Source organism: Oncorhynchus mykiss, chromosome 22 (assembly GCF_013265735.2).
Source record: "Oncorhynchus mykiss isolate Arlee chromosome 22, USDA_OmykA_1.1, whole genome shotgun sequence".
Classification (NCBI taxonomy): domain Eukaryota; kingdom Metazoa; phylum Chordata; class Actinopteri; order Salmoniformes; family Salmonidae; genus Oncorhynchus; species Oncorhynchus mykiss.
The window spans coordinates 29,227,410-29,299,498 of NC_048586.1; the positions used below are offsets into that span (position 1 = coordinate 29,227,410).

The following is a 72,089-nucleotide window of genomic DNA, read 5'->3' on the forward strand; positions in this document are numbered from 1 at the left end:
ACTTTTTTCTACCTGCAAATACAGATATGAAAAATACAAGTTTTGTTTATTTAATCTGTTAGTTAAAGTGTGGATACATTTGATCAGTTTTAACTTTCCATCACTTACGTTTCCTAAGAGAGTCCTGTTTTAACAATCCTAGCCTGGCCTCTGTCCAACACCACACCCCCTACAGACAGAGTACAGCACAAACAACACCCACCGAATCAGGAAACGTTCCCAATCTCCCACACAACAAGCATTTCCAGAGAAACGAAACTGATCTGTGATACTTTGCTGCTCAGCCTGTTGATGTGTTTACTATAATGGCAGATGCAATGGACTTGATGAATTGTTCAATTTGCCTGGATCTACTGAAAGATCCGGTGGCTATTCCCTGTGGACACAACTACTGTATGGGCTGTATTGAGGACTGCTGGAATCAGGGTGATCTTAACGGTGTCTACAGCTGCCCAAACTGCAGAAAGACCTTTACCCCGAGGCCTGTTCTGAACAAAAATACTCTACTGGTTGAATTGGTGGAGAAACTGAAGAATACAGGACTACATGCTGCTTTAGCTGCTCACTGTTATGCTGAACCTGGAGATGTGGAGTGTGATTTCTGCATTGGGAGAAAACTCAAATCTGTGAAATTCTGTCTGGTGTGTCTGGCCTCTTACTGCGAGACTCATCTACAGCCTCATTATGAAGTAGCTCCATTAAAGAAGCACAAGCTGGTCAAAGCATCCACACAACTCCATGAGATGATCTGCTCTCATCATGACAAACTGCTGGAGGTTTACTGCCGTACAGATCAGCAGTGTATCTGTTATCTTTGTACAGTGGATGAACATAAAGGCCATGATACAGTGTCAGCTGCAGCAGAAAGAAATGAAAAACAGGTAAGGACATGAGCTTTGTATTTCACTCTCATGTCTATTACCACAGTTGATTACTAAGGAAGTGTTCTAAGGGCACAAACAGGAAAAAGCCTGATGCACCATAAAATATCCTGTGCCTCTTATTAAGTCTTATTGTCTTATGAAGTCTACTCTACATTCTAAATCTATTCTACATTTGAATTATACTTTTCTTATTTTTATTACCTCACGGTTTTGATTTACGTTGGGTTTTTAAAATATTAAAATCTATCAACATTTGATATTGTACATAGCACAATACTTTCTTTGATTTGGTGTTTTTGTGATGTATTTATTTATTTATTTTTGTTCAGAAACAGTTGGATGAGAAACAGCAGATATTAAAGCAGAGAATCCAGAAGACGGAGATGGGGGTGTTGGAGGCGAGACAGTCTATACAGTTTGTCAAGGTAATTCTTGAAGAGGTCCTTTGGCTGATGGCCTTCTCAAAAAATGACTTTTTTTTGTCTAAGAAACTGTAATCCTACTGAGCACCACTGTGGGGAACGAGCTGACTAGGGTCCTGATGAGAGCTGAGTGAGCGGAATGGTTGAAGTGGGCCCTGTCCTCTCTGTGTGTCCTAACAGAGCTCTGCACAGGCAGCAGTGGAGGACAGTGAGAGGATCTTTCCTGAGCTTATCCGCTCCATTGAGAGAAGGAGCTCTAAGGTGAAGCAGCTGATCAAAGCCAAGGAGATGGCTGAAGTGAGTCGAACTGAAGGACACCTGAAGCAACTGGAGGAGGAGGTGGTTGAGCTAAGGAGGAAAGACGCTGAGCTGGAGCAGCTCTCACACACAGAGGATCACATCCATTTCCTCAAGGTGACATCACTCATTCTGTTAACAGAGGAAACAGCCTCTCTAGACTTCTGTGGTATGCCCCAAAAAAATCTCCTTTCTATGGTTACATGACTTTACCTTGTTTTCTGATCTCTCATAGAGTTTCCAGTCTTTCTCTGTCCCGCCGGGAATTGAGGGCTTACCCAGCACTTTTAACCCTCATGTCTCCATTGAGGATGTCAAGAAGTCCCTCTCTGAACTACAAGACCGAATGGAGAATGTATTCAATGAGGAAATGGTAAAGATATCTAGAAAAGGTAAAGCTTATATCTCATGCATACAGAACAATGAAGACTATATTTTAGTGATATATATATGCTCTGTTATACGCTCTGTTCAATTAAAAGTCCAATCTGCAATATTTATTGATATATATACACATGTATTACCTCAGCATAACCCACAAGATACACAAACAAGTGTTTATAGTTAAAAATGATGTTTAAATCTATCCTTTGATCTTGTCCTTGCATCATTTCAGTTACTTATTTGAAAGAGGTTACATTTCTCCAGCCCCACCCCACTGCTTTAAAACAAACCATGTGGCTGGCTGCTGTTTGGCTAGGGAAAAAATAATAACAATTGTGCCTTTTAAAAATGTATTTATCTAACTTTTTTCCTTTTGAAGTTGGATATGCCTTTCATTTAGCCAGTAGCCCAATGAGGAAAATCCTCTTCTGCTTTGGAGAATGCACCCCTGGCTTCAGCTTCCAACCAGTTATCAGTCCCTCCAAGTCCCCGGCCAAGCTGAACCGGATCAGGGTGTCTGTGGACGAGGACCAGGACGTGACTCAAGACAAACAGGCTACTAAAACCAAAGTCTTTACTGGTGGGTCAGCTTCAGTGGGAGGATTTACTTTTAGATTTGGGGCCGACTCTCAGCCCACCACCAACCCTCCCATCCCTGAGTCTGGCTACTTCATCAAGCCCTTCATCGTACCTGTCCAACCAGCTAAGAGCATTGGGCGAAAGCCTGTGGACTTTGGGAAGATGTCTTTTGGCCAGCCAATCCCTGCTGAGCCTCCTAAAGTGCTTAGCTTTGGTGCTGGAATAGTCGCCCAGTCCACTCCATCATCCGCTGCCTTTAAATTCAACTCCAACTTTAAATCCAATGACGGGGACTTCACCTTCAAGTCCAAAAACAATGAGAGCCTGTTAGGTCTTCTGACGTCAGACATTCCCACCAAATCAGAGGACCCCTCAGAGGGGAAGCCCCAATATCCTCCTAGCCTGGGAGGGATACTTACCTTTGGCACTAAAAGCGCTCTTGGGTTCTCCTTTAATGACTCAATCCAGATCCAGGACAAACCAAACCTGTTTGGAAAATTTGACCAGCCATTTAGTTTCACTGATGTAACCACGCCGGTATTTGGGCTGGCAAACACAGCAGTGGAGGAGAAGGGAGCCGAGAGCAATAACGACAGCACTCATGTGGAGGAGGACAAGAATGGGCCTCACTTTGAGCCTATTGTGCCCCTCCCTGACAAAGTAGACGTGAAGACTGGAGAGGAGGAAGAGAAGGAGATGTTCTGTAACAGGGCCAAGCTGTTCAGATTCGATGCGGAGACAAAAGAGTGGAAAGAGAGAGGTATCGGCTTAGTCAAAATCCTAAAGCACAATACATCAGGGAAAGTGCGTCTACTGATGAGGAGGGAGAAGGTTCTAAAGGTCTGTGCTAACCACTACATCACGCCAGATATGCTCCTGAAACCAAATGCTGGATCTGACAAGTCCTGGGTCTGGAATGCCGTTAATTATGCGGATGAGGAACCAAGGCCTGAGCAACTGGCCATCCGGTTCAAAACGGAAGACGAGGCATTGCTCTTCAAGACAAAGTTTGAAGAGGCTCAGAAGATCGTTCCCAAATCTCCAGAAAAGCAGCAAGATCAGTCATGTAGGGAAAAAAAATATCCTAAACACTCTGCCCCAGAGGCGACAAACTTTGGTGCCCAGTTTGCAAAGAAGTACGGGGAGTGGGACTGCAATGTGTGCTGTGTAAGAAATGCAGCTAAAGTTATGCAGTGTGTTGTCTGCCAGACTGCCAACCCTAATGCCCCATCAAAGCTGGACAGCGCACCGGCTACTGACATCAAAGGCTTTACTAGTGGGGCAGCTTCAGTGGGAGGATTTACTTTTGGATTTGGAGCTGACTCGTCAAAAGACACCAGCAGCGCAGGATCTATTGGAAAAGGATTTGGGTCTTTTGGAGCTCATATACCCTCCTCCTTTACGTTTGGAACCAGTGGCACCACTTATATACCTGCTGCTGGTTTTGGTGCCCAGTTTGGAAAGAGGCAAGAAACCACAAAAGTATCAGCAGAATCAAAGCCCTCAACCATGCCATTTGGCTCTGGATTTGGTGTGCAGTTCGGCATAAATCCAGGGCAGTGGGACTGCGATACATGCACTTTAAGAAATGAGGCATTTGCAAACAGATGTCTCTCTTGTCAAACTCCTAACCCTTCAGGAAAACCTGCTGCTGGTGCCCCAGCTTTGGCAACCCTCTCAATTGGGTCTGGATTTGGTGCACAGTTTGGCAAAAAACCAGGGCAGTGGGAGTGTGACACGTGTCTTGTTAGAAATGAGGAGTCTGCTAGCAGTTGTGTTTCTTGTCAAACTCCAAACTCTGTAGCCAAAACAGATGTAGATGAAGCAGCAGAATCAAAGCCCTCAACCATGCCATTTGGTGCCCCGGCTTTGGCAACCCTCTCAACTGGGTCTGAATTTGGTGCCCAATTCAGCAAAAAGCTAGGGCAATGGGACTGTGATACATGCGTTGTAAGAAATGAGGCTTCTTCAAGCAGTTGTGTTTCTTGTCAAACTCCTAACCCTTCAGCAAAATCAACAGTAGAGGTAGCACCAACAACAGAGCCAACAGTGTCAGACTTTGGTGCTGCTTTTTCAAGGAAGGATGGACAATGGGACTGTGACACCTGTCTAGTGAGGAATGATGCATCTGCCTCTAAGTGTGTTTCCTGCCAGACACCCAACCCCAATGCTAGCAGCTCCTCTCTTAGGGCCATGTTTGCCAGGCAGGAGAGACAGTGGGACTGTGACACATGTCTAGTCAGAAACAACGACTCTGCTAGTCAATGTGTCTCCTGTCAGATGCCCAATCCCAATTTTAAGAGCATAGCCACAGCCGCCACTTCCAGCTCATCCTTCAGCTTTAACTTCGGGAGTCGGACTGCCTCTACTCAACCCACAGGCACTGGGTTTAAAGCGAACTTCAAGGGTGACAGCTCTTTGCAGTTTGGCACAGGCAAAGTTGATAAAAGTTCCCCTGCATCCTTCAAGTTTGAGACCCCTCCTCAGGCTGAAAGCAGTACCCCCAGTGCTGCAGGCTTCTCTTTCACCATGCCCATCCCAGCAGGTGGCTTTAAGTTTGGCACTCAGGAAACTGCAAAGGAAACCCTACCAGCTGAAACTCAGACCCCTGCTTCAGGGTCTGCGTCAATGTTCCTGAAGAATATCGCAGAGCAGCACAGAGAGAAGGAATTTGGTGTCAGTGTATATGCATCAGTGCTGTCAGTGGACAAGACGGGTCAGGATGAAAATCCCCTCTTCATTGGCAAACCCAACGACTTCAGTTTTGCAGACTTGGCTAAAAACTCACAAGGAGACTTCCAGTTTGGTCAGACTGACTCCAATTTCAAAGGCTTCACCCGCGCTGGTGAGCAGCTGTTCACATCCCTTCAGTCAAACCAGAGGGCAGACACCTCAGCTGACCAGGATGAAGAGGGCATATACAAGACAGAGGATATTGACGATATCCAGTTTGAGCCTGTGGTCCAGATGCCAGAGAAAGTGGACCTGGTCACAGGAGAAGAGGACGAACAGGCTCTCTACTCTCAGAGAGTGAAGCTCTTCAGGTTTGATGGAGACATCAGCCAGTGGAAGAAGAGGGGCGTTGGGGTCCTCAAGTTCCTGAAGAACGCCACCAATGGCAGGCTCAGGGTGCTGATGAGGAGAGAGCAGGTCCTGAAGGTGTGTGCCAACCACTGGATCACCACCACCATGAACCTGAAGCCCTTGGCTGGCTCCGACAAGGCCTGGATGTGGCTGGCTAATGACTTCTCTGATGGAGATGCCAGACTGGAGCAACTCGCTGCCAAGTTTAAAACCCCTGAGCTGGCTGAAGAGTTCAAGCTGAAGTTTGAGGAGTGTCAGAGGCTCCTGTTAGACATCCCACTGCAGACTCCTCACAAGCTTGTTGACACAGGCAGAACTGCACATCTCATCCAGAAGGCAGAGGAGATGAAGTCCGGCCTGAAAGATCTTAAATCTTTCCTGACCGATGACAAAACCAAGATCAAGGATGACGACAGCCATGCTAACATCACGACAGCCAGTAACACCTCTGGTCTGAATATCAAGCCCCACGCAGAGAACACTGGCCCTACCTTAGAATGGGACAACTATGACCTGAGAGAGGAGGCTCTGGACGACAGTGCTGACACCTCTGTCTACGCCTTACCCCTGGAAAGCAGCCCAATCAGGAAGAACCTCTTCTGCTTTGGAGAATCCACAGAGGGCTTCAACTTCAGCTTCCAGCCTGTCGTCAGTCCCGCCAAGTCGCTGGCCAAGATGAACCAGAGCGGGGTGTCTGCGGACGAGGAGCAGGACATTAGCCAGGAGGAGGAGCGGGACGGCCTGTACTTTGAGCCTGTGGTTCCCCTGCCAGATCTGGTGGAGATCTCCACTGGAGAGGAGAATGAAAACGTGTGTTTCAGCCACAGGGCAAAGCTGTATCGCTATGACAAAGACCTGAACCAGTGGAAGGAGAGAGGCATCGGAGACCTCAAGATACTGCAGAACTGCGATACCAAACGAGTCAGACTCATCATGAGGAGAGACCAAGTCCTGAAAATCTGCGCCAACCATTGGGTCACATCTTCTATGAAGTTGGAGCCCATGAAGGGTGCTGAGAAGGCATGGGTCTGGAGCGCTATTGACTTTGCCGAGGTAACTAAGGGAAATGTTGAGCAGTTAGCTGTGAGATTCAAACTGAAGGATGTGGCTAACTCCTTCAGAGATATATTTGACCAGGCTAAAACTGCCCAAGAGAATGAGATTCTGGTCACTCCAATCGCCTCCAGTGAGACCTTTACTCAGGAGGAAGCAATAGCGACGGGGACAACCGTGTGTGGACGAGCTGCTGTGGCCATCCTGGAGGAGACCACCACAGAACGGACGGAGCTGTATCATGAGACTTTACACACCCCTGACTGTAAGTCCTCCACCGGTACTCCACATAGCCCTCTCAACCTCTCCAGGATGGTGATGTCCCCACCCAAGTTCCTCTTTGGAACAGACTCTCTCCAAAAGTTTTACGGCAGCAGCCCACCGTCATCCAAGGAGGATAGTTCTCCAGAGAGCTCCAAGGTTAAAGACAGCAGTCGGACCTCCCAGCCTTTAACTGCATTCAAAATCTCAGAAAAGGGTAAGCCTTTTGTTTTCATTTCTTGATCGTTTTTGTTGATATTGTGGTTCAGAGTAAACCGCTTGTTTTTGAATGGTGACGCCCATTATGGAGTTTTCACATAATTTGACCACATTGTGTTGTGATTCCATTCATGTCCCATTGGTTTATCGCATTGCTCCTCCGCATTGCTCCTCCGCATTGCTCCTCCCAGCAGCCTTGTGTTCGTAGGACAGAACATAACCGTCACTCCCATTAGCCTAACTCCACTCTTCCTCACATTTGCTATTTTGATATAGGTTGTTTGATATGATAGCTGATGTAATGGATTATAATCCATTACATTTAGTATATTATACAGAATAATGCAGTCACAAGTTTTATTGCAGGCTTTGTCTTCATGAAGGCAGAAATGGGGACAGGACATAGTTAGAGGACTCTAGATTAGGCCTTGGCAATTCCAGTCCTCGGGGGCCAGATTGGTGTCACACTTTTGTCCTCTAACTATGCCCTGTCCCCACCATTCTTAGAGTAGTCAACTGGGTGGGAAGGATCACATGATTTCATCCGAGTCATCTGCCAGTAAATTTTACTTCTGAGCAAACACTAGGTGGCAGTGTGCACCCTTTCAGTTTGTTTGCCAACTAGGAGGAGAAGGAGGAGGTAATAATAATGGAGATTGCCTCAATGGCGCTGCCCGTGAGCTTACAGACACCATAATGGAACATATAAAGATATCTCTAGCATTCTCTATGGGACAGGACCGAAATATAGAAAGATTGATATAGGCCTAATCCATTACGTTTATTTAATGCAATGACGTTCAGCAACTTGAAGCTAACCAAAGATGCATTCATACATTTTCATTTCTTAATCCAACCACCCCCAATTCTAGTTTGTCTCACATGCCAACCATTATTTTGTAGGATTGGACTTTAGGCTTTTCAAAGATAACCCAAAGACTTTTTGGACCAGCACCTCATCCACCCAATTTGAGCCCCCAGGTACTCTGTCACTACACTATGTGTGTTCTGTGACACATCACCTACACAGCTGGCACCTGTCTGGCCTTGCCTGGTAGCCGGTCTTAACCAGCACGCAACGAGTGGAACATGCAGTGCATTCGGAAAGTTTTCAGAGACAGTAGATTTTTTCCCACATTTTGTTACATTGGTCTTATTCTAAAAATGATTTAAAAAAAAAAATAACGGTCCTCATCAATCTACACACAATACCCTACAATGACAAAGCAAGGTTTTTAGACATTTTTGCAAATTTATAAAAAATAAACGGAAATATTACATTTTATAAAAGTATTCAGACCCTTTACTCAGTACTTTGTTGAAGCACCTTTGGCAGTGATTACAGCCTAGAGTCCTCTTGGGTATGATGATACAAGCTTGGCACACCTGTATTTGGGGAGTTTCTCCCATTCTTCTTTGCAGATCCTCTCAAGCTCTGCCAGGTTGGATTGGGAGCGTCGCTGTACAGCTATTTTCAGGTCTCTCCAGAGATATTAGATTGGGTTCAAGTCCGGTCTCTGGCTGGGCCACGCAAGGACATTCAGAGACTTGTCCTGAAGCCACTCCTATGTTGTCTTGACTGTGTGCTTAGCGTTTGTCCTGTTGGAAGGTGAACCTTCGCCCCAGTCCTGAGTGCTCGGGAGCAGGTTTCATCAAGGATCTTTTTGTACTTTGCTCTGTTCATCTTTCCTTTGATCCTGACTAGTCTCCCAGTCCCTGCTGCTGAAAAACATCCCCACAGTATGAGGCTGCCACCACCATGCTTCATCGTAGGGATGGTGCCAGATTTCCTCCAGATGTGACCCTTAGCATTCAGGTCAAAGAGTTCAATATTGGTTTCACCAGAGAATCTTGTTTCTCATGGTGTGAGAGTCCTTCAGACCCCTTTTGGCAAACTCCAAGCTGGCTGTCATGTGCATTTTACTGAGGAGTGGCTTCCGTCTGGCCACTCTACAATAAAAGCCTGATTGGTGGAGTGCTGCAGATATGGTTGTCTTTCTGGAAGGTTCTCCCATCTCCAGGTTCTCCCATTTCTGGAGCTCTGTCATCAGAGCTCTTGGTCATCACCATCTTGGTCACACCCTGACCAAGGCCCTTCTCCGCCAATTGCTCAGTTTGGCCTGGGGGCCAGCTCTAGGAAGAGTATTGGTGGTTCTAAACTATTTCATTTAAGATTGATGGAGGCCACTGTGTTCTAGAGGACCTTCAATGCTGCAGAAATGTTTTGGTACCCTTCCTCAGATCTGTGCCTCGACACAATCCTGTTTCAGAGTTCTAAGGACAATTCCTTCGAACTCATAGCTTGGTTTTTGCTCTGATATGCACTGTCAAGTGTTGAACCTTACATAGACAGGTGTGTGCCATTCCAAATCACGTCTAATCAATTAAATATGCAAAACATTATTGTCCTCCTGAGTGGCTCAGCGGTCTAAGGCACTGCATCACAGTGCTTTATGTGTCACTACAGATTTGGATTCGATCCCGGGCTGAGTCGCAGCCGGATGAGGTGATGCACAATTGGCCCAGCGTCAACCGGGTTAGGGGAGTGTTTGGCCAGCCGGGATGTCCCTGTCCCATCGCGCTCTAGTGACTGCTGCGGCTTGGCAGGGTTGTGTTTTGGAGGATGCAACCTTCTCCTCTCCCAAGTCTGTACTGGAGTTGCAGCGATGGGACAAGACTGTAAACATCAATTGGATATCAAAATTGGGGAGGAATTTTTTTTATTTTTTTATTTTTTACACGGGGAGATTCCAGCCATGCTTGCTGACAGAAATGTGCTGTCACACACACATTTGTAGTCCAGGATGTGTAGCAACAGTGTAAAATCAAATCCCACTCTGGTTCGGTTTGTTCCAGAGATTTACAATATGTCCCAGTGAAAGAGCCAGAGTTGAAACTCCGGTAGCATGTTCTGTATGTCACAAGCAAAACTTGTTCTACCACTAGACAGTAATCTTTGAATTGGTTTTAGAGCAGCAGGAAGAAATGGTATAACTGCTATCCTCTATGGTTGGCCTCATGTACACTATAGATCCATGGTTCTAATGTTTATGATGCTTTTGAGATTGACTTACTCAGTAGTAATAGCATTGTCAGAGATATAGGAGACTTCTCGCTCGGTGTGGTGAAATGCACGGTGTCAATTCTTTTAGATGCATGTGTTTTGATGAGGAACTAACCCTAGACATGCACCTATCTGCTTAGTGAAATGGTTTTGTGACTTTCTAGTTAATAAAATGTTAGCCTGCCTTTTAGAATCAAATTACAGTTTCTGTAGGAAGGGGGCCTCCTGACTGAGTTGTCTCACCATTTGTGTTGTGTTATAGCACCCTCCCATGCGGAGGCCGACAGTGAGGTGGAAGTGGTGTATGTGAGGCAGCCAACAGTTGAGCAGGCTTTTCTGGCTAGGGAACTCCTGCTGCCTCTCACCTTCTTCTGCTACCAGAACGAACCAGGATATACCAGCGACGACCAGACTGATTTTTTTTACCTGCATGAGCAACCGTTTGGTAATTGTAGTTGACAGTGTTGCTAACGTTAGTTTGTGCTGTGAATATTGCAGATGAGGACTTTGAGACAGCAGTTAAAGCCCTGAATGGAAAACTGTACCGGGATCCTCCTGAGAGAGAGGCTGCAAGTGCAGGTTCTGGTAAGTTTCATGGCCAAAGCAGCTATAGAGATGGGTATGAATAGGACAGGTTGGAGTGAAATTTCTCCTCAAAAGTTACTTCACGAATAACCTGCCCCACTCGTCTCCTCTCAGCAGGCCAGGCCGAGGCAGGTGTTGAAGGTCTGGACCCGGAGGTTGAGGTTTTATGGGAGAAGAGGCCAACTCCAGAGGAGGAACAGAAAGCCAGGAACCTGCAGCTGCCTTCAACCTTCTTCTGTGGTGTAGGCAGCGACAGCGAGGCAGAGAAGGACAAGCCAGAGGACTTTGAGACAGAGTTCCGCAAAGCACAGGAGGCTCTGGTGAGATTATATGATATGCATTTGTTTGCACAAAGGTAAACAACTTATGTGGCATTGGGTTATAAGAAATTGAAAGTGGTTCTCTCAAGCAAATGTTAACTGTTTTAGTTATTGTGTTTCAGGATGCTGAGAGAAGCTCAGACCCTGTTTCATCTGAGGATGTGTCCTCCAGCACCTGCGATTCAGTGCCAGAACAACAGGTCCCAGACCAGTACCCCAGCAGCCAGGAACAGGCTTCAGATCAGTCTGGGGCAGAAGTCCAGTCCACTACAGCAGAAGAACAGGTCTCAGATAAGTCCTTAACCATACAGGAGGCTGAAATCCCAACCCCAGGTAGCCAGGAACAAGCCACAGAACAGTCGGTTACCATCCAGGAGGCAGAAGTCCAGTCTTCTACAGCAGAGGAACATGTCCCAGATCAGTCCTTAACCATACAGGAGGCTGAAATCCCAACCCCAGGTAGCCAGGAACAAGCCACAGAACAGTCGGTTTCCATCCAGGATGCTGACATCCAGTCCTCTACAGCAGAAGAACAGGTCTCAGTTCAGTCATTAACCATTCAGGAGGCAGAGGTCCAGTCCTCTACAAAGGAGCAGCAGACTCCAGATCAGTCAGACTCCACTTCAACACCATCGCAGACTGCCGTCTCCCGCAGCAGGGAGCAGGCTACAACTCCAAACCCTTCAGAAAAACCTGCTGCTAGTGCCCCAGCTTTGGTAACCCCCTCATTTGGTTTTGGATTTGGTGCACAGTTTGGCAAAAAGCCAGGGCAGTGGGAGTGTGACATGTGTCTTGTTAGAAATGAGGAGTCTGCAAGCAGTTGTGTTTCTTGTCAAACTCTAAACCCTGCTGCCAGCAGCGGGGAACAGGTTCCAGATCAGTCAGACTCTACTCCTGCAGCTACCAGCAGCAGCCCTATAGACCTGTCTGCCAAGAAGACCTCTGAGCCAGACTCCAATACTACATTTACTACAACCACTACTCAGGGTATGAAACATTTATCACTGCAAAGCCTTTTGAATTCTACCCACACTTAACTCTAGGCAATGCCTTCTATGTCCTCCCAGCAACACAATCCCACTTCTGACACAAATGCAGCAAACTGAGCTGTCTTCTCTTCCTTACTTTCTCTTTTACAGATGCTCCTAACTCATTTGGCTCATTGGGCTTCAGTGCTCTAGGAGGGGAAGGATTCTCCTTTGCTGATCTGCCACAGAACACTGGGGGGGAATTTGCCTTTGGAAAACAAGGTTGGTACTTCTAAGTTTTCTGAATACGATTGACTGAAGAAAATTCAATATGATGTGTGTTCTTAAGATTTCTATTCGTCACCATGACAACTGAGCTTTGTTTCAGTGAAAACAAACATTTCATTTAACTTTTTATCTTTCATTGTTAGATTCCAACTTCTCGTGGGCGAACGCCGGGGCTACGTTGTTTGGAGCTGCAGACCCAGCCAAAGCTGACGGAGGGGAGGAGGAGTGTGATGAAGGGGACACTAATAATGTGGGCATTGACTTTGAACCCATAGTCTCTCTACCAGAGGTACTTATCAATGCACTGCTACTCATCTATCTCCACTTCCCCTTACTGGGAATGTCATGTTATGAAGTAAAGTAAGTAGCCTTGGTGTGTGCGAGCCAGAACGGCTCATAGGAGCAGACCGGTTTCTGTAGTGAGGCAGCTTGTTGTACAAGTACACCGCCTGGACAGGACACCAGTCTAACGCAGGGCCTTACCCCAATCTCGCTTTTTAAAGGAAAAATCAAAATAAAACCACAAATTCTTTAATTTACAGGGTTAAATAACACTAAAATGTGAGAAACATTTTTTGTGAATTTATTTTTCATTTTGCCATCATAATAAGGTTTGTAGCAACATGGAAATTTGTTGCATCTCAAGTCGTCTACAAAATCCACAGTGCAATGCTCTTTCTACGGGCAAACGTAGCTACACGCTATAATACAGAAGATAATATCAGCATGTTAGTTAGCTGTAAAATCTCCTAAACAAACTGCACTATCAATTTAGGAGTCTACAATCTCACCGTGTTCAAACTGCAGATCGATGTGCCTTACAGAGTGGAGTCTCTAAGGCACATGGGAAACATTGAGAGAAGACATCCTCCCGAGTTGTGACATCAGCCAGTATTGAAATCTGACATGTATGATAGATGATTTTGCGATCTAAAAGGCTTATTCCTCTTCATTTCCAGTGTAGTGAGCGACTTTATCACAGTGCTACGTCATACCGGAGGCATTTCTGCCTGCTCGAACCACAATAACTCTGATACACATGAAAACATGAAATTACCCAGGGAATCGATAGAACATCACTCATAGATGCACAAAAACAGTATAACGTTCAAAATGGGTGAACCTTTCCTTTAATGCTGAGTTCCAAGCAGAGACTCTACGTCATTGTTATAACTGACTAAATGTGTTCTAGGTGGAGGCATAGAATGTGGAGTAATGCCAGCTCTACACTATCTATATGACAGAGAATCTTGCACGTTCTACTCAATACATTTCTATATGAGTTCTGTAATCTTACACCCTCCTGATTAATGAGCCCTTGGTCTCGTCATTAACCTGCATGTAACTGTGTTGTCCAGGTGGAGACTAAGTCAGGGGAGGAGGATGAGGAGATCCTGTTTAAGGAGCGTACCAAGCTGTACCGCTGGGAGAGAGACCTGGGCCAGTGGAAGGAGAGGGGTGTGGGAGACATCAAGATCCTCTTCCACCCCGATAAGAGGTTCTACCGGGTGCTGATGAGGAGGGAGCAGGTGCTGAAGGTCTGTGCCAATCACACCATCTGTCAGAGCATGGAGCTCAAACCCATGAACACCTCTAACCAAGCCCTAGTCTGGACAGCTACTGACTTTTCAGGTAGGTCTATACATAGCTCGGCAACACACACACAAAGCTACATAAATATATTGATTCGTATATAATTTGAATTGATAAATATTTTTTATCAACAACAAAAAAATCCAGAGGGTGAGGGTAAGGTGGAACAGTTGGCAGCCAAGTTTAAGACCGCGGAGCTGGCCGAGAGTTTCAGGAAGGTCTTCTGTGAGTGTCAGAGTCGAATGAGCCAATCAGAGGCCTCCACCCTCTCCTCCCCCCAGCTGTCCAGGGTACAGGAACATTCCAGAGACACCAATCCCCAGGTCAGTGTTTCCCCTGTCTGCTAATGTATAGGTGGACCGCCTACCACTTTTGTCCCCTCCACCTACAATAATGTTTCATAATATTTCTAAAGAATCCACCAAACCCTGCCCCCAGGTGTACCTCTCTATCTCCGCTGACGACGAGCCCCTGGGAACGGTCACCATAGAACTGTTCTCTCACATCGTCCCCAAGACAGCTGAGAACTTCAGAGCTCTGTGTACAGGACAGAAAGGCTTCGGGCTGCGCAACACTGTCTTCCACAGGGTCGTACCCGACTTCATGTGTCAGGTGAGAAGCGGGGAGTTGTGGGGTTAGCCTCAAACCAGAGTGGGGTTAGCCTCAAACCAGACAACAATCAGAGCCAAAGTGCTTTCATAACCTTCAATACCATGTTTCCCAAAACATAGGTCACAGTTAGTGCCTCTTGGAACACAAAACATTTTGTAAACCTCTGCAAGAATGTATAACTCTGCTTGGTCCGGTCTCTGTATTGTCCTCTTTCCTCAGGGTGGAGACATCACCAACCAGGATGGGACAGGAGGGAAATCCATCTACGGGCACAAGTTTGAGGATGAGAATTTTGACGTGCGCCACACAGGCCCAGGGCTGCTGTCCATGGCCAACCACGGCCGAGACACCAACAACTCCCAGTTCTTCATCACTTTGAAGAAGGCTGAGAACTTGGACTTCAAACATGTGGCCTTTGGCTTCGTCAGAGAGGGCATAGATGTTGTTCGCAGCATGGGAAAGCTGGGCACCAAGACTGGCCAACCCAGCAAGAAGATTGTCATCACCGAATGTGGACAACTGTAGAGCTTCGTTCTGTTCACTGACTGTTGACATCTCAACTGTAGAGCTGAGATCTGGTCACTGACTGTTGACATCTCAACTGTAGGGCTGAGATCTGGTCACTGACTATTGACATCTCAACTGTAGAGCTTCGTTCTGGTCACTGACTGTTGACAACTCAACTGTAGAGCTTCGTTCTGGTCACTGACATTGGACATCTCAACTGTAGGGCTGAGATCTGGTCACTGACTGTTGACATCTCAACTGTAGGGCTGAGATCTGGTCACTGACTGTTGACATCTCAACTGTAGAGCTTCGCTCTGTTCACTGACATTGGACATCACAACTGTAGGGCTGAGATCTGGTCACTGACTGGACGTCTATCGGCCTTCGCTCTGGCCATGGACTGGACAGTGATAGGTTTTCAAACTGTGGAGTGGACAACTATAGTAGGAAAATCTCAAATGAGACCCTATACCTCATGTAATGTGAAACATGTTTTTTTTTTTTACCAGAGCCCATGTGGAGTGCACTAAGGGTTCTGGTAGTGTACTACAGGGGAAATAGCGTGTCATTTGAGACAGAGATGGTCTACTTTTCATAAGTGTTAACCCACCCTGAAGGTAGCATGTGACTGTGTGAATCCCCAGTCTGTATTTTTGTGTATAATGCACATTCACTTTTCATGTGTTCCAATAAGAGTTGAAAACGCTGGTTCCTTCATAAGCTCCCTAACTTGATTGTTTTGCATAATTAAGCCTTCATTGAGATTAACAAGAAACCTTGTTTAAGAACCAACCTCTGTTCATTTGAACGATTTTCCTCTCTCCTGCTCCCTGTGAATACTTTTAGGTGTGGTGGTGTGTTTTTGTGTATACATTGATTTCATAATGTACAAATCATTGAGACGAACCTTGTTCATCTTAAACTCCGAAAGTAGGAATATGATGAACTATAACCTGCTGTGTGACACTTTGGGAGAGGGATGACATAATATCTTATGGTTGTGGAAGAACCTTCTATGGTATTCTGTTGACAAATATCACTTGGAGTTGAAACAATTCTTATGGTCAATATATAAATGATGCTGGAGAATGTCTTTAGAAATAAAGTTGCTTTATACTGATAATTATGAGGATGCCCTGTATGATTTCAAACATACACTACATGACTAAAAGTATGTGGACACCTGCTCGCTGAACATCTCATTCCAAAATCATAGTTATTAATATAGAGTTGGTCCCCCCTTTGCTGCTATAACAGACTCCACTCTTCTGGGAATGCTTTCCACTAGATGTTGGATCATTGCTACTGGGAATTGTTAAATTTACCCTTCACTAGAACTAAGTGGCCTAGCCCCAGTGATGTACTAGGCCGTACGCACTACCCTCTGTAGTGCCTTACTGTCGGATGCTGAGCAGATGCCATACAAGGCGGTGATGCAACTGGTCAGGATGCTCTCGATGGTGCAGCTATAGAACTTTTTGAAGATCTGGGGACCAATGCCAAATCTTTTCAGTCTTCTGAGGGGAATAGGCCTTGTCGTGCCCTCTTCACTACTGTGTTGGTGATGTAGACACCAAGGAACTTGAAGCACTCAACCCGATCCACTAAAGCCCTGTCGATGTGAATGGGGGCGTGTTCAGCCCTCCTTTTCCTGTAGCCCACAATCACCACACTGCCAGGTCTCTGACCTCCTCCCTATAGGCTATGTCATTGTTGTTGGTGATCAGGCCTACCACCGTTGTGTTGTCAGCAGATTTAATGATGGTGTTGGAGTCGTACTTGGCCACGCAGTCGTGGGTGAATAGGCAGTACAAGAGGGTACTAAGCACACACCCCTGAGGGGCCTCCGTGTTGAGTATCCGCATGTCTGATGTGCTGTTGCCTACCCTTACCACCTGGGGGCGGCTCGTCAGGAAGTCCAGGATCCAGTTGCAGAGGGAGGTGTTGAGTCCCAGGGGTCTTAGCTTAGTGATAAGCTTTGTGGGCACGATGGTGTTGAATGCTGAGCTGTAGTCAATGAACAACAGTCTCACATTTGTTTGTTCTAGTAGCTAGGTTTCAATCCAATTTGTGACAGCTTTTCATATGACTATTCTGAAAGAGGCCTACGCATAAAGAAAATATGCAAATATTCCCACCAGTAGTGTGTTTCCACCAAACAGACACTTTTTGCCTAAGTTTTCATGTGCCTATTAAATATCTACAGTTCAATATGTTCCATTGCATTTTGTCAAATGGCACTCAAGCATCGATCATCATGTCATCAGAATAAGACCCTCAATATTTATTGGAAAGGAGCATCGAAATCATCGTGCATTTTCACTACCCTGGGAAGTTCATCATAATTTATTTAATCTTTAGCCTAATAAACTGTATGGTTTCCCATGTTGTATTGGGAAGACCTCACACCATATCATTGTGTGACTACAAGTTTACCTTCGACGTAACGGTTATGAAATAAATATTTGTGCATTAAGGCATTTCCACTGCCTCCTCTCGCCTAGTTCATTTTCCGACACAAAAAGATCCCACCATGTCAAGCTAACAAATTATCTGTAACAGTGGAGGCTCTAAAAATTGTAAAACATTTAAAAAGTTATCCTTTTTAGATAAAACTATATAAAATATACACGTCACCAAATAATTGATTAAAACACACTGTTTTGCAATGAATGTCTACAGTAGCCTCAACAGCACTCTGTAGGGTAGCACCATGGTGTAGCAGGAGGGCAGCTAGCTTCTGTCCTCCTATTGGTACATTGACTTCAATACAAAACCTAGGAGGCTCTTGGTTCTCACCCCCTTCCATAGACTTACAAAGTAATTATGGCAATTTCCAGAGGATGTTCTCCAACCTATCAGAGCTCTTGCAGCATGAACTGACATGGTATCACCCAATCAAAGGATCAAAGAATTAATCTAGTACTGAAAGCATAAGCTACTGATAGCTAGCACTGCATGCATATCATGTGGTGAGTAGTTGACTCAAAGAGAGAGATAGACAATTGGTGAACAGTTTTCAACTAATTAATTTAATTCAAAAATGTTGGAGAAGCCAGAGACGATTGCACCGACAGATGGCCACCTCACTTCAGGTCCTTACAAAACTATGCAGTTATTTGTTTTTTTATGTACTATTTCATACATTGTTAGCCCAGAAAATGTCAAGTGTTATTACATTCAGCCGGGAAGAACTATTGGATATAAAAGCAATGTCAATTTACCATCATTACGACCAGGAATACATCTTTCCCGAAGCGGATCCTTTGTTCGGTCCTCCACCCTGGACATGCAATCTTATCCCAGAGGCCGACCCAAAACAACGCTGTCACCGCAGGAGAGGCGGATGGAGCGGCCTACTAGTCAGACCCAGAAGGCGAACACAGCATCCACCGCTCCCGAGCATATTACTTGCCAATGTCCAATCTCTAGATAACAAGGTGGACGAAATTAGGGCACGAGTTGCCTTCCAGAGAGACATCAGAGATTGTAATGTTCTCTGTTTCACGGAAACATGGCTCACTCGGGATACGTTGTCAGAGTCGGTACAGCCACCTGGTTTCTTCACGCATCGCGCCGACAGAAACAAACATCTCTCTGGTAAGATGAAGGGCCTTAACAACTCATGGTATAATCACAACAACATACAGGAACTCAAGTCCTTTTGTTCACCTGGCCTAGAATTCCTTACAATCAAATGCCAACCGCATTATCTTCCAAGAGAATTCTCTTTGATTATAGTCACAGCCGTGTATACCAATCAATCACATGGACTGGGATATGTTCCGGATAGCCTCAGACAACAACATTGATGTATACGCTGACTTGGTGAGTGACTTTGTTAGCAAGTGCATCGGTGACGTCGTACCCGCTGTGACTATTAAAACCTTCCCTAACCAGAAACCGTGGATTAATGGCAGCATTTGCGCAAAACTGAAAGCGCGAACCACCACTTTTAATCATGGCAAGGCGACCGGAAACATGACCGAATACAAAAGGTGCAGCTATTCCCTCCACAAGGCAATAAAACAAGCAAAGGGTCCGTATAGAGACAAAGTAGAGTCGCAATTCAACGGCTCAAACACGAGACGTATGTGGCAGAGTCTACAGTCAATCACGGATTACAAAAAAGAAAACCAGCCCCCTCGTGGACATAGACATCTTGCTCCCAAACAAATTAAACAACTTCTTTACTCGCTTTGAGGACACTACAGTGCCACTGACACGGCCCGCTACCAAAGCCTGTGGGCACTCCTTCTCCGTGGCCAACGTGAGTAAAACATTTAAACGTGTTAACCCTCGCAAGGCTGCCGGCCCAGACGGCATCCCTAGCCGCATCCTCAGAGCATGCACAGACCAGCTGGCTGGTGTGGTTACGGACATATTCAACCAATCCCTATCCCAGTCTGTTGTCGCCACATGCTTCAAGATGGCCACCATCGTTCCTGTTCACAAGAAAGCTAAGGTAAATGAACTAAATGACTATCGCCCCATTGCACTCACTTCTGTCATCATGAAGTGCTTTGAGAGACTAGTCAAGGATCATATCACCTCCACCCTACCTGATACCCTAGACCCTCTCCAATTTGCTTACCGCACCAATAGGTCCACTGACGATGCAATCGTCATCACACTGCCCTATCCCATCTGCACAAGAGGAATACCTATGTAAGAATGCTGTTCATTGACTACAGCTCAGCATTTAACACCATAGTACCCTCCAAACTCGTCATTAAGCTCGAGACTCTGCGTCTCGCCCTCGTCCTGTGCAACTGGGTCCTGGACTTTCTGATGGGCCGCCCCCAGGTAGTGAAGGTAGGAAACAACACCTCTACCCCGCTGATCCTCAACACTGGGGCCCCACAAGGGTGCGTACTCCCTGTTCACCCATGACTGTGTGGCCATGCACGTTTCCAACTATATCATCAAGTTTGCAGACGGCACTATAGACTGATTACCAACAACGACGAGACGGCCTACAGGGAGGAGGTGAGGGCCCTCAGAGTGTGGTGTCAGTAAAATAACCTCTCACTCAACGTGAACAAAACAAAGGAGACGATCGTGGACTACAGGAAACAGCAGAGGGAGCAGCACCCCCCCCCCCCCCCCCCCCATCCACATTGATGGGACAGTAGTAGAGAAGGTGGAAAGTTTTAAGTTCCTCGGCGTACACATCACGGACAATCTGAAATGCTCCACCCACACAGACAGCGTGATGAAGAAGGCGCAACAGCTCCTCTTCAACCTCAGGAGGCTGAAGAAATTTGGCGTGACATCTAAAACACTCACAAACTTTTACAGATGCACAATCGAGAGCATCCTTTCAGGCTGTATCACCGCCTGGTACGGCAATTGCACCACCCTCAACCGCAAGGGTCTTCAGAGGGTAGTGTGGTCTGCACAACTTATCACCGGGGGCAAACTACCTGCCCTCCAGGACACCTACAACACCCAATGTCACAGGAAGGCCAAAAAGATCATCAAGGACATCAGCCACCCGAGCCACTGCCTGTTCACCCCGCTATCATCCAGAAGGCAAGGTCAGTACAGGTGCATCGAAGCTGGGATCGAGAGACTGAAAAACAGCTTATATCTCAAGGCCATCAAACTGTTAAATAGCCATCACTAACATAGAGAGGCTGCTGCCAACATACAGACTCAAATCTCTGGCCACTTAAATAAATTGAATTAGTTAAGGTATCAGTAGTCACTTTAAATAACACCACTTTAATAATGTTTACATATCCTACATTACTCATCTCATATGTACAGTATATGCTGTATTCTAAACCATCTACTGCATCTTGCCTATGCCACACGCCATCGCTCATCCATATATTTATATGTACATATTCTATACATCCCTCTACATTTGTGTGTATTTGTGTGTGTAAGGTAGTTGTTGTCAATTAGTTAGATTACTTGTTAGATATTAATGCATAGTCGGAACTAGAAACACAAGCATTTCATTACACAAGCATTAACATCTGCTAACCATGTGTATGTGACCAATACATTTTGATTTGATTTGATTTGAGAGAGAGATTTCGTCATTTTTTTCAGTTTCAGTTACTTAGCTAGCAAATGCAGCTGGCTAGTTTAACCTACTTAAACGCCCGGCTCAAATAGAGGGATAGTGTAATGCCCGGGGTGTAGTGGAGGAAGGTGCAGGAAACAGAGAGTTCAGGGTAGCGATACTTTGACTTCACCACAAAGGTGAAAACAAAGCCAACCCAAACAAATGCCCCAAAACATGGGGAACTAAACAGTTCAGCAAAACACACATACACGGACAACCGTGACTTACAGTCGTGCACAATCGTACACTGAAAATAATCCCGCACACCCAGCAGGCGGGCCGGCTGGATAATAAAGCCCAACCAATTAACCTAAATAAACACAGGTGTAACTAATAAATAGACAAGGGGGAAAAAAGGATCCATGGCAGCTAGTAGGCCGGTGACGACCACCGCCGAGCTCCACCCGAACAGGAAGGGGAGCCACCTTCGGTAGGAGTCGTGACAGAACCCCCCCCCCCAATGCGCGGCTCCCGCAGTGCGCCAACACCGGCCTCGAGGGCGACCCGGAGGGCGAGGCTTAGGGCAATCCGGATGGAGGCGATGGAAATCCCTCAACATTGACGGATCCAAGATGTTCCCCACCGGTACCCAGCACCTCTCCTCCAGACCGTACCCCTCCCAGTCCACGAGGTACTGCAGGCCCCTCACCCGGTGTCTCGAGTCCAGAATGGCCCGTATCGTGTACGCCGGGGACCCCTCGATGTCCAGAGGGGGAGGAGGGACCTCCGGCACCTCACCGTCCTGCAGGGGACCAGCTACCACCGGCCTGAGGAGAGACACATGAAACGAGGGGTTAATACGATAATAGGAAAGGAGTTGTAATCGATCCTCCATAGGACTCTGAAGGGCCCCACACACCGCAGCCCCAGCTTCCGGCAGGGCAAGAGGAGGGGTAGGTTTCGGGTCGAGAGCCAGACCCTGTCCCCCGGTACAAACAAGGGGGCCTCACTACGGTGGCGGTCAGCACTCCTCTTCTGCCGTCCACTGGCTTGTTTGAGGGATCCTGGACGGCCCTCCAGGTCTCCTTGGAGCACTGCACCCACTCCTCCACCGCAGGAGTCTGACTCGGATGCCAAGGTGCCAGGACCGTCTGGTAGCCCAACACACACTGGAACGGAGATAGGTTTGTCGAGGAGTGACGGAGTGAGTTTTGAGCCAACTCCGCCATGGGACGTACCTAGACCACTCGATGGGCCGGTCCTGGCAATACGACTGCAGAAACCTACCCATCTCCCGGTTCACTCTCTCCACCTGCCCATTACTCTCGGGGTGATGACCGGAGGTCAGGCTGACCGAGACCCCCAGACGTTCCATGAACGCCCTCCGTACCCGGGACGTGAACTGGGGACCTTGATCAGAGATGTCCTCCGGCACCCCGTAGTGCCGGAAGACGTGGGTGAATAATGCCTCCGCAGTCTGTAGGGCTGTAGGGAGACCGGGCAACGGGAGGAGACGGCAGGACTTAGAAAACCAATCCACAACCACCAAAACCGTAGTGTTCCCCTGAGACGGGGGAGATCGGTCAGGAAATCCACTGATAAGTGAGACCCTGGCCGTTGTGGAACGGGGAGGGGTTGTAACTTCAACTCTAGGAAGGTGTCTAGGAGCCTTACTCTGGGTGCACACTGAACAGGAAGAGACACAAACCCTAACGTCCCTAGCCAAGGTGGGCCACCAATACTTCCCCCGGAGGCCCCGCACTGTCCTCGCCACCCCAGGATGATTTGAGGAGGCTAGGGTGTGAGCCCACCGGATCAGTTGGTCCCGAACACCAAGTGGCACGTACTTACGCCCAACCGGACACTGAGGAGGCACAGGCTCCACCCGTAACGCCCACTCGATGTCCGAGTCCACCTCCCATACCACTGGTGCCATCAGCCTCGAGGCTGGAAGGATGGGAGAAGGCTCGGTGGAACGATCCTCCGTGTCATAAAGACGACACAGCATCAGCCTTTATGTTCAGGGAGCCTGGTCTAAACGACAGAGTAAACCTGAATCGGGTGAAGAACATGGCCCACCTTGCCTGACGTGGATTCAGTCTCCTAGCTGCCCGAATATACTCCATATTCTGGTGGTCGGTCCAGATGAGAAAGGGGTGCTTAGCCCCCTCAAGTCAGTGTCTCCACACCCTCAGGGCCTTGACCACCGCTAACAACTCCCGGTCCCCCATATCATAGTTACGCTCCGCCGGACTGAGCTTCCTAGAAAAGAAAGCGCAGGGGCGGAGTTTTGGTGGCGTACCCGAGCTCTGTGATAGCACGGCACCCACCCCAGCCTCGGACGCGTCCACCTCCACTATAAATGCTAGAGAGGGGTCCGGGTGCTCCAACACGGGTGCATCCATGAACAGCGCCTTCAACCTATTGAAGGCTCTGTCCGCCTCTTCCGACCACCGCAAACGCACCGGACCCCCCAGTGAGGTAATGGGGGCCGCTACCTGGACAAAACCCAGGATAAACCTCCGGTAGTAATTGGCAAACCCCAAAAACCGCTGCACCTCCTTCACCGTGGTAGGAGTTGGCCAATTACGCACAGCCTTAATGCGGTCACACTCCATCACCACCCCTGAGGTGGAAATGCGATAACCCAGGAAGGAGACGGCTTGTTTGGCGAACACACACTTCTCAGCCTTGACGCATAGGACATGCTCCAGCAGTCTACCAAGCAACTTGCGTACCAGAGACACATGCGGCACGGGTGGCGGAATAGATCAGAATATCATCGATATAAACAACCACGCCCTGCCCGTGCAGGTCCCTGAGAATCTCGTCTACAAAGGATTGAAAGACGGCTGGAGCATTCTTTAACCCATACGGCATGACGAGGTACTCATAGTGGCCTGATGTGGTACTAATCGCGGTTTCCACTCATCTCCATCCCGAATACGCACCAGACTATAAGCGCTCCTGAGATCCAGTTTTGTGAAAAACTGTGCTCCGTGAAATGATTTCACCGCAGTAGCGATGAGAGGTAGCGGGTAACTAAACCCCACTATGCTGGCATTTAGACCTCTATAATCAATGCACGGATGCAGACCTCCCTCCCTTTTCTTCACAAAAAATAAACTCGAGGAGACGGGTGAGATGGAGGGCCGAATGTACCCCTGTCCCAGAGATTCCGTGACATATGTCTCCATAGCCAACGTCGCCTCCTGGGACAATGGGTACACGTGACTCTTGGGAAGCGCAGCGTTTACCTGGAGATTTATCGCAATGTCCCCCCCCCCCCGGTCGATGAGGTGGTAATTTAGTCGCTCTCTTCTTACTGAAAGCGATTGCCAAATCGGCATATTTGGGGGGGATGCGCACCATGGAACTCTGTCTGGACTCTCCACCGACGTGGCACCGATGGAAACTCCCAGACACCTTCCAGAACACTCCTCTGACCACCCCTGGAGAACCCTCTGTCTCCATGAAATACTTTTTTGCCCCACTGTACACGGACAACCGTGACTTACAGTCGTGCACAATCGTACACTGAAAATAATCGCACACACCCAGCAGGCGGGCCGGCTGGATAATAAAGCCCAACCAATTAACCTAACTAAACACAGGTGTAACTAATAAACAGACAAGGGGAAAAAAGGATCAGTGGCAGCTAGTAGGCCGGTGACGTCGACCGCAGAGCGCCACCCGAACAGGAAGAGGAGCCACCTTCGGTAGGAGTCGTGACAGATAGTATGTTAGCTAGCTGGCTATGACTTTCCAACACAACACTGGAACTTTTCCAAGTCAAGGTAAGCTTTTGGTGTATTCATTTATCGCCGCCAGAGCTGCTGGTGTAACTGCTAAACTGCTTACTGACTACACTGTAACATTACTGCATGATTGTGCGGGTTAACTAACACATGAGTTCTATTATCTATGTTGACTAGGACGTTACTTTAGCTATTATTGGGACAACAATGTAGGCTATGTGTAGCAGTTATGATCGCCTGGTCACATACAGTTGAAGTTGGAAGTTTACATACACTTAGGTTGGAGTCATTTAAACTCGTTTTTCAACCACTCCACAAATTTCTTGTTAACAAACTATAGTTTTGGCAAGTCGGTTAGGACAGCTACTTTGTGCATGACACACAACATTTTTCCAACAGTTGTTTACAGACAGATTATTTCACTTATAATTCACTGTATCACAATTCCAGTGGGTCAGAAGTTTACATACACTAAGTTGACTGTGCCTTTAAACAGCTTGGAACATTCCAGAAAATGATGCCATGGCTTTAGAAGCTTCTGATAGGCTAATTGACACAATTTGAGTTAATTGGAGGTGTACCTGTGGATGTATTTTAAGGCTTACCTTCAAACTCAGTGCCTCTTTGCTTGACATTGTGGGAAAATCAAAAGAAATCAGCCAAGACCTCCACAAGTCTGGTTCATCCATGGGAGCAATTTCCAAATGCCTGAAGGTACCACGTTCATCTGTACAAACTATAGTACGCAAGCACCATGGGACCACGCAGCCATCATACCGCTCAGGAAGGAGACGCGTTCGGTCTCCTAGAGATGAACGTACTTTGGTGCGTAAGGTGCAAATCAATCTCAGAACAACAGCAAAGGACCTTGTGAAGATGCTGGAGGAAACAGGTACAAAAGTATCTATATCCACAGTAAAATGAGTCCTATATCGACATAACCTGAAAAGCCACTCAGCATGGAAGAAGCCACTGCTCCAAAACTGCCATAAAAAAGCCAGACTACGGTTTGCAACTGCATTTGGGGACAAAGATCGTACTTTTTGGAGAAATGTCCTCTGGTCTGATGAAACAAAAATAGAACTGTTTGGCTATAATGACCATCGTTATGTTTGGAGGAAAAAGCGGGAGTCTTGCAAAGAACACCATCCCAACCGTGAAGCACAGGGTTGGCAGCATCATGTTGTTGGGGTGCTTTGCTGCAGGAGGGCCTGGTGCACTTCACAAAATAAATGGCATCATGAGGCAGGAAAATTATGTGGATATATTGAAGCAACATCTCAAGACATAAGTTAAAGCTTGTTCGCGTATTGGTCTTCCAAATGGACATTGACCCCAAGCATACTTCCAAAGATGTGGCAAAATGGCTTAAGGACAAAGTCAAGGTATTGGAGTGGCCATCACAAAGCCCTGACCTCAATCCTATAGAAAATGTGCGGGCAGAAATGAAAAAGTGTGTGTGAGCAAGGAGGCCTACAAACCAGACTCAGTTACACCAGCTCTGTCAGGAGGAATGGGACAAAATTCACCCAACTTATTGTGGGAAGCTTGTGGAAGGCTACCCGAAGCGTTTGACCCATGTTAAACAATTTAAAGGCAATGCTACCAAATACTAATTGAGTGTGTGTAAACTTCTGACCCACTGGGAATGTGATAATAAAAGCGGAAATTAATCATTCTCTCTACTATTATTCTGACATTTCACATTCTTAAAATAAAGTGGTGATCCTAACTGACTTAAGACAGGGAATTTTAACTAGGATTAAATTGTGAAATTGTGAAAAACTGAGTTTAAATGTATTTGGCTAAGGTGTATGTAAACTTCCGACTTCAACTGTACAGCTGATGTGTTGTGCATTGAAGTCCACAAACAAAGGGAAATGGTGAGAGGAAGAGAGTGAATAGATGCGAGATGAAAACAACTGTGGCTGCTATGAAAGTGAACTGTGTGTACGTGTGATCAGGGGTGAATTCATTCCGCCGATTCTGTTGAAAAATATTTCATAAAAATGGAAACAAACAAAACGGGGGGGAAAATCACCTGAATTTGTTCAATTGAAACTCTTGTTTGCAACTGTTGGACTAATGATTTCACCTTAGATAAGCTAGACGCAGGCGAGTGTGTGCAAGGCGGTATGTGTCACCGTCTCTCACCTCAAGATTGCTTTTGACCTGTGTTCCTACGTTGTAAACTTTCATTCATAGGCTAGGTTGTAGCAACCTGATGAATGGCATAGGGAAATTGAGTGTCATGTAGTAGCCTAACCCTATTGATGTTACATTGACCTGGGTGAATGGAATATGAATGACAGTCATCCAATATGCTGTAATCGAAATATGACTATGCTCATGAGAAGAAAATAAATTGTCCTCCCTCATCTTAAATGGCACTGACCGCCACTGGTGTCAACAGCTGCCCACAGTGTGTAGAAATACCATTAACCCGAGGCCTGTTCTGAACAAAAATACTGGACTGATTAGATTGGTGGAGGAACTGAAGAATACAGGACTACATGCTGCTTCTCCTGCTCACTGTTATGCTAAACCTGGAGATGTGGAGTGTCTGACCTCTTACTACGAGACTCATCTTCAGCCTCATTATGAAGTTGGGTGGGTCCCCGCGCGGGACGGTTGAGCTAACGTAGGCTAATGCGATTAGCATGAGGCTGTAACTAACAAGTGCAGGCTTACCCTGGCGTATCGTTTTGATAACCATGTACATCTCTCTCGGACAAGGTGACTTTGATCAATATATTCGGCTCTATTTACTCACGGACTCTAAAAAGGTTTTATGGGTATTATCATACTGACTCATACTGTGGTACTCTATGGTGTTGGTGCATGATGCTTCTGTCCTCTACTTCTATACTGATGTGACAACACATCTCACACACATTGGTGTCCTCCACAACCCGGTCACCCCAACCATCCTTCCACCCAAAACTAACTTTTCAATTTAAAAACATAATAGTATGTATCGCTATTTTATGGGTTTTCGTATTTTTATCCACCAGAGGGCAGACTTGCCTCATAAATGGGTCAAATATAAATTACTTCAACAGCAAATTGTACACTAGACCGCGTTGGATGCATGACGCTCTTTTCTGGTCAAGCCAGTGAGGGTGAGGGTACTCCGTTGTCTTTGTGTCGAATTCGAAACTTCAATCCGACAATGATCATCTACAAGGACATCATCACTGGTAATGACAAATATCTCGTATGCCCATTAATGTATATATTTTTAAAATTGTTGTTGTCATGCTATCTATATTCAGAATCAAGTGTGTTGGTCTTTAATGGTTCCCGGTGTTGTGAAATCAAAGGCTAAGGCCTTGCACAGGGCCACACGTAACCTCAACTGTGTGTGTTTACTATAAACCGTTACTATTACTCCACATCTCACACACATTTTAATCAAGAAAAAATGAATGTTTGGTAATGTAACCAAAGGAGAATATTTACTTATCGCGATGCAAAACAGGTGCAGTTTACGGTAATGGGATATGTGGACCTTGTTAGTCAGCCTGCAGCTGCTTGTGTTCCATGCGCGCGCTGACAGATTTGACAGCTGACAAAAGACCGTCAACTAACAGCAAACGCTATCAATCACTCAATGGTTGAACTGTATATTCGTCGATTATCCACATACTAACCATTTGCACACATACTAGTATCTTAATGTTATGCTTCTAATCCAGTTATATTAGCATTGTAAACCTAGCAGATGTTGCTAGTACCACAGCAGTAGCTAGCATGTCTGTCAGCCGTCTAACAAATAGGATTAGTGGGCAAGCTCAGCTATGTTAGCCGGCAGCAGCAGGACCTGGCCTGGGGAAGTCTGTAGAAGGCCCAAGGCAAACTACCTGACAACAATGTAACCTTGTGACTGTGAGCTATTAATGTGGTTTCTATTCATTCTGTTTTATTGCAGGGGATGAAATGTTCTCTGACATTTACAAGATCAAAGAATCAACAAATGGGATGTTATTGGAAGTTGAGGGAAAGGTGCGTCTCCACTGCAGGTATAAGCTCTGAGTTGTGGTGGTGAGAGGTGAGATGTATTAGGATTTGGAACCACTTATTGACTTGGGTATCATCTCAACTCATAGTTTTGCATTATGCCTGAGTTTACATAGAAAAGTCCGATCAGATGGTCCTGAAATAGAATAAGGTGTTTGACAGTAATGGGACCCAACCACTGAGTGATTCAGCACTCACTCTCCTTCCTCTGATATTCCCCCTCCTCCCCTCAGATGGTTAGTAGAACGGAGAATATCGATGACTGTCTGTTGGGGGCAAATGCATCGGCGGAGGTGCAGGATGACGGCTGCGAGTCCAGCACAGTCAGTGGAGTGGACATTGTCCTCAACCACAAACTGCAGGAGACATCCTTCACCAAGGACTCATACAAGGGCTACATCAAGGACTACATGAAGGCGTGAGTGTTTTAGTGACGAGTGTCTGCGCATGTGTTTGGGCTAGGACTGATACAGGCAAAACCCATCAGTCTCCCTGTATGCCCCTCACAACTGTGACTGTACTTATGTAGATGAAAATGTCCTTATTTGAAATGAAAAGCAGTTGAAGGTGTGTGGGGGTGTGTGCAGGATCAAGGCTAAGCTGGAGGAGAACAACCCAGACAGAGTGAAGCCTTTCATGGCTGGAGCTCAGGAGGAGATCAAGAAGATCATGGGCAACATGAAGAACTACCAGGTAACTACTAGTTATAGCTAGCTATACATCTACTACTGCCTACAGCAAATTCAGCTACACATACATTCCTCACATCAACTATTTGTGCTCAGTCAAGCTGTGATGATTGAAGGTCCAGGCCTATGAAACTAAAAAGATCTAGATTGGAGAAGAATCTTATGGATGTAGTTTCACTGACCTAATTTCTTACATCCCCTCTCTCTGTTCCCCCTCCCACTGTAGTTTTTTACAGGTGAGTCAATGAACCCAGATGGTATGGTTGGGCTGCTGGATTTCCGTGAGGACGGCATCACTCCCTTCATGACATTCTTCAAAGACGGCCTGGAGATCGAGAAATGCGTGAGTCCCTTTTATCCCAGTCTACTCATGTCTAATAACACACTTATGTTATAACTTATAACCAGTCTACTCGTGTGTTATAACCACTGACCTTCCTCTCCTCTCTTTCACAGTAACACTGGACTAACTCTGTTTCTATTGGCTGCTCAGCTGCATCTCACCTGACCCACGACCACCAACCAACGAGACGACTGCTCTGCATTACATTTGGATTGAAAGCATTTAGTTACAATTGTTATATTATATCTGATTGGAATGGAAGTATTACTTTAAAGTATTATAAGATGCCCAAACCATGTCATGTCTATGGGGTTGGCTGAAGGGGTGCTGTGACAGTATTTTGGTGTTGATTCTGTAATTGACCTTACTGATTACTGTGTTAAACTCTGACTATTGCGTTCTGGTAAACTGGTATATTCAGGAAGGCCCAATCAGAACATTCAGATGGAGGCATATATATATATATATATATATATCATGTAGAATAAGGAATTGTGTCAGCTTTAATATGTTACATTTCTACCTGGGAAATTCAATATGTCACACAGTTTGCTGGGATGATTTGTTTATCTCTGCGAAGACAATGTTTCAGTCCAATGATTAGTTATTCATTAATTGGTTATTTATTGTTGATGGATTTAACTCTCAGGCCTCCATTTGCTTGGTTTACAGTTACATTAGATGTGACACCCTTACTAAAAGTAGTGGGATAGCTTAGGACTTCCTGATTTGAGTTGTGAAAAATTAAACTAACACTGGGTAAAACATTTCCAGTTGTGGTGTTGATTTGTTTAAAAACGTAGATACAATCATTGGATCCATGAAATATATTTTATGTTAATACCATTGGCCTTTTTGTTGAAAAGTTTATCTCTAGAGCTTGTTCTGTCAAGTAAGTAGTCCTGCATATTTAGTGAAAATGGAAAATATGCAAATACCAGTCGTTCCATCATTTTATGGAGTCTTTATAAATTCTTTATTGCAGGTTCTGTAAGTAAGGTGAAAGACAAAAGCCAAAGAACCCATCCAAAGTACAGTGTAGCTTTAAGGCAAGTGCTTCACACAGTGTGGTTCATGGTGCAAGATCCCCACACCATCCTACCAACAGGTTGACAACAAGCAGACACTGGTCATGTAACTTTGGGTACCAGTCAAAGAACAGAAAGACTCCCAACTCTCAACCATGATGGGAGGCCCTTGGGTCAGCATTTATATCCCGGGCAGGATGCTCCTTTCTGGGCTAGTCACCCTTCATCTCTTCCCTGGTAGTGGTGGTTCCCAGGTGCTCTTGTGGGTTCCTTTAGCGTTGTACACGCCTATCTCCCTCAGGATCTCCTTCAAGTAGGTCTACAGGAAACACAAACAAAACACATCTCTCTGGATCTCCTTTACATATGTCTGAGACAAAATAAAAAAAGGCAGTAAATTAAGCTAAATGAACTGTTTTGCTGCCAGACAAGGCTCCGCTGATACCCAGGTGTAGCGGTGGTAAGGATTCACTCCATTGTGCTGAAAAGAAAGCTCAGCTGTTGGAACAGTTTTATGTAGGCTCTAAATGTTTGTGAGCACCGTTTGTTACCCTTATACTGTAATTAATGTATTGTTTAGTGTTGTGATGTGTTGTGTCGTGGCTTTGCTAGCATGCATCTAACAATTTATTTACTTTTTTGCCCTACCAAGATTTACATTCTAAAATCGCCACTACAAACACCTCTGGGAGAAGCCGATCAATTAATGAAGATATAGGGTCTGATTTAGAGAAGCAGAGAAATTAGTGAAGATATAGGGTCTGATTGAGAGAAGCAGAGAAATTAATGAAGATATAGCGTCTCATTGAGAGAAGCACAGAAATTAGTGAAGATATAGGGTCTCCTTGAGAGAAGCAGAGAAATTAATTAAGATATAGGGTCTCCTTGAGAGAAGCGTCAGAGCAGGTGATAAAGACAAAATGGCACACTATGTTGTACAATGGTTGAATAGTGAATATAGCCTACTGGTATAATGCACAGTACTGTCACTATACAGACACAGGCAAGCATGCATGTTCTCAAACACTCAGGGAGAGAGAAGAGTTGCTATAGCAAACACAGAACAGTTACTATAGCAATCCCTGTCAACCTCAGCTACAATAAAACAGTATGGAAGACATTCATTCCATTATTAGGTATTCTCCTGGACTTAGATATGACTACTGTTCCTCCACATCTACTAAACTCACTCAGAAAGGAAGCCAGGAGAAATAGCCTACAGTATCTATCAGTGATGCTTTTTAAAACAGTCGCCTCATTATATTTAGTTGTATTGAATTTGGTTTCACTCACTTCTTTAGTTTCATGTAGTTTTCATTGACGTGAGGTCTGCACTCTGCTCTCTGTACCGTTATGCCCTCCAGACTGATCTTATCTGAAAAAGACAGTATATGTTTGCATCAATGACACGCACACAGACACACACACAAATCAATAACAGAATTCTGATTTTAATCAGATTGTATTCTTTATTTCAGTACAACAGGGCTAAAACGTGTTACTTAATATCCTTCAGCACTGAACTGAACCACTTAAATTCGTTCAGGTGGGTTTGGATTGGTGCACAGTTTGGTAAAAAGACTGGGTTTGGATTGGTGCACAGTTTGGTAAAAAGACTGGGTTTGGATTGGTGCACAGTTTGGTAAAAAGACTGGGCAGCTGTGGGAGTGTGACACGTGTCTTGTTTCCAACAAGGCCTTTTGCTGTTGCTGATGTCAATCTTGTGAACAAAGGGTGGCAGTGGGGTTACGGTATGGGCAGGTAAAAACTACGGACAACAAACACAATTGCATTTTATCCAGGGCAATTTGAATGCACAGAGATATCCTGATGAGATCCTAAGGCCCATTGTAGTGCTATCCATCCGTCGCCATCACCTCATGTTCCAGCATGATAATGCACAGCGACCATGTCGCAAGGATCTGTACACAATTCCTGGAAGCTGGAAATGTACTAAATCTTCCATGGCCTGGATTCTCACCAGACATGTCACCCATTGAGCATGTTTGGGATGCTCTGGATCAATGTGTATGACAGCGTGTTCCAGTTCCCACCAATATCCAGCAACTTTGCACAGCCATTGAAGATGAGTGGGACAACATTCCACAGGCCACAATCAACAGCCTGACCAACTCTATGCAAAGGAGATGTGTCGCCTTGCATGAAGCAAATGGTGGTCACACCAGATACTGACAGGATTTCTGATCCTCGCCCCTTTTTTTTCAAGGTATCTGTGACCAACAGATGCATAATCTGTATTCCCAGTCATGTGAAATCCATAGATTAGGGCCTAATAAATTGATTTCAATTGACTGTTTACCTTATATGGATTGTAACTCAGTAAAATCTTTGAAATTGTTGCAAGTTGCGTTTATATGTTTGTTCAGTGCTACAACTGAACAAAAACTCAAGAGGTAGCCTATGGGTTTTTGGCTTTTTTACTGAACAATACAGTTAGGCCTAGTTGAAGACAGAATGCACAAAAAAGGCTGACAGCCTGGCCTAAACTTTCCTTGGGCGCCGAAGACGTGGGGATGTCGATTATGGCAGCCTCCCGCACTTCTCTAATTCAGAGGGGTTGGGTTTAATGCGGAAGACACATTTCAGTTGAATGCATTGAACGCTTGCATTTGAAGGAAGCGCATGAATATCAAACAACGTTTTGTAGTTATGGCTAGGCGAATATTGGTATGGAATCGGTACTATTGGGAATTTTCCAGTACATATGTGCACATTATACATCTTGGAGTAGTAAGCAGAATCAATACAAGCCATATGTGTCTGGGCCATTAGACGCACACTCTGAAGCCATTAATCAATAGGTCATCAGGTTAAGGGAAGGCATATGTGTCTGGGTCATTACGCTAAGGGAAACCAATAATCAATAGGTCATTAGCATAGGGAAGCCATTACCTAGTCCCGTGAGGTTCATTAGATGTGCATTTGGAGTGTATTACTAAAAGCACCATGAGACATGCACCTGGAGTGTGCATCTCCTGTTTCTTTTTGTATCATTGCTATGGATACACCACAGATTATATGCCCTAAGGTCTGTGCCAAACAAGAAAATGGAAACCAAGCTGAGATACAGATGAAGTCGGAAGATTACATACACCTTAGCCAAATACATTTAAACTCAGTTTTTCACAATTCCTGATATTTAATCCAAGTAAAAATTCCCTGTCTTAGGTCAGTTAGGATCACCACTATATTTTAAGAATGTGAAATATCAGAATAATAGTAGAGAAAATGATTAATTTCTGCTTTTATTATCACATTCCCAGTGGGTCAGAAGTTTACATACACTCAATTAGTATTTGGTAGCATTGCCTTTAAATTGTTTAACATGGGTCAAACACGTCGGGTAGCCTTCCACAAGCTTCCCACAATAAGTTGGGTGAATTTTGGCCCATTCCTCCTGACAGAGCTGGTGTAACTGAGTCAGGTTTGTAGGCCTCCTTGCTCACACACGCTTTTTCAGATCTGCCCACAAATTTTCTATGGGATTGAGATCAGGGCTTTGTCATGGCCACTCCAATAACTTGACTTTGTTGTCCTTAAGCCATTTTGCCACAACTTTGGAAGTATGCTTGGGGTCATTGTCAATTTGGAAGACCCATTTGCGACCAAGCTTTAACTTCCTGACTGATGTCTTGAGATGTTGCTTCAATATATCCACATAATTTTCCTGCCTCATGATGTCATCTATTTTGTGAAGTGCACCAGTCCCTCCTCCAGCAAAGCACCCCAACAACATGATGCTGCCAACCCTGTGCTTCACGGTTGGGATGGTGTTCTTCGGCTTGCAAGCCTCCCCCTTTTTCCTCCAAACATAACAATGGTCATTAGGGCCAAACAGTTCTATTTTTGTTTCATCAGACCAGAGGACATTTCTCCAAAAAGTAAGATCTTTGTCCTCATGTGCAGTTGCAAACCGTAGTCTGGCTTTTTTATGGTGGTTTTGGAACAGTGGCTTCTTCCTTGCTGAGCGGTTATGTCGATATAGGACTCGTTTTACTGTGGATATAGATACTTTTGTACCCATTTCCTCCAGCATCTTCACAAGGTCCTCTGCTGTTGTTCTGGGATTGATTGTACTTTTCGCACCAAAGTACGTTCATCTCTAGGAGACAGACTGCGTCTCCTTCCTGAGCGTTATGATGGCTGCGTGGTCCCATGGTGTTTATACTTGTGTACTATTGTTTGTAGAGATGAACGTGGTACCTTCAGGCATTTGGAAATTGCTCCCAAGGATGAAGCAGACTTGCGGAGGTCTACAATTTATTTTCTGAGGTCTTGGTTGATTTCTCTTGATTTTTCCATGATGTCAAGCAATGAGGCACTGAGTTTGAAGATAGGCCTTGAAATACATCCACAGGTACACCTCCAATTGACTCAAATTGTGTCAATTAGCCTATCAGAAGCTTCTAAGGCCATGACATCATTTTCTGGAATTTCCCAAGCTGTTTTACCTTAATGAAGGCGTGAGTGTTTTAGTGACGGGTGTCTGCGCATGTGTTGTGTGTGCTAGGACTGATACAGGCAAAACCCATCAGTCTCCCTGTATGCCCCTCACAACTGTGACTGTACTTATGTAGATGAAAATGTCCTTATTTGAAATGAAAAGCAGTTGAAGGTGTGTGCAGGATCAAGGCTAAGCTGGAGGAGAACAACCCAGACAGAGTGAAGCCCTTCATGGCTGGAGCTCAGGAGGAGATCAAGAAGATCATGGGCAACATGAAGAACTACCAGGTAACTACTAGTTATAGCTAGCTATACATCTACTACTGCCTACAGCAAATTCAGCTACACATACATTCCTCACATCACAACTATTTGTGCTCAGTCAAGCTGTGATGACACCTTTGGAGGAATGGAGTTTCAGGCCTACGAAATTCAACAGTTATGAGCTTGCTTAAAAAACGTATTCCTATGTGTTCATTAACCAATTTAAATCACTGTCTGTTTCAAATAATTTGTAAGATCCTTATTTGCATAAAATGGACAGAGACCAATCTACCAAAATTAGCCAATAGCATTTATTCTCGAGAGAGCTGATCATAGTACCATGTACATCAGTTTATATATGACATATGACGTCATAGGTTTTAAAATGTCCCTCCTCCTCTCCAACCAGGACAAAGCAGCGTCAAAAGTTAATTCCAACTCACTAGCGCACATACATGACACACAATATATCTGGATTATCTCCTGAAGTCTCACCACAGTTTATTACCACTTAGCAGACAGTTCCGGTCCCCCTCAGATACGGAAAACCTGGAGGGGCTCTCGCTGTCTTATTCTATCTCCACAGAGTTTTAGCCGGGTAGGTTCAAACATAGGTTAAGGACCCTCTTTGCTTACTTTAGACACACACATGCATTCCTCTCTTCCCCACTCCAACCTAGTTGGAGCGGTGTTTATTATTTTGAATTACTCCTTGTTCATGCTACATAACATCTAATCCCTAATGGTTAAGTTTCTGAGTAGAATTATTCAATCATGTATCTTAAACCTTGATCAAATATCTTAACAAGAAGTAACGTGTGGAGTTACAATGACCAAATGTCTTCATCCACTTACACTCACTCTCCCTCCTAGTTCTTTACAGGTGTATGAACCCAGATGGTATGATTGGTCTGCTGGACTTCCGTGAGGACGGCATCACTTCCTTTATGACATTCTTCAACGACGGCCTGGAGATCAAGAAATTAGTCCCTTTAGCCCAGTCTACTTATGTTATAACTTATAACCAGTCTACTCGTGTTATAACCACTGTTCTTTTTCTCTCTCGCAGTAACACTCTGGTCTAACATACTGACCAGACCGGACGCGTTTCCTCAAGCGTCGCAAAATAAATTTAGAAATCCATGTTGTTCAATTATTGCACCCACACTGCTTGCGCGTGCCAACGAGTGTCTGCATTGCCAACGGCTAAAATAGAAGTCCTTTCTATTTCTGATGCAGATCACGCTGAAAGTCCTGCCTCTCCCATCGGTTTATAGAAGCAGGTACCCACGTGCCATCTCCTCATTGGTTATACCCACGTGGGTGATTGAAAGTCTAAATGTTTTTCCGGTTGTCGTGGTAATACTATGAAAGTGTAGATGCCAATCACCATATATGTTCAAAGATGAAAAAGCCTGGAAGGAGGAGAGATGACTAGAAACAATTTGTTTTATGTGTGGATTAATTAGCAGAGTAGAGGAGCTTGTGCATTTCAGGTGAAATAACAACTCAATGTTTATATCCCAGGACAAATTAGCTAGCAACAGCAAGCTAGCTAAATAGGACAAATTAGCTAGTAAGTGCAAGCTAACTAGCTAAATTGCCATACATTTTTAATGCTTTTTGACCTGTCCCCAAATTAATGTCATTGGTTCAGTATATTTTGATATTTTAACCTGCGTGTTGTGAACGTGTTTGGTGTAGGGGGACAAAATAGATTTATGCACAATGGCGCACGTGCGCAGCCGGTTTGGGTTCCGTGTAAGAACTTTGCCTCTATTGGCTGTTTAGCTGCATCTCACCTGACCCACGACTACTGACCAACCAGTGGTTTAAAGTATTATACAATGGCTTGCGAAAGTATTCACCCTCTTGTCATTTTTCCTATTTTGTTGCCTTACAACCTGGAATTCAAATAGATTTTTTGGGGGGGGTTGTATCATTTGATTTACACAACGTGCCTAACACTTTGAAGATGCAAAATATTTTTTGTGAAACAAACAAGAAATAAGACAAAAAAAAAAGAACTTTAGCGTGCTTAACTATTCACCCCCCCAAAGTCAATACTTTGTAGAGCCACCTTTTGCAGCAATTATAGCTGCAAATCTCTTGGGGTTTGTCTCTAAGCGTGGCACATCTAGCCCATGGGAGTTTTGCCCAAACTTCAAGGCAAAACTGCTCCAACTCCTTCAAGTTGGATGGGTTCCGCTGGTGTACAGCAGTCTTTAAGTCATACCACAGATTCTCACTTAGATTGAGGTCTGGGCTTTGACTAGGACATGTGACATTTTTCCCGTTAAACCACTTGAGTGTTGCTTTAGCAGTATGCTTAGGGTCATTGTCCTAATGGAAGGTGAACCTCCGTCCCAGTCTCAAATCTCTGGAAGACTGAAACAGGTTTCCCTCAAGAATTTCCCCGTATTTAGCGCCATCCATCATTTCTTCAATTCTGGCCAGTGTAATAACATATTAACACATGTAATAAAGCATTCACTGACTGTTGTCTGCCTGTGGCCTAACCATGCAATTATAGCTTGCACTAATAAATGCTCTCTGTCTCATAACCTCCCCTCCCCCTGTTCCCAGCAGATACTAACCGCACTGGCACCCCCCCGCACAGATGGCTGAAACTCCCTAACCACAGCTTACACACACACACATACAGTTTCACACAGGCACACACACCTCAGCACAGAGAACAAAGAACTCAGTTCTGCACCAATGGAGAAGTGACCGCGGGACCAGACCAAGCCCTGCTGTTCCACGCCAACCAGTCCGAAGCAAGAACAAAGACGATTCTACCTACGTCATTCTATGTACAAAATCCTATGCACACAATGTTTCGGGGCCTCTTCAGCTGGCTCCATCTGAGTCAATTGAAGGAGTCCGTGCACGCTAGAGCAATATCTTTCTCTGAATAAACAGCCTTACTCTATACTTTACTCCACCGAGTCCTGGTTCTTGACCCAGTCAATTCCTCCAATTCTTATCATCAACACCAGTTTCCCAGTCCCTCCCAATGAAAAACATACCCATAGCATGGTGCTGCCATCACCATGCTTCCCTGTGGAGGTGTTGTTCTCAAGGTGATGAGATGTGTTGTCTTTGCACCAGACATAGCGTTTTCCTTGATGACCAAAAAGCAACATTTTTGTCTCATCTAACCAGAGTACCTTCCATTTGTTTGGGGAGTCTCCCACATGCCTTTTGGCGAACACCAAACTTGTTTGCTTATTTTATTCTTTAAGCAATGGCTTTTTTCTGGCCACTCTTCCATAAATCCCAGCTTTGTGGAGTGTACGGCTTAGTGGTCCTACGGACAGATGCTCCAATCTCAGCTGTGGACCTTTGCAGCTCCTTCAGGGTTGTCTTTGGTCTCTTTTTTGCCTCTCTGATTAATGCCCCCTTTGCCTGGTCTGTGAGTTTTGGTGGGCGGCCCTCTCTTGGCAGGTTTGTTGTGGTGCCATATTCTTTCCATTTTTTAATAATGGAATTAATGGTGCTCCATGGGATGTTCAAAGTTTTGGATATTTTCTTATAACCCAACCCTGATCTGTACTTCTCCACAACTTTTTCCCTGACCTGTTTGGAGAGCTCCTTGGTCTTCATGGTGCTTGGTGATCTAAGTGTATATATACACCTGTTTTTCACTTCACCAATTTGGACTATTTTGTATGTCCATTACATGAAATCCAAATAAAATAAATGTAATTTACAGGTTGTAATGCAACAAAATAGGAAAAATGGTGCTTGGTGGTGCTGCAGACTCTGGGGCCTTTCAGAACAGGTGTATATATACTTAGATCATGTTACACTTAGATTGCACACAGGTGAACTTTATTTAACTAATTATGTGACTTCTGAAGGTAATTGGTTGCACCAGATCTTATTTAGGGGCTTCGTGGCAAAGCGGGTGAATACATATGTGTAACAGTATAACTTTAGACCGTCCCCTCGCGAACCAGGAACTCTGCACACATCAACAACAGTCACCCACGAAGCATCGTTACCCATCGCTCCACAAAAGCCGCGGCCCTTGCAGAGCAAGGGGAACTACTACTTCAAGGTCTCAGAGCAAGTGACGTCACCGATTGAAACGCTATTTAGTGCACACCACCGCTAACCTGCTAGCTATTTCACATCTGTTACATATGCACGCACCACTTTTCCTGTAGTTCTTTAACAAGTTATTGTTTTTCACTTCACCAATTTGGACTATTTTGTATGTCCATTACATGAAATCCAAATAAAATAAATGTAATTTACAGGTTGTAATGCAACAAAATAGGAAAAATACCAAGGGGGGTGAATACTTTTGCAAGGCACTGTATGATGCCCAAACCATGTCATGTATATGGAGTTGACTGAAGGGGTGCTGTGACAGTATTTTGGTATTGATTCTGTAAATATATATACACACACTACCTTTTTATTTTTATTGGTCAGTCTGAGATGTGGCTTTTTCTTTGCAACTCTGCGTAGAAGGCCAGCATCCTGGAGTCACCTCTTCACTGTTGATATTCCGTTAAAAATCATCTGTTTCCAGCTACAATAGTCATTTACAACATTAAATGTCAACACTGTATTTCAGATCAATTTGATGTTATTTTAAATGGACAAATTGCTTTTCTTTCAAAAACAGCAATCACTGTTTCTAAGTGACCCCAAACGTTTGTACGGTAGTGTATATAGTAGAGCAGATATGCCTCTGTCATGCAGAATAAGGAATTGTGTCAGGTCTAATATGTTACATTTCTACCTGGGACATTCAATATGTCACACAGTTTGCTGGGATGCTTTATTAATCTCTGCAAAGACAATGCTTCAGTCCACTGATTAGTTAATTAATTGGTTATTTATTGTTGATTGATTAAATCTCAGACCTCCAGTAAGAACCTACGCTGGAGATAAGAAACAGGTACCTGGAGTTGAACATTTCATGAATGGCCAATGACCAGGACAGGACCAGCGTCAGAACAGGGGGAACAAAACGACATGACAATAAATGCTGAAGTGGGGAACAGCTGGTGAACAGACCGATAAAGGGGAGGTAATGAGAGCAGGTGAGTCCAATGAATCGCTGATGCACGTGACGAGGGAAACAGGTGTGCTTAATGATGGTGGCAGGAGTGTGTAGTGCTGGGCAGCGAAGGAGAGCGGGAGCAGGTGTGACTCCTCCATTTGCTTGGTTTACAGTTATATTAGATGTGACACCCTTACTAAAAGTAGTGGGATAGCTTAGGACTTCCTGATTTGAGTTGTGAAAAATTAAACTAACACTGGGTAAAACATTTCCAGTTGTGGTGTTGATTTGTTTAAAAATGTAGATGATAGAATCATTGGATCCATGAAAGATATTTTATGTTAATACCATTGGCCTTTTTGTTGAAATGTTTAGTAAGTAGCAAGTAAGTAGGCCTACATATTCAGTGAAAGAAAATGTCAAAAATGCAAATACCAATAGTTCCATTATTTTATAGGAGTTCTTTATAAATTATTTATTGCACAGTTGCAGCTTCTCTTAAGTAAGGTGAAAAAATAAAATCAGAATAGCACATCAAAAATACCCAGTGTAGCTTTAAGGCAAATGGTTCATAGTTCAAGATCCCCACACCATCCTACCAACAGGTTGACAACAAGCAGACACTCTGGTCATGTGACTTTGGGTACCAGTCAAAGAACAGAATGCTGGGAGCATTTATATCCCAGACAGGATGTTCCTTTCTGGGCTCGTCCCTCTTCATCTCCCCGCTTCCCTGGTAGTGGTGGTACTCTGGCTTCAGTTCCCAGGTGCTCTTGTGGGTTCCTTTAGCATTGTACACGCCCATCTCCCTCAGGATCTCCTTCAAGTAGGTCTACAGGAAACACATTTCTCTGGATCTCCTTTACATATGTCTATAGGAGAGAGGCAGTTCAGGGCTGGACTCTTTACAGTATCCATGTTCACACAGCTACTGCCTGCACCCTTATTCTGAAAACTAGAAGAAGCATTTGTCTACTTCTAGTGTCAAAAGCCATGTTCTCGTTGGCTGGCCCTCGCTTCATACTCGTCGCCAAATCCACTGGCTCCAGGTCATCTACAAGTCTTTGCTAGGTAAAACCCCTGCTTATCTTACTTCACTGGACACCATATCAGCATTCACCCGCAGCACGCGCTGCAGCAGGTGTATTTCAATGGTCACCCCCAAAGCCAATACCTCCTTTGGCCGCCTTTCCTTCCAGTTCTCTGCTGCCAATGACTGGAACGAACTGCAAGAATCGCTGAAGCTGGAGATTCTTATCTCCATCACTAACTTCAAGCACCAGCTGTCAGAGCAGCTCACAGATCATTGCACCTGTACATAGCCTATCTGTAAATAGCCCATCCAACTACCTCATCCCCATACCGTATTTATTTTGCACCCCAGTATCTCTACTTGCACATTCATCTTCTGCACATCTGTCACTCCAGTGTTTAATTGCTATGTCGTAATTACCTCACCACTACGGCCTATTTTTTGCCTTACCTCCTTAATCTTACCTAATTTGCACACAATGTATATATAGACTTTTCTTTCTACTGTATTATTGACTGTATGTTTCTTTATTACAACAACTCTGTGTTGTTGTATGTATCAAACTGCTTTGCTTTTATCTTGGCCAGGTCACAGTTGTAAATGAGAACTTGTTCTCAACTAGCCTCCCTAGTTAAATAAAGGTGAACAAAATAATAATAATGTTGTAGTTGATAATGTCCACTAGATGTCAGTAGTGGGTAACAGTTGACGCTTCTCCAAATATAATAGATCTGTGTTCGGATTCTGCCTTACTTATTATGTGTGACTAATCAGGCCTCAGGTAACTATAGTCCACTCGGACATGCTGGTCTCTTTGTGAAGCACCCTGGAGAATGAGGGTTACAGTGGTGGAGTGTAATCTATCCTTGAGAGCTGAGCAGAATAGCTCGCAGCTTACACTCACCTATGGTAATGCAATCATGCAGGAGAGAGGACAGGTTTCTGAATGTGTGTGTGACACTAAACGCAGGTTGCTTGGCGACCTCCACCAGGTCTTTGATGTTGTAGTACTGGTGTTCCTCAAAGGCGGAGAAGAGCATGTCCATCACCTGCTGTCTGTATGCTCTCACCATCCTACCCTCAGCCTTCTTCCTCTTCTCATACTCCACCTACACACACAACACACAGCCCACAGAAAACCCACACGGGCAAGGAGGGAGCATGGTAGAAGTGCACATAACAGTTCCAGGTGTGTGTTGATCCAACACTATAAAGATATGCATGTAACCTTCAGGAGCATGCAAGCAGGCAGTTACACATACACACTGAGAAATGAATGAAAATATAGGGTCTCATTGAGAGAAGCGCCCCAGTGGGCAGAGCAGTGGCACACACTATGTTGTACAATGGTTGAATAGTGAATATATCCCTCTAGTGGTGTGGGGGCTGTGCTTTGGCAAAGTGGGTGGGGTTATATCCTGCCTGTTTGGCCCTGTCCGGGGGTATCATCGGATGGGGCCACAGTGTCTCCGGACCCCTCCTGTCTCAGCCTCCAGTATTTAGGCTGCAGTAATTTATGTGTCGGGGGGCTAGGGTCAGTCTCTTATATTTGGAGTATTTATCCTGTCTTATCCGGTGTCCTGTGTGAATTTAAGTATGCTCTCTCTAATTCTCTCTTTCTTTCTCTCTCAGAGGACCTGAGCCCTAGGACTATGCCTCAGGACTACCTGGCATGATGACTCCTTGCTGTCCCCAGTCCACCTGGCCGTGCTGCTGCTCCAGTTTCAACTGTTCTGCCTGCGGCTATGGAACCCTGACCTGTTCACCGGACGTGCTACCTGTCCCAGACCTGCTGTTTTCAAGTTTCTAGAGACACTAGGAGAGGTAGAGATACTCTCAATGATCGGCTATGAAAAGCCAACTAACTTTTACTCCTGAGGTGCTGACCTGTTGCACCCTCGACAACTACTGTGATTATTATTATTTGACCATGCTGGTCATTTATGAACATTTGAACACCTTGGCCATGTTCTGTTATAATTTCCACCCGGCACAGCCAGAAGAGGACTGGCCACCCCTCATAGCCTGGTTCATCTCTAGGTTTCTTCCTAGGTTTTGGCCTTTTTCCTAGCCACCGTGCTTCTACACCTGCATTGCTTGCTGTTTGGGGTTTTAGGCTGGGTTTCTGTACAGCACTTTGAGATATCAGCTGATGTAAGAAGGGCTATATAAATACATTTGATTTGATTTAACATAGCAGTTAGACCAAACATTTTGTTGGATGAAAGCTGAATTGAGAATGTCATGATGTATTGGTTATGTTAACATGTATTTGTGGATAAACAGAACTGCTGTATTAGTGTGGGGAATCTGTAAGTATCCTGTCAAATCTCATGTTGGTGAAGCAAGGCAGGTTTATGGAGTCGGGTATACAATGGATTTAAACATGTCAGGCTCACAGGCATTTCTTTAGTGTTGTTGTTTTTCTGGGTGAATAAGGTTCTTAAAATATCCTTGTGGTTTGGCGGTAATGCCTAAAGTATGGTAAGCATACGTGGTCTCATCTCATTGGGAACAATAGCAAGGTAAGTTTATCACAGGTGCAGAATGCAGTGTCCAGTGGACTAACTGGCATAGCCTGCAAAGATGAGCAGCGACAATGGAATGCAGGAACTCGGAGGAACCTTGAGCCAATGCGGTTAAACAGCATTGACTTCACACACCATAAGGCTAGTGACCAATATGCAGAAAAGAATCCAGAATGTTCACCCCTGCCTCCCACGCCTGCATTCCACTCACAGGAGGAATTGAATAGGATCCTGAAACACCTGAATCTGCCTGTGGGGAATCTTCTCTATAAGTGTGTTAATGCTGAACCGACAATAATATCACAGCCAGTAGCATCACAACGCAGGTTACACAGGTTAGCACAGATTCAAAGTATTTTGTAAAATGTGAATATTTATTTGTGGTTATACCATTTTAATGTATTTGAACTGATGTGTGTCTCTTCTGTTCAATGCTTTCTAACTCCATATAATAACTTGATATAGATTCTCTACTCTAATCCAGTCGACTGCTTTGGAACAGATGAGCAGAGTGCCTCACACTTGTGGCATGACTCAAGGAAGCTTCATTTTACTGCAAGCTCAGCTCAGAAGAGCCATGGCTATCAGCAAGCCCTGACGGAGTGCTGAACTCCATGGAGCTGTTGGAGATCAAGTGTCCTGTCATGGGGAAGGCCTGTGATTCTCTGGATGAAGTCTTTAATGGGAAAGCCTGTGATGTGTAGGTAGTGGAGGGCACAGCCCAACTGCAACCACATGGGCCACATGGCTACTACATGCAGCTGCAAATTGGTATGTTTTGCACAGGATTGAAAGAAAGTAAGGTACTCATCTGGACTCTGTCCAAGCAAGTTGTCATCCCTGTTCCCTATGATGCACAGTTCTGTGCAGAGGCTGTCCTGAGGTTGAAGGCATTCCTGAACAAAGGGGGGGAGGTCAAAATCAAAAGTAACAGTCAGTATCTGGTGTGGTCACCAGCTGTATTAAGTACTGCAGTGCATCTCCTCCTCATGAACTGCACCAGATTTGCCAGTTCTTGCTGTGAGATGTTACCCCACTTTTCCACCAAGGCACCTGCAAGTTCCTGGACATTTCTGGGGGGAATGGCCATTGCCCTAACCCTCTGATCCAACAGGTCCCAGGCGTGCTCAATGGGATTGAGATCCGGGCTCTTTGCTGGCCATGGCAGAACACTGACATTCCTGTCTTGCAGGAAATCATGCCCAGAACGAGCAGTATGGCTGGTGGCATTGTCATGCTGGAGGGTATTGTCAGGATGAGCCTGCAGGAAGGGTACCACATGAGGGAGGAGGATGTATTCCCTGTAATGCACAGCATTGAGATTGCCTGCAATGACAACAAGCTCAGTCAAATGATGCTGTGACACACTGCCCCAGGCCATAACGGACCCTCCATCTCCAAATCGATCCCGCTCCAGAGTACAGGCCTCGGTGTAACGCTCATTCCTTTGACGATAAACGTGAATTCGACCATCACCCCTGATGAGACAAAACCGTGACTCGTCAGTGAAGAGCACTTTTTGCCAGCCCTGTCTGGTCCAGCGACGGTGGGTTTGTGCCCATAGGCGACGTTGCCGGTGATGTCTGGTGAGGACCTGCCTTACAACAGGCCTACAAGCCCTCAGTCTAGCCTCTCTCAGCCTATCGCGGACAGTCTGAGCACTGATGGAGGGATTGTGCATTCCTGGTGTAACTCGGGCAGTTGTTGTTGCCATCCTGTACCTGTCCCGCAGGTGTGATGTTCAGATGTACCGATCCTGTACAGGTGTTTTTACATGTGGTCTGCCACTGCGAGGACGATCAGCTGTCCGTCCTGTCTCCCTGTAGTGCTGTATTTGGCGTCTCACAATTTTGACATAGCAATTTATTGTCCAGGCTACATCTGCAGTACTCATGCCTCCTTGCAGCATGCCTAAGGCACGTTCACGCAGATGAGCAGGGACCCTGAGCATCTTTCTTTTAGTGTTTTTCAGAGTCAGTAGAAAGGCTTCTTTAGTGTCCTAAGTTTTCATAACTGTGACCTTTAATTGCCTACCGTCTGTAAGCTGTTAGTGTCTTAACGACCGTTCCACAGGTGCATGTTCATTAATTGCTTATGGTTCATTGAACAAGCATGGGAAACAGTGTTTAAACCCTTTACAGTGAAGATATGTGAAGTTATTTGGATTTTTACTAATTATCTTTGACAGACAGGGTCCTGAAAAAGGGACGTTTCTTTTATTGCTGAGTTTATATGCAGCTCTTTAGTATGTAGTCTGATGTCGCTCCTGCAGTTACTATTAGCAAATTGTTTTTAATTATGTTGAGTTGTTATAGAATTAATTGAAATGTATTTAACAGAACTTTTGACTCATATCTTTAATTCATATTGGGAAATCGACCATGAGAATGGCATTTGACTGGCCAGTTCATTCAGCATCTTCATGAATGATGTCACAACGCAGGTTACACAGGGCAGCACAGATTCTAAGTATTTTGGCCATTTTAGATGAGAGGTCGATTGGCACAGTCTGTGAGAGGATTCTAAACCGTTTGAGCCTTTGAATTATACGTTCCACATGAACCTTCATGTTAGCTATCCATCTTGTACATGTGGTGTCCTTCTCTTACAGCTGTGCGTCTCTTTTTGTGAAAGCTGGAATTGTTAATTTGACCTTCCTCTCGTGTAGCAGATCAATAATTGTGAAGGACCGGTCAGCCATGACCTCATTTTATTTTTGTATTTTATTTAACCTTTAAATAAATAAGGCAAGTCAGTTAAGAACAAATACTTATTTACGATGACGGCTTACCTCGGCCAAACACTAACCCAGAAGACGCTGGGACAAATGTGCACAGCCCTATGGGACTCCCAATCACGGCCGGTTGTGATACAGCCTGGAATCGAACCAGAGTCTGCGATGCAGTGCCTTAGACCGCTGCGCCACTCGGGAGCCCCCTCATCACCTGGACAGAGGTACTCCAGGAACCCAGAATCTCCATACGCTGAGGAGATGAACATCACTAGACCACAAGGTGCAATGGCCACCAGGTATGTGATAGTGTTCTGGGCGTAGTCATTTTCTGAATGACTCCCCCCTTGAATCCAGATTCTTGCACTTCCTAAAGAGGTTTCTGAGCAGTCAATAATGCAGGTTGTTCATGGGTAGTGGTCCTTTAAACATTGGGGAATTGTAGCACGGATGGTCTCCCTTGGCAGCCAATGGAATGTACTCCCTCAGATTCTCTTCCATCATGTCAATCCAATAACTAATCACAAAAAATGTGACCCCAAACTTTTGAACGGTAGTGTACGTCTCGTGTCTTCACTTTGTCTCTGTACTGACGTTTTGCATGTTTGATTTCCTTATGGAGGGAATAACTACACTGGTTCGTATTCAACCATATTCCCAGTCACCTGGACATGGTTAAATACGGTGGTTTGCACTTTCAGTTTTGTGCGAATGCAGCTATCTATCTACAGCTTCTAGTTTGGGTAGGTTTTAATATTGACCGTTGGCGCAACATCCCCTATACACTCCCCAATGAACTCAGTCACCGTGTCCATGTAATCGTCAATGTTATTCTCAGAGGCTTATCCCAGTCCTCGCTATCAAAACAATCTTGAAGAATGGATTCCGATTGGTCAGACCAGCGTTGAATAGACCTTAGCACGGGTACTTCCTGTTTGAGTTTCTGCCTATAAGAAGGGAGGAGCAAAATGAAGTCGTGATCCGATTTGCCAAAGGGAGGGCCTTGAAGTCATCTCGAAAAGGCGAGTAGCAATGAGCTAGTGTTTTCCCTAAACGAGTATTACAGTCAATGTGTTTATACACTGCTCAAAAAAATAAAGGGAACACTAAAATAACACATCCTAGATCTGAATGAATGAAATATTCTTATTAAATACTTTTTTCTTTACATAGTTGAATGTGCTGACAACAAAATCACACAAAAATGATCAATGGAAATCAAATTTATCAACCCATGGAGGTCTGGATTTGGAGTCACACTCAAAATTAAAGTGGAAAACCACACTACAGGCTGATCCAACTTTGATGTAATGTTCTTAAAACAAGTCAAAATGAGGCTCAGTAGTGTGTGTGGCCTCCACGTGCCTGTATGACCTCCCTACAATGCCTGGGCATGCTCCTGATGAGGTGACGGATGGTCTCCTGAGGGATCTCCTCCCAGACCTGGACTAAAGCATCCGCCAACTCCTGGACAGTCTGTGGTGCAACGTGGCGTTGGTGGACGGAGCGAGACATGATGTCCCAGATGTGCTCAATTGGATTCAGGTCTGGGGAACGGGCGGGCCAGTCCATAGCATCAATGCCTTCCTCTTGCAGGAACTGCTGACACACTCCAGCCACATGAGGTCTTGCATTGTCTTGCATTAGGAGGAACCCAGGGCCAACCGAACCAGCATATGGTCTCACAAGGGGTCTGAGGATCTCATCTCGGTACCTAATGGCAGTCAAGCCACCCCACACCATGACTGCCCCCCAAACAATGCTACCCCACACCATGACTGACCCACCGCCAAACCGGTCATGCTGGAGGATGTGGCAGGCAACAGAACGTTCTCCACGGCGTCTCCAGACTCTGTCACGTCTGTCACATGTGCTCAGTGTGAACCTGCTTTCATCTGAAGCACAGGTCGCCAGTGCCGCATTTGCCAATCTTGGTGTTCTCTGGCAAATGCCAAACGTCCTGCACGGTGTTGGGCAGTAAGCACAACCCCCACCTGTGGACGTCGGGCCCTCACACCACCCTCATGGAGTCTGTTTCTGACCGTTTGAGCAGACACATGCACATTTGTGGCCTGCTGGAGTTCATTTTGCAGGGCTCTGGCAGTGCTCCTCCTGCTCCTCCTTGCACAAAGGCGGGGGTAGCGGTCCTGCTGCTGGGTTGTTTCCCTCCTACGGCCTCCTCCACGTCTCCTGATGTACTGGCCTGTCTCCTGAAGGCTGTTGTGGTATCGGCTTCAGGGGGTATATACACGGCTGTGACTATAACTGAAGACAATTCTCTTGGGAAGTAATACGGTCGGCATTTGATTGTGAGGTATTCTAGGTCGGGTGAACAAAAGTACTTGAATTTCTGCACGTTATCACAATCACACCATGAGTAGTTAATGAAGCATACACCCCCGCCTTTCTTCTTCCCAGAGAGTTTTTTATACCTGTCTGCATGATGAACTGAGAACCGAAAGTATTCGGCCCCCTTGAACTTTGCGACCTTTTGCCACATTTCAGGCTTCAAACATAAAGATATAAAACTGTATTTTTTTGTGAAGAATCAACAACAAGTGGGACACAATCATGAAGTGGAACGACATTTATTGGATATTTCAAACTTTTTTAACAAATCAAAAACTGAAAAATTGGGCGTGCAAAATTATTCAGCCCCTTTACTTTCAGTGCAGCAAACTCTCTCCAGAAGTTCAGTGAGGATCTCTGAATGATCCAATGTTGACCTAAATGACTAATGATGATAAATACAATCCACCTGTGTGTAATCAAGACTCCGTATAAATGCACCTGCACTGTGATAGTCTCAGAGGTCCGTTAAAAGCGCAGAGAGCATCATGAAGAACAAGGAACACACCAGGCAGGTCCGAGATACTGTTGTGAAGAAGTTTAAAGCCGGATTTGGATACAAAAAGATTTCCCAAGCTTTAAACATCCCAAGGAGCACTGTGCAAGCGATAATATTGAAATGGAAGGAGTATCAGACCACTGCAAATCTACCAAGACCTGGCCGTCCCTCTAAACTTTCAGCTCATACAAGGAGAAGACTGATCAGAGATGCAGCCAAGAAGCCCATGATCACTCTGGATGAACTGCAGAGATCTACAGCTGAGGTGGGAGACTCTGTCCATAGGACAACAATCAGTCGTATATTGCACAAATCTGGCCTTTATGGAAGAGTGGCAAGAAGAAAGCCATTTCTTAAAGATATCCATAAAAAGTGTCGGTTAAAGTTTGCCACAAGCCACCTGGGACACACACCAAACATGTGGAAGAAGGTGCTCTGGTCAGATGAAACCAAAATTGAACTTTTTGGCAACAATGCAAAACGTTATGTTTGGCGTAAAAGCAACACAGCTCATCACCCTGAACACACCATCCCCACTGTCAAACATGGTGGTGGCAGCATCATGGTTTGGGCCTGCTTTTCTTCAGCAGGGACAGGGAAGGTTAAAATTGATGGGAAGATGGATGGAGCCAAATACAGGACCATTCTGGAAGAAAACCTGATGGAGTCTGAAAAAGACCTGAGACTGGGACGGAGATTTGTCTTCCAACAAGACAATGATCCAAAACATAAAGCAAAATCTACAATGGAATGGTTCAAAAATAAACATATCCAGGTGTTAGAATGGCCAAGTCAAAGTCCAGACCTGAATCCAATCGAGAATCTGTGGAAAGAACTGAAAACTGCTGTTCACAAATGCTCTCCATCCAACCTCACTGAGCTCGAGCTGTTTTGCAAGGAGGAATGGGAAAAAATGTCAGTCTCTCGATGTGCAAAACTGATAGAGACATACCCCAAGCGACTTACAGCTGTAATCGCAGCAAAAGATGGCGCTACAAAGTATTAACTTAAGGGGGCTGAATAAGTTTGCACGCCCAATTTTTCAGTTTTTGATTTGTTAAAAAAGTTTGAAATATCCAATAAATGTCGTTCCACTTCATGATTGTGTCCCACTTGTTGTTGATTCTTCACAAAAAAATACAGTTTTATATCTTTATGTTTGAAGCCTGAAATGTGGCAAAAGGTCGCAAAGTTCAAGGGGGCCGAATACTTTCGCAAGGCACTGTATATCCCAAGAGAGCCATGATTCTGTGAAGCAGAGTATGTTACAGTCCCTGATGTCGCTCTGAAAGGAATCATCGCCCTGAGCTCGTCTACTTTATTGTCCAGAGACTGAACATTAGCGAGTAATATACTCGGAAGCGGTGGATGGTGTACCCACCTCCTGAGTCCGACTAGAAGTCCATCCCGAATACCTCTTTTCAAGTAAGATGGACTTGAAGCAGCCTCTGGGATAAGTTTAATTGCCCTGGGAGCAACGAACAAAGGATCCAATTCGGGAAACTCGTATTGCTGATGGTAATGCTGGTCAGTTTCCGCCACTCTGATATCCAAAAGCTCTTTCCCGGCTGTGTGTAATGACATAAAAAAACGTTCTGGACCAATAATGCAGGAAATAATGCACAAAAAAACTAAATACTGCAAAGTTGCCTAGGAGCTAGAAGCAGAGCTGCCATGTCTGTTGACTCCATCTTACTTGATCATCCCCATAGCATGATGCTGCCACCACCATGCTTCACCGTGGAGATGGTGCTAGGTTTTCTCCAGACGTGACGCTTGGCATTCAATCTTAGTTTCATCAGACCAGAGAATCTTGTTTCTCATGGACTGAGAGTCCTTTAGTTGCCTTTTGGCAAACTCAAAGCGGGTTGTCATGTGCTTTTTACTGAAGAGTTGCTTCCGTCTGGCCACTCTACCAAAAAGGCCTAATTGGTGGAGTGCTGCAGAGATGGTTGTCCTTCTGGAAGTTTCTCCCATCTCCACAGAGGAACTCTGGAGCTCCGTCAGACTGACCATCAGGTTGTTGGTCACCTCCCTGACTAAGGCCCAGAAATGTTTTGGTACCCTTCCCCCGATCTGCGCCTCGACAGAATCCTGTCTAGGAGCTCTACGGACAATCCCTTCGACAATCCCATGACTTGGTTTCTGCTCTGACATGCACTGTCAGCTGTGGGACCTTAAACAGGTGTGTGCCTTTCCAAATAATGTCCAATCAATTGAATTTACCACAGGTGGACTCCAATCAAGTTGTAGAAACATCTCAAGGATGATCAATGGAAACAGGATACACCTGAGCTCAATTTCAAGTCTCATAGCAAATACTTTTGTAAATAAGGTATCGTTTTTTAAAAATTTGTAATACATTTGCAGAAATTTATAAAAACCTGTTTTTGCTTTGTAATTATATAGTGGTGTGTGTAGATTAATGAGGAAAACATAATTGAATACATTTTAGAATAAGGCTGTAACGTAACAAAATGTGGAAAAAGTCAAAGGGTCTGAATACTTTCCAAATGCTGCCAAAATTATAATATTTGGTTATTCTGTCTGTGCCACTTGACTAAATCAACACAGAAAGAGGTGAAATAGGTGGCACCATCCGAGCTGAGTACTCCACAGCCAACACTCCAAAACTCCACTCATCAACTGCCAATGGAATGCTCATCAACAGCTTGACATTTCAAACTGTAGTGATTCCTCTGTATGGGTTTTTCTTTGTCATGAAGTGTGTGTGTGTGTGTGTGTGTGTGTAACAAGGGGGCGGGGATAGGTTCACAAGATGGTATGACATACTTTCATACAGAGATAAGGGGATGGATACACTCTGTCGCGACTTCGCCCAACAAACGTTCAAGAACAGCCAACAGCTACTGAAGTCCAGTTGGTGTCCGTTGGCGTTAGTTGGCTAAACTCATGTTTTGTTCTACTGAAACAAAATGTCCAGTTTTCGTTTGCTGGTGCAGTTAAAAATCTGCTACTTTTACCAGGTGGCTCCGGATAAAACACTTTACAGTCAAATGTCACAGATCTCACTCACTCACTAATATCCATTACTCACTGTTTTCACAAATGGACACAATTATGTGCAATTATTGCATGATAAGTGCTGGAACACTTGTCGGTGCATCTCTATAAACACGCCTACACACAAACGCATTTTTCAACTTCAGAACAGCCTGCCTCCAACTATCTTGCTAGTTACCCACAGTGGCTAGTGTCACCTGGATCAGGGTCATATAGGAGAGAATAGTATAGATCTCCTCCCTTAAAGGTTTATGCTTATTTTCACTCTCTTCCCATCTTCTCCCTCTCTCAAGGCTCCCCCTCTCCTTTTCCATCCTCTCTCTTTGTGTCTTTTGTCTCTAAATCTATCCCCCTCTCACTAGACTGCTCATGCCTCTTCTCCTGTAGGATTGTTCAAGACAGAGTGTTGCAGATTTATGTCCGTTTAGCGTGGAAGGATATTGGAATGTAGGAGAGCAAAGCTGCACATGCAGAGATGGAAAGAGGAATGAAGTGGAGTAGAAAGAAAGGAGATCAGAATGAGAGGAGGAGTAGGGAGAGGAACTGGAGGAGAGAGAAAAGAGGGAGAGGAACGGGAGAAGAGAGAAAAGAGGGAGAGGAACAGAAGGAGAGAAAAGAGGGAGAGGAACGGGAGGAGGGAGAAAGAGGGAAAGAGAAGAAGCTTCCGCTCCCTCCCTCATCTTCTCCCACAATGTCTAACCTCTCCGCTCCAAGGACCTTCCTTGAAGCGCACTCACACACACACACACACACACTGCCCCCACAACCTAATACTTATCCCCAGACACCTCCTTCTCTGTATCTGAATATTCCAGAAGAGAATGAAAGTGTGAGCCTTCAGATTTCTCAAGCCTCTGGTGAATCTCAGATAGACTACCAAAAACCATCCGATAGAAAAGTGTCTCAAAGGAATGCATTGAAAACTGGCAAAGGTGATAGTCAGATGATTGCAGTATTTATCCTTGAGGTGACAAGAAAAGAGAGAGAGAAAAAGAGGAAACCTGTTGACTAGATAGCCTACTACTATAAACCTGGGTACAGGAATAAGAGACAGCCTTATGATCTATCAGATTACACAGAAGTGTCTAACCTGAACCCTATCTCATGCACCTTGTCATAATTCATTTTAAATGTTGTTTTATTTAAACAGGGAATCCCATTGAGACCAAGGCCTCTTTTACAAAGGAGACTGCACACAATCATACAAATTCACAATATTTACAATTCCAACAATAAAAACATTTTAAAAACAACTTAAGAATAGTAACATACAAAACACCATCTTGAAGAGAAAACAATCATTAAAAAGCAGCACCAAAACATCCGTGATCTGGAGATCATTACTATCCTACACAACACTATCTTACTATCCTTCACATCACTATCTTACTGTCCTACACAACACTATCTTACTGTCCTACACAACACTATCTTACTATCCTACACAACACTATCTTACTATCCTACACAACACTATCTTACTATCCTTCACATCACTATCTTACTGTCCTACACAACACTATCTTACTGTCCTACACATCACTATCTTACTGTCCTACACATCACTATCTTACTATCCTACACAACACTATCTTACTATCCTACACAACACTATCTTACTATCCTTCACATCACTATCTTACTGTCCTACACATCACTATCTTACTATCCTACACATCACTATCTTACTATCCTACACAACACTATCTTACTATCCTTCACATCACTATCTTACTATCCTACACATCACTATCTTACTGTCCTACACAACACTATCTTACTGTCCTACACAACACCATCTTACTGTCCTACACAACACTATCTTACTATCCTACACAACACTATCTTACTATCCTTCACATTACTATCTTACTGTCCTACACATCACTATCTTACTGTCCTACACAACACTATCTTACTATATCCTTCACATCACTATCTTACTGTCCTACACAACACTATCTTACTATCCTACACAACGCGATATTACTATCCTTCACATCACTATCTTACTGTCCTACACAACACTATCTTACTATCCGACACAACGCAATCTTACTATCCTACACAACACTATCTTACTGTCCTACACAACACTATCTTACTATCCTACACAACGCAATCTTACTATCCTACACAACACTATCTTACTGTCCTACACAACACTATCTTACTATCCTACACAACACTATCTTACTGTCCTACACAACACTATCTTACTATCCTACACAACACTATCTTACTATCCTACACAACGTGATCTTACTATCCTACACAACGCGATCTTACTATCCTTCACAACACTATCTTACTATCCTACACAACACTATCTTACTATCCTACACAACGCAATCTTACTGTCCTACACAACACTATCTTACTATCCTACACAACACTATCTTACTGTCCTACACAACGCAATCTTACTATCCTACACAACACTATCTTACTGTCCTACACAACACTATCTTACTGTCCTACACAACACTCTCTTACTGTCCTTCACAACACTATCTTACTGTCCTACACAACACTATCTTACTAACCTTCACAACACTATCTTACTGTCCTACACAACACTATCTTACTATCCTACACAACACTATCTTACTGTCCTACACAATACTATCTTACTATCCTACACAACACTATCTTACTGTCCTTCACAACACTATCTTACTGTCCTACACAACACTATCTTACTATCCTACACAACACTATCTTACTGTCCTACACAACGCGATCTAACTATCCTACACAACGCGATCTTACTATCCTACACAACGCGATCTAACTATCCTACACAACGCGATCTTACTATCCTACACAACACTATCTTACTATCCTACACAACGCAATCTTACTATCCTACACAATACTATCTTACTATCCTACTACACAACACTATCTTACTGTCCTACACAACACTATCTTACTGTCCTACACAACACTATCTTACTGTCCTACACAACACTATCTTACTGTCCTACACAACACTATCTTACTGTCCTACACAACACTATCTTACTGTCCTACACAACACTATCTTACTGTGCTACACAACACTATCTTACTATCCTACACAACACGATCTAACTATCCTACACAACGCGATCTTACTATCCTACACAACACTATCTTACTATCCTTCACATCACTATCTTACTGTCCTACACAACACTATCTTACTGTCCTACACATCACTATCTTACTGTCCTACACATCACTATCTTACTATCCTACACAACACTATCTTACTATCCTACACAACACTATCTTACTATCCTTCACATCACTATCTTACTATCCTACACATCACTATCTTACTATCCTACACAACACTATCTTACTATCCTTCACATCACTATCTTACTATCCTACACATCACTATCTTACTGTCCTACACAACACTATCTTACTGTCCTACACAACACCATCTTACTGTCCTACACAACACTATCTTACTATCCTACACAACACTATCTTACTATCCTTCACATTACTATCTTACTGTCCTACACATCACTATCTTACTGTCCTACACAACACTATCTTACTATATCCTTCACATCACTATCTTACTGTCCTACACAACACTATCTTACTATCCTACACAACGCGATATTACTATCCTTCACATCACTATCTTACTGTCCTACACAACACTATCTTACTATCCGACACAACGCAATCTTACTATCCTACACAACACTATCTTACTGTCCTACACAACACTATCTTACTATCCTACACAACGCAATCTTACTATCCTACACAACACTATCTTACTGTCCTACACAACACTATCTTACTATCCTACACAACACTATCTTACTGTCCTACACAACACTATCTTACTATCCTACACAACACTATCTTACTATCCTACACAACGTGATCTTACTATCCTACACAACGCGATCTTACTATCCTTCACAACACTATCTTACTATCCTACACAACACTATCTTACTATCCTACACAACGCAATCTTACTGTCCTACACAACACTATCTTACTATCCTACACAACACTATCTTACTGTCCTACACAACGCAATCTTACTATCCTACACAACACTATCTTACTGTCCTACACAACACTATCTTACTGTCCTACACAACACTCTCTTACTGTCCTTCACAACACTATCTTACTGTCCTACACAACACTATCTTACTAACCTTCACAACACTATCTTACTGTCCTACACAACACTATCTTACTATCCTACACAACACTATCTTACTGTCCTACACAATACTATCTTACTATCCTACACAACACTATCTTACTGTCCTTCACAACACTATCTTACTGTCCTACACAACACTATCTTACTATCCTACACAACACTATCTTACTGTCCTACACAACGCGATCTAACTATCCTACACAACGCGATCTTACTATCCTACACAACGCGATCTAACTATCCTACACAACGCGATCTTACTATCCTACACAACACTATCTTACTATCCTACACAACGCAATCTTACTATCCTACACAATACTATCTTACTATCCTACTACACAACACTATCTTACTGTCCTACACAACACTATCTTACTGTCCTACACAACACTATCTTACTGTCCTACACAACACTATCTTACTGTCCTACACAACACTATCTTACTGTCCTACACAACACTATCTTACTGTCCTACACAACACTATCTTACTGTGCTACACAACACTATCTTACTATCCTACACAACACGATCTAACTATCCTACACAACGCGATCTTACTATCCTACACAACACTATCTTACTATCCTTCACAACACTATCTTACTGTCCTACACAACACTATCTTACTATCCTACACAACACTATCTTACTGTCCTACACAACACTATCTTACTATCCTTCACATTACTATCTTACTGTCCTACACAACACTATCTTACTATCCTACACAACGCTATCTTACTATCCTTCACATTACTATCTTACTGTCCTACACAACACTTTCTTACTGTCCTACACAACACTATCTTACTATCCTTCACATTACTATCTTACTGTCCTACACAACACTATCTTACTATCCTACACAACACAATCTTACTGTCCTACACAACACTATCTTACTGTACTACACAACACTATCTTACTGTCCTACACAACACTATCTTACTATCCTACACAACGCGATCTAACTATCCTACACAACGCGATCTTACTGTCCTACACAACGCGATCTTACTATCCTACACAACGCGATCTTACTATCCTACACAACACTATCTTACTATCCTACACAATGCGATCTAACTATCCTACACAACGCAATCTTACTATCCTACACAACGCGATCTAACTATCCTACACAACGCAATCTTACTGTCCTACACAACACTATCTTACTGTCCTACACAACACTATCTTACTATCCTACACAACACTATCTTACTGTCCTACACAACACTATCTTACTATCCTACACAACGCGATCTAACTATCCTACACAACACTATCTTACTATCCTACACAACACTATCTTACTATCCTACACAACACTATCTTACTGTCCTACACATCACTATCTTACTGTCCTACACATCACTATCTTACTGTCCTACACAACACTATCTTACTATCCTACACAATGCGATCTAACTATCCTACACAACGCAATCTTACTATCCTACACAACGCGATCTAACTATCCTACACAACGCAATCTTACTATCCTACACAACACTATCTTACTGTCCTACACAACACTATCTTACTATCCTACACACCACTATCTTACTATCCTACTACACAACACTATCTTACTGTCCTACACAACACTATCTTACTGTCCTACACAACACTATCTTACTGTCCTACACAACACTATCTTACTATCCTACAAAACGCGATCTTACTATCCTACACAACACTATCTTACTATCCTACACAACACTATCTTACTGTCCTACACAACACAATCTTACTATCCTTCACAACACTATCTTACTGTCCTACACAACACTATCTTACTATCCTACACAACACGATCTTACTATCCTACACAACACTATCTTACTGTCCTTCACAACACTATCTTACTGTCCTACACAACACTATCTTACTATCCTACACAACACGATCTTACTATCCTACACAACACTATCTTACTGTCCTACACAACACTATCTTACTGTCCTACACAACGCAATCCTACTATCCTTCACAACACGATCTTACTGTCCTTCACAACACTATCTTACTGTCCTACACAACACTATCTTACTGTCCTACACAACACTATCTTACTATCCTACACAACACTATCTTACTATCCTACACAACACTATCTTACTGTCCTACACAACACTATCTTACTATCCTACACAACACTATCTTACTATCCTACACAACGCGATATTACTATCCTTCACAACACTATCTTACTGTCCTACACAACACTATCTTACAGTCCTACACAACGCGATCTTACTATCCTTCACAACACTATCTTACTGTCCTACACAACACTATCTTACTATCCTACACAACACTATCTTACTATCCTACACAACACTATCTTACTGTCCTACACAACACTATCTTACTATCCTACACAACACTATCTTACTATCCTACACAACACTATCTTACTGTCCTACACAACACTATCTTACTATCCTACACAACACTATCTTACTGTCCTACACAACACTATCTTACTATCCTACACAACGCGATCCTACTATCCTACACAACACTATCTTACTATCCTACACAACACTATCTTACTGTCCTACACAACACTATCTTACTATCCTACACAACGCGATATTACTATCCTTCACAACACTATCTTACTGTCCTACACAACGCTATCTTACTATCCTACACAACACTATCTTACTATCCTACACAACGCGATATTACTATCCTTCACAACACTATCTTACTGTCCTACACAACACTATCTTACAGTCCTACACAACGCGATCTTACTATCCTTCACAACACTATCTTACTGTCCTACACAACACTATCTTACTATCCTACACAACACTATCTTACTATCCTACACAACACTATCTTACTGTCCTACACAACACTATCTTACTATCCTACACAACACTATCTTACTATCCTACACAACACTATCTTACTGTCCTACACAACACTATCTTACTATCCTACACAACACTATCTTACTGTCCTACACAACACTATCTTACTATCCTACACAACGCGATCCTACTATCCTACACAACACTATCTTACTATCCTACACAACACTATCTTACTGTCCTACACAACACTATCTTACTATCCTACACAACGCGATATTACTATCCTTCACAACACTATCTTACTGTCCTACACAACGCGATCCTACTATCCTACACAACACTGCCTTTCAAGAGCAGCACTATTCTTAAGGCTGTAATGTCTCTCAATAGTGAAAGAGATGTAGGGTGACTGCATGCCCAAAGCGATCTCTCTGTAAATACGCTATCTATAAATTATTTCACATGAAGGGGTTTGGAGGGGGGGGGGGGTACTCAGAAGAGGGAAGAGAAAACATATTTATCAACAATCTGCTGTGAGGGGCTATTAGTTTACTCCATCACCTGTATCACAGATACCAGACAACATTTTCAGCGCCCTAGGAGATGTTTCCTAAAATATAGCCAACATCAGAGCGTGTTTGACATAGAGAGAACCCATGTGACTGAGAGTTTGAACCCAGGTTGTCTGTACATATCTAAACAGTGTTAGCCTGCTGAACTAAAGCCTAGGCATTAGCTTGGGGAGCTTAACGCAAGGCTACAGGTCTCAGGCCTTACAACCTCCACCTCACACACACACACACACACACACACACACACACACACACACACACACACACACACACACACACACACACACACACACACACACACACACACACACACACACACACACACACACACACACACACACACACACACACCTCATACACCACATCTATTTTCCTCAAGGCTACAGGTCTCAGGCAAGGCTACCTTACCACCTCCGCTACACACACACACACACACACACACACACCTCATACACCACATCTATGTTCCTCAAGTCTACAGGTCTCAGGCAAGGCTACCTTACCACCTCCGCTACACACACACACACACACACACCTCATACACCACATCTATGTTCCTCAAGTCTACAGGTCTCAGGCAAGGCTACCTTACCACCTCCGCTACACACACCTCATACACCACATCTGTGTTCCTCAAGGCTACAGGTCTCAGGCAACGCTACCTTACCACCTCCGCTACACACACACACACACACACACACACACACACACACACACACACACACACACACACCTCATACACCACATCTATGTTCCTCAAGTCTACAAGTCTCAGGCAAGGCTACCATACCACCTCCGCCTCACACACATACACCACATCTATGTTCCTCAAGGCTACAGGTCTCAGGCAAGGCTACCTTACCACCTCCGCTACACACACACACACATCACATCTATGTTCCTCAAGGCTGCTGTTGCTATGCGAGCTTCACTGCAGTTTGTGTTACAGCTCTGTCATGGCCAGTAACATTATGAATAATTCAATATCTTTAATGAAAAGAGACAAAGTGATTTTACTGATGGGAATAGACAATACCGTTCTCAGTACTTTCTGAGGGAAAAAAAAACAAATAAATGAAATAGATTCCGACATGAAGTTGAACAATTATCCAGAGTAACAATGGTGTGGAAGGGCTTGGAAGGAAAGCAGTTCATCCACCCACCCACCATCTCTTCTCTGCTGTTCTTTCATTCGCTGTTCCACTGTCTCATTTGCAATTCTAATACAGGGATGATTCCACTAATCATATTATGATTAAAAAGCACCACGGTACGGTAGAGCCGCCTCGTTGATCGCCGACGTGCCACTCAGACGTCACCATGTTGAGCTGTCGCACCGGAAATGAATTGAACGGAAAGGGTTGTCAGACTGTCACACTGATTGTCCACAGGTACGTTCATTGAAGGGGATGGGTGAATGGAAGTCGGGCCTCCACTTCTGGAGATAAGACAAAGGGGATATTCTATTTGATAGGTTGTGTCACTGTCAAGGCTGTGTGGGAATGTTCTACACCTGGATTCTGGGGGGATTGCTTGGTTTAATTACAATTTTAACACCAGCATACACATACCAAAGCTTTCTGTATAACTGTGGACAACACCAGGCCAGCTCCATCAAACAGACTTCACACTGAGAGAAAAAACAACTTAATTACACATCTCACTGTTTACTATAATGGCACTTCTGTATGCTAAATGTATGCTAAGGGGAGAGAGGGTAGGGGGGGGTTGAGAAACATCACTGTCTGTCTGTGACAGCTCATCACCTGCAGGACACTCTCTCACCTCTGGGAGCAAAACTGTCAAACACACACGTCACTATTTGTTACAATAAGTGTCAGGCGAAGACATCGTCCAGACAGTTTGTCATGGTCAGCCCATGTAGAAAGAAATACTGTGCTGTATTATACAGTATTGATTTAAGCTCCTTGCACCATGTTCTGGAGGCTAACAATATGAGTCTATGACTCACCATAATAATACACAAGGCCGTTATACACATCACAAGCCTCTCTTCCTTATAGAGCAGTAAGAGACATTACCCTCAGTTTAGACCTAATTACCTTCCAGTCAACTCCCGAGGCTGTGGGTGGATACAGGAAGATGTGGACTAATCAAAGACCCTGCAGGCTCAGACCCTGCCTGCATTCACCAGTAATTAGGTGCGCACACACACACACACACACACACACACACACACACACACACACACACACACACACACACACACACACGTCTCTGAGGGGTTTACTCTTAGGGAGATCTTAACCAACTGCATGCAATTTTTGAGAGAAATCAGGCATTTGTGTAAATACACTCTCATTTACATAAATACCCACAATCTGCCCACTTATCCCTATCTCTCTATCACACTGCCAGTGAATGTGCCTACCATGCTGCCAGTGAATGTCCACCAAGCTGCCAGTAAATGCCACCCTGGACAAAGCTGTAAACATGGTTTGAAGCACACTGCAGAAAGTCTCTACAGCAGAGATACTTACACAACTACAGTCTATCTACACCAACAGGTTCCTAGGATGGGGTTGGGGAGAGAGGTTCCCTGCCACGACAACCTCCTGTGTCTGTGTGTGTGTGTGCATATAGTGTGTGTGTGTGTGTTCAGGGGCCTCCTGTTGTCTCACGTGGGGAAGCACAGCTGGGGAGCTTTTTCATCAGCGAGAAAAGAGGGCTAATTACTAAGATTGGGAGAGAGAGAGATGGGTAGAGAGAGAAATAGAAGAAAGAGGGAGGCTGGAGGAGAATGAGAAAGGGGGAACGAGTGAAGATGACGAGAGAAAGGGGACAAGACAAAGGGGAAAGAAAAGAGGGGGTGTAGAAAGTAAGGAGAGAGCGGTAAAGGAGAGCACCTGCCACTCTTTCTACTCATCGCTTTCTCTCTCTCTCCAATGCACACACACTCCCTCTCCTCCCACCCTGTGACAGAGGGTGGCCCCCCTCTTCCTCCAGCAGAGATGCAGAGAGAGAGAGAGAAATAGAGAGAGGTAAAAGGGAGGGAGGGATGTAAGAGGGAGGAGAGAAAGGGAGAGGCAGACTCATTCTGCTACCAGTGCGCTCTGCGCTCCTCTCTATGCCAGTACCTCTCCGAGTGGCTCCCACACACACACTCACTTTTTACTGCACGCTACACACACTTATCCTGAGGACCACAGACACAGACAAAGACACTGAGGTTGTTGAGTGGGAGCGGCATGGAATGGAACCTCAGAAGGATGGACAGTGAACTGAGACAGATCAACTCGGACCTGCTGCAGCCCAGTAAGAGCATCAAGAAGCCCTCGTCAGGCACCATCACCCTCAACGTGGGGGGCTTTCTGTATGCCGCGCACCGCACCACCCTCAGCCGCCACCAGGGGTCAGTGTTGGAGGAGCTGGCCAGCGGCAAAAAGACCGTCCAGCACACTGACTCCATGGGCAACCCCTTCATCGACCGTGACGGCCCTGTGTTCCGACACATCCTCAACTTCTTACGGACCGGAGACCTGCAGCTACCCGACGACTTCCGAGAGGTGGGCCTTCTGAGACGGGAAGCAGAGTTCTACCGCCTCAGTGGATTGGTGGAGGCCATTTTGGAGTGGGAGGAGCTGCGGGCGGTACAGCGGGAACCCGCCTTCCTGGAGGTGACTGACGAGAGGTCACAGGGCTTCAAGGTGTACTGTAGTGACCCCAGTTTCATTGACAAGGTCAAAGGTCGCCTGGTTCAGATCTCAAAGAGCCGTCTGGACGGCTTCCCGGAGGAGTTTGAAGTGTCGTCCAACGTGATCCAGTTCCGCCACTTCATCAAGTCAGAACCGGGCTCCAGGCTGGTGCTGAAGCAGGACAGTACCTTCGTGTGTACTCTGGAGTGTCTGAAGCTAGAGACGGTGATGCTGGCTCTGAAGGCTGGCTTCTCTATCATCACCTCTCTGGACAGCAGCAAGGGATCTGTGGTGGCCGCAGAGGCACTGCACTTTGTCAAGTAAGAGAGGGAAGAGAGGGGAAGAGGGAAAGATGGGGGAGAGGGATCTGGGAGAGAATGGACAGGGAGGTAGAAAGAGAAGGGAAGAGAATGGGGCAGGTAACAGGCAGGTAGAGAGGGGAACTAGAGGGAGGAGAAAGGTGTCTGATTCCAGATTGACCCCTAGCCCCTGGGCTGGAACTGATGCAGGACAGAACACACACTCTCAGAGGAAAAGTCTCCTACTGGATTGCATCAAGCTGCTTTTTCCATCCTGTCTGCTCCACCTTCAAACCAGCCTTTGTGTGCACAGTGAGGTATTACAGTGTGTGTGTTCTGTTGCTGTGGTCTAATATTTAGTTGTGTGACCAAGCCTTTTTCTGGATTCTGAGGGGAGTGGTAGAGTGGAAGAATGTACTGAATGACCTACTGACGGTTGCTGATTATTGGACGAAAACAATTGTTTTATTCCAGAAACTTCTCACACAGCCTGACTGGATGAGAGGTGTGCTTTGCAGAAAATATACACGTAGGGTTTAGACCCAAGGGTTCAAATCTAGCATGATGCATGCGCAGTGAAGATTTTCAAATCAGAAACCAACTTTGTGATTGTTTGATTGCCTGTGCTGTGAGTGAGTAAGCAACAATGTGTTCATTTGGATATGTGAATGTTTTGTTTTACACACAATAAAAGTAATGAATATCGTCAGTCATTACATGGTTATCTTGTTAAATATTACAGACATATAGCATCTGGAAATTGGTTTGGAATTTTTCTTCCACAACACATGAACTTTGTGTTCATTCTATTATATAGTACAAGGGGACTTGGAAACACAGTGCATTCAAAAAGCATTCAGACCCCTTCCTTTTTCCACATTGTGTTGCGCTGCAGCCTTAATCTAAAATTGCTTAGATTAATTGTTTTCCTCATTAATCTACACATAACACACCATAATGACAAAGCGAAAACAGGCTTTTAGAAATGTTTGTATTTTTTTTTTTAACTACAACTGAAATACCTTATTTACATAAGTAGTCAGACCCTTTGCTATGAGACTCAAAATTGTACTCAGGTGCATCCTATTTCCATTGATCATCCTTGAGATGTTTCTACAACTGGCTGGAGTCCACCTGTGGTAAATTCAATTGATTGGACATGATTTGGAAAGGCACACACCTGTTTATATAAGGTCTCACATAGGACAGTACATGTCAGAGCAAAAACCAAGCAATGAGGTCGAAGGAATTGTCCGTAGAGCTCAGAGACAGGATTGTGTCGAGGCACAGATCTGGGGAACGGTACCAAAAAATGTTTGCAGCATTAAAGGTCCCCAGGAACACAGTGGCCTCCATCATTCTTAAATAAAGTAAGTTTGGAACCACCCTGACTGTTCCTAGAGCTGGCCCCCCTGTCACGTTCACTGTCTTCAAACTCCCTGTCATAAATGAGCCAAGGCGAAACCTTCACAAAAAACAGGTAACAGAACCCGAACGTGACGCAACCGTGGCGCACACAAACACACACAGAAAATAAATAATTACCCACAAACACAGGCGGGGAAAAAGGCTGCCTAAGTATGATTCCCAATCAGAGACAACGATAGACAGCTGCCTCTGATTGGGAACCATACCCGGCCAACAAAGGAACAGACAAACTAGAATACCCACCCAAATCACACCTGACCTAACCAAATAGAGAAATAAAAAGGCTCTAAGGTCAGGGCGTGACACCCCCAGCCAAACTGAGCAAATGGGGGAGAAGGGCCTTGGTCAGGGAAGTGACCAAGAACCCGATGGTCACTCTAATAGAGCTCTGTGGAGATGGGAGAACCTTCCAGAAGGACAACCATGTCTGCAGCACTCCTGTCTCCTTTCTGGAGACACCTAGTAATAGCTGTGCAGCGACTCTCCCCATCCAACCTGACAGAGTTTGAGAGGAACTGAAGAGAAGAATGGGAGAAGCATGTACCAAGCTTGTAGCGTGATACCCCAGAAGACTCTAGGCTGTAATCACTGCCAAAGGCGCTTCAACAAAGTACAGAGTAAAGGCTCTGAATACTTACTGAATGTGAAATTTCCGTTTTTTTAAATTAAATTTGCTAAGAATTCTAAAAACCTGTTTTTGCTTTGTCATTATGGGGTATTTTATGTAGATTGATGGGGGAAAAAACGATTTAAAATCAGTTTTAGAATAAGGCTGTAATGTAACAAAATGTGAAAAAAGTCAAGAGGTCTGAACACTTTCCGAATGCACTGTGTTTATTTGCATCAATATTATGACAGCTCATTAAGGCAGAAAGATTTTACCATACGGATTTAATAGAACAGACCATAACTAATGCTGTAGACTTAGAACTATAATAGAGTTAACTACTTCTACGTTCCTTATTAACTGTAATGTAAGCTTACTGTATTGGAAAATGCATCAGCGCCCAACAACCCAGCACAGTTACTTCCAGCCAAACCCTCAACAGACAGGTTATTATGTCATGTCAAAAACAATGCAGATTTATAAGAATCTGAATTTAATCAGAATTCCTACATTAATCTCAGACTCTCGTTTCCCATTTCATGATTTTTATAATCTAATATTTCTTATAGGAAGTGATCACTGGTGAGAAAGATCAGTGACTGACAGTTGTGCTGGTGTGTCTTCTACTCCCCAGAGTTTGGAGACTGGTGATATTTAAAGAAGTGGGTCAGAAAGGCAATTCAATAAACGCTGCTCTCTTCCCTCAAGGTGGACCTCTTTTTAAATTCATGTCTCAATGTTTTACATTTGTAGTACTATCAATTACTTCACTTTCAATTTGGGCCATGTCTACATTTGACAACAAGACTAAACATATTGAATATTTCATTGTATAATTTCCCAAAACTCTGCAAAAGGGGTTGTTGTTGATCAGTATGTACACACAGTATTCTATTACATTGTTGTACAGAGCACAAGTGGTAGAATATAATATGGTGTGTCTCTGCCTAACCAGACACATTCCCTTTAGTTTGGACTTAGAGTTAGGCTACTTGGTATTCCCCTGCCTCCCAGTGCTAATTGCTTTACCATCTTCTAATTAATCTCTGCCAGAACCCTTCTGACACAGGGAAACAGATGGTGCGAGACTAGAACATTAGGAACTAAAATAAGTTAACTCAGTCTGTGCTTGAAAAACAGTAGCTGTAGTGTTTAACACATATGGAGTCGCCCACCTCGATTCAGCCTGTGTCTCAAACACCCCAAAAACCATCTGTTGCAGCCAGGGCTCGAAATTAACATGAGTAATTGGTAGCATTGGTGCTCCCAATTCTTTTAAAGTTAGAAGCACAAGAAAGTCTAGGAGCGCCAGATATATTATAGGATTCTAGCTTCTTTTGAAGCACATGTTGTGCTCTAGAATCTAATATTTAACCCTGTAAAAACATTTGGTTATTATAAAAAGCTAAAATATTGATACAAAAACAGTCGTGGTTTCCACTAATGCAATGCTGCTGATTGTTGGGAACCACCAAGACTCTTCCTAGAGCTGGCCAAACTGAGCAATCGGGGGGGAAAGGGCCTTGGTCAGGGAGGTGACCAACAACCTGATGGTCACCCTGACAGAGCTCCAGACTTTCTCTGTGGAGTTGGGAGAATCTTCCAGAAGGACAACCATCTCTGCAGCACTCCACCAATCAGGCCTTTATGGTAGAGTGGCAAGACGGAAGCCACTCCTCAGTAAAAATGACAAATGATAGTCCGCTTGGAGTTTGCCAAAAGGCACCTAAAGGACTCTCAGACCAAACTCTGGTCTGATGAAATCAAGATCGAACTCTTTGGCCTGAATGCCAAGCATCACGTCTGGAGGAAACCTGGCACCAACCCTATGGTGAAGCATGGTGGTGGTAGCATCATGCTGTGGGGATGTTTGTCAGTGGCAGGGACTAGGAAACTAGTCAGGATTGAAAGAAAGATGAACGGAGCAAAATACAGAGAGATCCTTGAAGAAAACCTGCTCCAGAGCTCTCAGGACCTCAGACTGGGGTGAAGGTTCACCTTCCAACAGGACAACAACCATAAGCACACAGCCAAGACAACGCCGAATTGGCTTCGGGACAGGTCTCAATGTTCTTGAGTGTCCCAGGCAGAGCTCGGACTTGAACCCGATCGAACATCTCTGGAGAGAACTGAAAATAGCTTTGCAGTGACACTCCCCATCCAACCTGACAGAGCTTGAGAGGATCTGCAGAGAAGAATGGGAGAAACTCCCCAAATACAGGTTTGCCAAGCTTTCAGCGTCATACCCAAGAAGACTCAAGGATGTAATCAATGTCAAAGGTGCTCTAACAAAGTACTGAGTAAAAGGGTCTGAATACTTATGTAAATGTGAAATTGTTTAATCTTTAATACATTTGCAAAACTGTAATACATTTTAGAATAAAGCTGTAAAGTAACAGAATTAAGAAAAAGTCAAGGGGTCTGAATACTTTCTGAATGCACTGTAGATCCACAATATGACAGATCAGTCTATGAACTCTGTTTGTGGCCTCACTCTCCCTCCTCCTGTCTGTCCATGGATAGCAACATGGCTGCCTCTCTCTTGTATGAAGGTAATACATGCAATACATCATCTAGACCAGGGATGGGCGCTGAACACGGAACGAGAGAGTGATCAGAAACAAACAATACAAAAGTTATTTAAAAAATAAATATTAGCCTATCTGTTTAATTTGGATCCCGCGATGCAGTTGGCCTCAGTTGCTGGGACCACTACCATCTGTCCCGGGATACTGCCGAACCGCAAAGTCTGAAGAGCTGCTGCTTGGCAAAGCAGCTACCCTAGCTGCTCACTATCACGCTAGCCAGGCTTCCATGATAGTTTGAACACTACATGTGAATAAGTTAGCCCTTGTGACTGGCACTACATATAGTTCCAGGCTTCTGGCTGTTTAAATTATTGCTGTTTATATCCCTGCAGTTTCAATCGACCCTGTGATTTGTGCTGGCTGGAACTGCATGGAGTACCAGCATTAGCCTATGTTGCTACCATCATGCTGCCCAAAGTTAAAGAAGGTTGGAGTAATGGGGATCACAGGTGCGTGATCTTTTAAATCAACAACAAGTTGTCTACAAGCAATTGTTACAGCAATTGGAAAATAGCTTCAAGAGCTTTGTCCAAATACTTGTGGACTCAACTAACAAAAGAATGGACCATCTGACCAGAGAGGTCCAAGACCTTAAGAACAGATTGCAGTTATCCCAGGGAGAGGTGGATGTCATGAAAGAGACTTCCAGCAAGATGACAACCAACTGTAAGTCCACGCGAGATGACATGAGCACTGTCTGTGAATTATTATTACAGATGACTGGGAAAACAGAATATCTAGGAGGGACAATCCAGGGGGAACAACATTGTTGTGGATGGCATACCAGAGAGTTCACATGAGACCTGGACGGAATCTGAGGAGAAAGTGAGAAAAATGTTCAAGGAAAAGCTCAAAGTCTGGAAAACCTGTAATGAGCCCAAGTGACAGACCCAGGGCAATAGTGATCAAGTTCCTAAGGTTCAAGGACAAGCTGGCTGTTCTGGAGAGAGGAAAGGGCTAAGAATAGCCCATATTATAATACTGTATATAACCTTAGAAATAAGGTTAATTAAATCAATAACTTGCTAACATTGAATAACATTCATATACTGGCTATCTCTGAAACAATAGCATTATAAGGATATAAGGATATAACATTTACAGAAAAGACAGGAATGCCTATGAGGGAGGTGTTACGGTACTGTATATGTTCAGTCATAGTCCTGTAAAGCTTAGAGAGGATCTTATGTCAAATGTTGTTGAAGTGTTGCAATTTCAAGTTCACCTGCCTCATCTAAAGCCTCTTCTTCTGGGTTGCTGCTATAGGCCAACAAGTGCGAACGGTCAGCATTTGGATAATATGAGTGCAATACTTGATAGTGTGTGTGTGATGTTAACCGAGGTCTATTCTCTGGGTGAACAGAACATTTATTGACTGCATAGCAACTAGCTCTCATCTCAAGAGGAAGCGTCTAACTGTGACGAATACCTGTAATATGACCCAAATTATTACTCAACCAACTAGAGTGCATAGCAACAGTGTTGGATCTGTGACATTCACTTGTTTTGATTATATTGTGGCAAAGGGGGCCGAGTGATAAATGGCAGATATGTGAGGGCAGAACTAATAAACGGCTCTGTCCTTCCACTAAAATGTCCACCCTGACAAGAACTACAGATCACAAAATGGTCGATCGCCCAAAACTACAATCCCGAGAGGCAATGGAACACTCGGAAGGTGGGTCCAATCCACAGATAAGGGGTCAGGACAAACCAGGAAGAGAGAGAGAGAGGGGCTTGGGGATCTGTAGCAAAAGAGACAATATATAACCATAACCATAGCGAAAGAGACGATATATATCGGCTGGATTTACCGTGTATGACGTGGACTGTTTGGACTTACCTGTTGGCGTTTGGACCTGGACCTACCGAGAACCTGATTTGTGTACCGAACCCTGCTATGCTTGACCACGACGGAGAAACCACCATACAGGTGGTTCAAAATAACTCTCATTCTGGGGTGATTTTGGTGACGCTCTCCTGCTTAATTTGTGACAAACTCACCGAACCTTGAAGAGGTTTGTCACACGTGGTGGAGAATGCGGGCACAGTGTGGGCTGAAGCGGATAAAGGGACTAACCATACCGCTGGTTAGGTAGGTAAAAAAGTGTTCAGTTAGCACTCCAAAGGGGAGTCAGATTTTTTTTTGTGTGTGGCATTGTTTGTTTAGTACAGTTTGCTCAAGGAAACTGAGTATGGGGGGTGCCATACAGGCACTGTTACAAGCAGAGGCAGCCCAACAAGAGGAAACTAGAGCTCAACAAATATCTCATCAGGAAGGGGCTCAGTTACCAGCTGCAAATACCCAGAGGTGGGCCAATCATTTTCTTCAAAAAATGACAAAGCAGGATGATGTGGAAGCATACCTCACCACCTTCGAAAGGATGAGAGAGAGAGAGAGAGAGAGAGGCCAAAGAGAGGGGGGGCCAAAAGAAGAATGGGCAGGGCTTCTGGCACCATACCTGGCACGGGATGCTCAAACAGCCTATTTCAACCTGGAGTTGAAAGAGGCACAGGATTACGAGATTCTGACTAGACTGGGAGTGACTGATACCATGAGGGCACATCGCTTCCACCAGTGGGCATACAGACCTGGACAACCCCCTAACACAGATGTTCGACTTGATTCACCTGGCGAGACCTGTTCATCCACTGAGATTGTCGAGGTCATCGTACTCGACCAGTTTCAGCGAGGTCTACCCAGAGAAGTTCGCCGATGGGTTGGCCAGAACAAGATACTTTCCGCCGACCATCTCATGGCACTGGTTGAACGGTATTGTACGGCAGGAACAGCTGAACAGGCATAGGAGGAAATATTCCCATTCCCCAGGCCTGGGCGAACCAGCGGACAGAGTAAGACTGTTCCAGCATTGGGAAGGGGAAGAGAGCAGCGTGGGGCCGTGAGGAGAGAATCAGACTGGGTGCAAGAGACTCCGGAAAAAGCCGTAAACCGGGACCGGGGGTTGAGCCCCCCCAAATCCTATTATCTGTTACAATTGTAATAGACCAGGAC

At 44.5% G+C, this 72,089-nt stretch overlaps 3 protein-coding genes and 1 pseudogene across 5 annotated transcripts; all 4 read left to right on the plus strand.

Annotated features, from left to right (window-relative positions):
* Positions 1 to 261: 261 nt before the first annotated feature.
* LOC118943584 (E3 SUMO-protein ligase RanBP2-like) lies at positions 262 to 16,243 on the plus strand. The gene is made up of 14 exons (XM_036959065.1): positions 262 to 881; positions 1,214 to 1,309; positions 1,487 to 1,720; positions 1,839 to 1,995; positions 2,367 to 7,181; positions 10,746 to 10,832; positions 10,947 to 11,152; positions 11,275 to 12,139; positions 12,292 to 12,402; positions 12,552 to 12,697; positions 13,767 to 14,040; positions 14,149 to 14,324; positions 14,440 to 14,613; positions 14,833 to 16,243. The coding sequence occupies exons 1-14, from the start codon at positions 306 to 308 to the stop codon at positions 15,136 to 15,138; spliced, it is 8,223 nt and encodes a 2,740-aa protein (XP_036814960.1). The 5' UTR covers positions 262 to 305; the 3' UTR covers positions 15,139 to 16,243.
* Positions 16,244 to 27,947: 11,704 nt separating this feature from the next.
* On the plus strand, positions 27,948 to 30,718 carry tpt1 (tumor protein, translationally-controlled 1). 3 transcript variants are annotated; one of them, XM_021578587.2, is made up of 6 exons: positions 27,948 to 28,097; positions 28,829 to 28,948; positions 29,151 to 29,335; positions 29,505 to 29,610; positions 29,833 to 29,949; positions 30,063 to 30,718. In XM_021578587.2, the coding sequence occupies exons 3-6, from the start codon at positions 29,151 to 29,153 to the stop codon at positions 30,063 to 30,065; spliced, it is 411 nt and encodes a 136-aa protein (XP_021434262.1). In that variant the 5' UTR covers positions 27,948 to 28,097; positions 28,829 to 28,948; the 3' UTR covers positions 30,066 to 30,718.
* A 2,802-nt stretch (positions 30,719 to 33,520) lies between these two features.
* On the plus strand, positions 33,521 to 37,009 carry LOC110501705 (annotated as a pseudogene).
* Positions 37,010 to 63,527: 26,518 nt separating this feature from the next.
* On the plus strand, positions 63,528 to 65,166 carry LOC110501706 (BTB/POZ domain-containing protein KCTD4). The gene has a single exon (XM_021579445.2). It carries the CDS (start codon positions 63,708 to 63,710, stop codon positions 64,476 to 64,478), a length of 771 nt encoding a protein of 256 aa, XP_021435120.1. The 5' UTR covers positions 63,528 to 63,707; the 3' UTR covers positions 64,479 to 65,166.
* The last annotated feature ends 6,923 nt before the right edge of the window (positions 65,167 to 72,089 follow it).

What these genes read in the sequence shown, in the direction of transcription:
- LOC118943584 (XM_036959065.1), top strand. Translation starts at nt 306, where the DNA reads ATGGCAGATGCAATGGACTTGATGAATTGTTCAATTTGCCTGGATCTA. An exon ending in GACAGCTACTGACTTTTCAG is followed by an intron (nt 14,041 to 14,148) that starts GTAGGTCTATAC and finishes AAAAAAATCCAG; the next exon opens with AGGGTGAGGGTAAGGTGGAA. An exon ending in CCAGAGACACCAATCCCCAG is followed by an intron (nt 14,325 to 14,439) that starts GTCAGTGTTTCC and finishes CCCTGCCCCCAG; the next exon opens with GTGTACCTCTCTATCTCCGC.
- tpt1 (XM_021578587.2), top strand. Translation starts at nt 29,151, where the DNA reads ATGGTTAGTAGAACGGAGAATATCGATGACTGTCTGTTGGGGGCAAAT. An exon ending in ATCAAGGACTACATGAAGGC is followed by an intron (nt 29,336 to 29,504) that starts GTGAGTGTTTTA and finishes GGGTGTGTGCAG; the next exon opens with GATCAAGGCTAAGCTGGAGG. An exon ending in GCAACATGAAGAACTACCAG is followed by an intron (nt 29,611 to 29,832) that starts GTAACTACTAGT and finishes CTCCCACTGTAG; the next exon opens with TTTTTTACAGGTGAGTCAAT.
- LOC110501706 (XM_021579445.2), top strand. Translation starts at nt 63,708, where the DNA reads ATGGAATGGAACCTCAGAAGGATGGACAGTGAACTGAGACAGATCAAC.